This window comes from Aythya marila (genome assembly GCF_965140915.1).
Source record: "Aythya marila genome assembly, chromosome: 16".
In the NCBI taxonomy this organism is placed as follows: Eukaryota; Metazoa; Chordata; class Aves; order Anseriformes; family Anatidae; genus Aythya; species Aythya marila.
In genome coordinates this window covers 11,290,313-11,362,401 of record NC_139057.1, presented here as the reverse complement: position 1 = coordinate 11,362,401, position 72,089 = coordinate 11,290,313, and positions in this window count along the sequence as shown.

Below are 72,089 nucleotides of genomic sequence, written 5' to 3'. Positions count from 1 at the left end.
AGCTCACCTATTAGCTAGAATTGGGACTGGAGCAGTGGTCTTTCTGTAGACAGCTCAATGTGAGCAAACCGTAGTGTGCAGTTTGCTTATGATAGCTGATTGCTTTTAGCAGTGAAGTGTGCATTGCAGTGCTAAGCATAGTCTTCAGAGATCATCCTTCACCTCTAGTGCTCAAAAACCATTTTGAGTCAAGGTGGTGTTTGCCAGAGTGCCACCTCAAGTTCATCCTGCGATGGTGCTGCTGCTGTGCCACAGAAGAGACTGGGGTTCTTCCTTCTCCATCTGTACAGCCTGACAGTAACACGCATGTATGAACCTCTGGAAGATGCTTTGTGTTGTGTTGAAAGCAACTTCTCCATCTGGGAGTGTGGTGATTACAGGGATGTAGCAGGAGCCCATCATTGATGTCTTGGCCCTTTCTTCACCAAAGCACCCTTACGATAACGTGGCTAAGGCGGTGTTTGTCATCTGCTGCAGCCCAAATAATGGCTTTAGGGAGAATCTCAGTGCAGCATGAGCAACTCAACAGCTGCAGCAGTGGCAGCAGCTCACCAGCCTACAGAAACGTGTGTGCAGTTGGCAGCAGCTCCAGGCCCATGTTGGTGTGACAGACCCCACCACAGAGAGCTTGGGATTGAGGCTGGCTGTGGGGCTGGCATCCGGCTGCTTCACGTGGGGAACATCACCCAGTTGTAGGAAACTCCCACGAAGCAAAGGCAGAACTCCTGCAGCAACTGTATGGTTACAGCCAGTTACACAAACTACCTCCAGCTGCTGTTTCTACAGATTTAAAACAGCACCTGCTCCCACTGAGGGGTGTCAGGGCCATAGCTGCTCTCTCTGTCTCCTCTTAGACTTGGGGAAAGCAAGCTGTGCAAGGTTATGGCGATCTGCTGGCCTTGTGACAGTTCTTCTGCTTCTCTTAGACTGGTGAGTTACATCCTGACTTCATAGACTTTTCTGGAAATACTTGGTGGGCTTGCAACAGCAACTGAAATCAGGTGAAGCTAATGTAAAATGGATTGTGTGGTTCCTTCAGGTCCCTGTCTATTAAATTCGGAGCATCTCGTAAGCAAAAAAGCAATTGTTTCTCCACAACCTTTGACATTTGTTGATAGGTAGTTGTGTAGGAATTTTTTCATCTGTTGGCTTTCCTTAAAGGGTTTCATAGTAATAGGAAAGGGGTCTCTTGGCCTCACAATGGGCAGGTTATGTTGGCTGTAGGGGCTGCAGACTGCATATGCCCACTGGAGAGATCACTGAGGGTCCCTCTCCGGGCCTTGCTCTCAGTTGTCTGTTCCAACGTTATGGGGGATTTGGAGTATTCTCAAGGCCTTAAACAGATCACTAATAATTATACTTCTCTGACCTAACTTTATGCATATTTCATATGTGAAATAGTTCTATTTGCACTGTTTTAATATGAGTATAATTATGCATCCTGGCTGTTGGAAAGGTTGCCCTTTTTCTCTCATTTGTGCAGGGATTACTCACATTTACATAGAATCTCTTAGTGAAGAAAAAGTTAATTCATCAGGCTGGTGTTACTTGCTAGACAAATGCAATTTGTCTTTTTGAGGAGACTGTTCTCATTGCTTGGGGTCACTAGAGATCTTCTACAGCTAGCACAGAAATCCATTTAGAACAAAACCCAAATGTAGATTTTTTTTTTCTTCCAGATTATCTGTGTGTATCTACTCTTATTTATAGAATAATAATCCCTCAATTTGAGATTTATATGATATGCACACTGCTTGGATCTTGCTAGCTTATGCATTATTGCAACCCATCCATACTATTGTGTTGTCTCTTCGAGAACAATCTGTTTCTCTGAAGGACTGTGTGCTCACATTTTCTTGGGTATGAATGCTATTACACAGTAGTCCTAACTACTTGGATAGTGATACCATATTTCTTCTTCATGCATATTTTTCTTAGGACCATGTTCTTAAGTTTCTTTGCAAAAGAAATAAATTATTCTGGATGGGTAATGGCTGTGTAACCTGTGCCAAGCTGCACTCTGGGTGTTTCTCAGCATCTTTGCCTGTGAAAGATGAGAGTAATATATCACAAATAAATAGTATAGAAAATCAAAACTGCAGTAAAGGTAGCAAAACTTTTATCTCAGTGAGACTCTAATGCTAATCAAATTTTCAACCTATTGTAGTAAGCTTATCCAAAAAATAAGAAAGTAGCAACACCTAGGAAGGGTGGCTGTCTGTGATGTGCCTTAAGTCAGGTGTGTAGAGCCTACAACTCCTTTGAAAGTTGTGAAAGCAGTTTAAAACATTGTTTAAAAGTGTTAGCCTTTGCTGTCAAAATTAAGTAACTGTGGGTCGATTCTGTGTTAACAGACTTCTAAAAGTCTAGTTTTGGTGATCCTTTTAATTTGGCCATTTCTGCTGCATAAATATACTCACCTTCTTCACCAGTGGCAGACTTCATGCAGCAAGAGGACTGAAAAGAGAGACCAGAAAACTGCTTTTCAGCAGGCTGAGTGCAGACCCAGTACAAAGTGCTAAAGGTGTTTATAAGCCAACCTGTTTGCTTTGTGTGGGTGCAGTGTTGGAAGGGGCGCAGTCCCTCAGCTGTGGCACTGCAGGAAGGTGCAAGGTGCCTGGTGCTGACCAGGTGGGTGCGGGTGTCTGTGCCCAGCTGCTCCTGGCTTCTTAGGGCTGAGTGGGGAATACCCAGCTGCACCCATTGAGCAGCAAATGTAGCTTCCCATCCCCACTACCCAGATCCTAAAGCCTGCACATGTGTACAAATGGCTACAGTAAGGGTCTGTTCTAAAGAATTCTTTTGTGAGTTATTTGAATCTCTTGGCCGAGTTAAAAAGGAAACTTCTTAAATGATTAAAATTATGCATTTTCAAGAGAAATACTTTGTTTTTCAATCATTAATTCCTGCAAAAAAATCAGGTTTTTACTACCACCTTAAGAGGTAAAATGGAATATTTAGGAATGGTGTTAATCGTGTTAACATATTAGTATGTTCCCCCTTAAAGATGATTGTGCGATTAAGTACCTCTATTTTACTCCTGGAAAGTGCTAAGAGTGCATGAAGTGAGCTATTCTTGGGTTGGCTATGGATTAAAATTCAGAAGGGTGGTTATTAGCTTTTGATATTTTCTTGGAAGTTGATGCTGTTCTTCCCTTGTTCCTCTCCACTGAAGGTTGCAGAGAATGCTGTGCTCGGCAGAATAATAAAAACAAAACAAACACCTGCCCTCAGATTGCTTCTGTTATTGGTACCACTGAAAACCAGGGAAGAAAAATCCTATCAAGATGCTCTTTAATGTGTCAAATGTACACATTTAAAATAAAAAGCAGAAATGTGGTCTGCATGCTTTTATATAAGGTTTCTCTTATGAAACTCAAGTCCCTTTTGAGAAAGACTGGAAGACCGTGGGTTCTCAAAGGATTTGGCAGTTCTTCACATGGATGCAATCTTGCAAGGGTTCAGTGAGGATGTCATACATATGAAAAGACAGATTCACAACCCTGTGGACCTGTATAGGTTTTCTTCAGTTCTGTGAAGTGGGAACAATGAAGTTTTCTCTTTCTGCAGGATGGCGGTTGATTTTGAGACCGTTAGGGGGACACAAGTCCCAATAAATGGAAGCAAAACAGGCAAAATAATTTTAAACAAAATAAGTTGAAACATTAATGAACATAGAAACCAAATGTATTATATTTTAGAAGTGTTGTTCAACTAAAAGTACAAATATTTTACTGTTAACTGGCTGGAGCCTGCAATTACTGTGTATGAGAGTACAAGCTACACCTTTCATTCATTCTAGACCACCTAGTGTGCTACTGTTAAATGAGGAGTGAATTGCAGAAGTCTCATTTATAAGGGCTGTATGATATCTTGCCTTGTCCATGTGTGGTCACCTACGCTTGCATAGAGTAATGATTCGCATTCCCTTTGCAGGGCAGCAGTAACGTAGGATGCAAGCGGTAAAGAATCGGTCCCTGTATGTCCAGCTCCAGGCAGGTCACAATGTCTTTCTGCCCATGTTCACTAAATGAGGGCAACATTTTCCTTCATTTGCTTTTCCTTATGTCAGTCTCTCATATTTTTTTCTTTTCATTTCAGTGGATTAGTGTGAACAGCTGCAACCACAAGGAAAATGTTGTAGTTCAAAAGCCAGTTCTTACTGGTCAGCCAAAATCTCAGATCTTACCACATTGCTTTGCCAACTGTGTAAGGAAATCAAGCTCAAGCTTAAACAGATATTTAGGGTCAGCATTCCCGTGCATTCAGCTAGGGTATTTCTCAGGGCATGGCAATTTGGCAATTGGCACGTGGAAAGAGCATGTGCTGCATTGAATATAGTAGAGATTGAGAGGAAAAAAAAAAAGGCAATTAGACTGCCTTACTGGCACAGGAAATAATTGCAGTTTGAATAATGGTTTCTCTTATTGACTTTGAAAAGACACTATTATAGATGCATCTAACTAGGGATAGATCTGAAGGCAAATTATCTCAAATCCGTGTATTTTTCTTTGGAATTGGCTCCACTTCTGTTTAGATACAAGATTTCTTGAAATTAGTTTAATCCTTCAGTTGCATATCGCACACCTACTGAGTTATATAGAAAAAGAATTATTAAAAATCTCCTCTCCAAATTTATCTCTTCTATCAAGGAGGCTCCTATCTCTACAGATTATTGAGCAATCCTTCTTAATGCAGCCTCCACTTGAACAGTGAAGGAGTCTGCTGGGTCTGTTCTTTCTCTGTCAAACAACTTTGTTACTCAGTCACTGTTCACACATCATCTCAACTGTTCTGTATTCATATGTCCTCTTCAAACATGACCTAGATTTGGCCATGCCAAAGGGTGAGTTTAGGTTGCTGTACTCCTGCACCTGCAAATTTCCAGTCAAACTCTTGAAGCAGAATTGTCCTGATGATATATTTCAACTGGGTGTGCAAATAAAGTCACATGTTCTTGAGTAAAAAACATGGAGCTACAGGCTTTTTTTTCCTTAGCAAGGGGTCGCTGCAACATTTATGGTGCAGAGTTGTGCGAATACACAGAAACAGTTGACTAATCCTCTTTGAGGGCTGTTTTCCTGTTCACTGTTCTGATCCTCTGATCTCAGTGCAAGCATGTCAACTAGAAGAGTCCTTAACGCTGAAAAATCACTGCTTTGATTGGACCTGAATCATATAGATCAGCCGTCAGTATTCAATGAGGATGAGGTGTTGCAGTTCAATAAGCAGTGGAGGTACGAATGACCCTGGTATGGGATGTCTATCCATCATAGTGTGATTGATACTACACCCAGAGCAACCTTGTAGAGTAAAAGACCCCCAGATAAGGAGGCTTGAATTCTAAATTCTAGTTCTTGAATTTTAATTCTAGTTCAAAATGTACGAGGTTTCTTTGCTATGTGCAAACAGTATTTCAAAGTATGATATTGACGTAATATAGAGCACCAGGCTGGGGAGAAGCAATTTCAATGCAAGCCTTCTCAGGCAGCAGCTTTAAACCATGTATTTCATGAGCTCTACTTTGAAATTACAAACCACATTTGTAGATATTGTTCGAAGCTACAATCTCTGGCTCCTCTTATCTTCGATTAGAGAACCTGATAATCCTTGGGAAAACGCACAAAATATGTGAAAGTACAAAAGTTGTGCAATATTTTGTTGCTATGAAGAAAGCAGAGACTGATGGAATTGGTTGTCATGAGAAAGTTACTGAAGTCCAGTAAGAACATGAGCGGTGGATATCCCCGTAGAGATTGCATGTCTCAGTATATAAATTTTTATCTTGGCTAGAGAAGGAAGGCTTTTCTCTGTGCAGTATATGAAAGAATGCACTTCTCTATCCTTTCATTACTTGTGGACTTGATCCATGTTTCATGCAAGCAATCAAATTCTCTTTGGGGCAAAATTTGTGCATCTCTGCTGACTTTTTAATGTGAACCGAGTCAAAATGCATTCTTTTGCTTTGCAAATAATGATCTTTTTGGCACGGTTATATCTGCTAACATCTCTAAATACAACAGATTAAGTTCATTCTTGATGGAGATATGCCTCTTCTTGGTCTTGGAATTTTGTTCTTGGAATTTAACAGGCCAACTTAATGCTCTCATCAAATCTTCCATTTTCCGTGTTACCAAAACTGTGGGCGGCCCAAGTGGTTACTGTGAACATCAAACAGAGACGTGAGTTAGCAGGAGAGATGTTGTGGGAGGTTAACCTGTATGGTAGTCTGGGCACATTTCAGCAGTTGGGGTCAGAAAGCTGATTCCAAGGTCTTGTCTTGTTTTCTTGGCCATAATATCATAACTTTGGGCACTCTCCTTGGAGATAACTACCAATTATAAACATTGTGGGCATGAGATTCCTTTGCTTTTTCTTTTTCCTTTATAATTTACTTACCAAGAAAAGCTCAGCTCAAATCGTATTTACCATCTGGAAATCTGTGTGGTCCAGATCTTCATTGCGTTATTGCATCCAAGAATGCAGAAGTCAAAAGTGAATTCCTTGAAAATGGTGTCTGCATGGCTCCTGCAGAATTACAGTCCTCCTGTACCCAAAAAAAAGACTGTTGAAACAAATTTTTATCTCTGGGGCACCAGCCACGTGGGCCTTCCTCAAGGAAATTCTTCCTCTTGCAAATTCAAAGAAATAAACTGTAAAACTGAAAAGTTGTATAAGGGAGCCTTGGGGTTTCTAGGACTCTAGCCTGAACATCAAGTCTTCATGTGACCTGTCCTTTTCTGTCTTGTAGGGGTAACAAAACCTGCTGGAAACCATACGTAGTGTGCAGTCTGAGCTCGAGCTGAGCGTCCTGCTCATGTCCCAGTATCTCTTCTGATGAAGCCCTTTATCTCTTGGTGCAGATGGATGAGGGAAGGGAGTTGAAACAAACTTGTATTTCTCTGTACATGTGTACGCATTGAATGGCCCGATCAGCACGGCTTTGTGGTTTGTCTAGGTGCATCTTTGGGTTCTTCCAGTTTCTTGGTGAAATCAAGGCTAATTTCCTGATGCCTTTCTTTTCTATCCATTGTGGCTATGCACATCTGTGGAAGATAAAAGGGTTAAAAAGCATACCTTGCTTTTATGAGCAAGGGAGAGGTCACTGAAGTTGCTACAAGTACAGTAATGAGCACTCTCCCCTTCTGTTGAGTATGAGGGGGGAGTTCAGCTGTCAGTGAAGTATGAAGCATGCTTTAGACACCGCTATGCTTGCAGAAATGTGAAGGAATAAACTCAGCTTTTATTCGTGCTGCTAGGCTGAAGACTGAACTGTGACAAGCTGATATTTCCTCTCCCCACTCCTCCCCTCGGTTTCTCACCCTTCCCAAGCTGAGCTTATTGCTTAAAACAAAACAAAGCCCCACACCTACACCAACTCTTTGGCGAGTGTGCTGTGCATGGGGAGCGGTGCTGGGTGACAGAGCTGCTTCTGCGTGGCTATCGGATAAAGATCCATCACCCACTGACTGATATGTGACCCACAGGTACCACATATGTTACCTAATGACCAGTCACTTAATTATAGACTAGGTGACATGTTTATAAGGGTGAACTTTAGAGTGCTATTAGAGAATGGACAGATGAACTATACCGGTGCCCTCCGGGTAGATTTCACCCAGACTCTTCTGCCTCTGTGGACCCATTACACAGTAATTAGGGTGATTTTTAAGTAGGATGCAAGGAGTTAAATGACTAACCTTATTATTGCTTCATTTGTCACTGTGGTAAGTGCTGCTTTGGGGGAGGTGGCTTGGAAGAAAGTGAAAGAGAAAAAGAAAGAAAAGAGAATTTGAGGTGTAAAGTGCCTTCTTTTCTAAGTCCAGGCAAGGAGAGCACACAGATGAAGAGAAGGAAAGACTGGAGAAAGTTTTGAACAACCTGATTTTTGCTGTAACGATTGAAATGTCCTTGCAGTGATGCCAGTTGCACGACGGTGTCCCATCACAGTGGTGTTTCCACACTAGTGGTTGCCTCTGCAGGGCTACGAACAAAGCATGCATCTTGTGGCTGTACCCATTTACCAGCTTGATTCAATGACTTTTCAGAAAACACTTTGGATGTTTATTTTTTGTCATAGCAAGAGGTGGATGCTAGACTGAGACTCAGTTTATCCCGATTTGATCCTGAGCTCTGCCACAACCAACCAGTGATGCTTTCAGCAGCTTCTTAATTTCTACTATCTCGTAGCTCTATCTCGGTGCTAGGATTTGCGATCAGAAATTCATTAGGCATTTTTTTCAAGATGTTCTTGTGATACCCTAAAGGAGCGATGCAGGTTCGTAACACTGCTAGGAGCAGAGCGTGTGCCACAGAGGGCCGGATACCTAACTCTTTGCTCTGCCTCACTGCCAGTGCCTGCTGCTCCAGAGACACAGATGTGATCTGTGACTCTCCCCTTTTATCTAGGCTAGAACCTAATTGTGTGTTAAGAGAGAGTTCCTTGCCCCTCCATCCCCGCTCTGGGAGCAGCAGTGGCTGTCTGGTGTCTGTCTGTCCTTCTGCACCAACGCCAGGATGGCTGCTGCCCATGCCCTGGCTGAGTGCTGCAGAGCCCCAGTCCCGCAGGTGCTGATGTACTGGGCTGTACTGGTGTTCCTCCTGCATGCTCAGCTCAAGGAGTCAACTGGTGCTGGACTTCTGGCCACCCCTGAAGGTGTTTGCCTGTTCTACAGGCGTTGTGGGCGTTGAAGTTTTTGGAAAAGTTTTTGTCTTTCTAACTAGCTGTATAGGGATTTTGTTGCGGGGGAAAGGAGCAGCCACCATCATTAATCTGAGTTTAACATCTAGTTTCTGTTGAAATCTTAAATGCAGCCTCGAAACATGGAGCCCTGTGAATCAGTTGTTACGTTGTAGTGTCAGCTCGGTGCTGTTTGCAGCCTGTCTATGCAGGGGTGACTGCTGGAGTACAGGTGCCCTCGGTTTTGTTATTTTCCCTCAGCTGAATCTTTCTCTTTTCAAATAGTAAAAGGGGGAGGAAAAAACTGCAGGGCAGGTTTACCTTTTTCTTTAAGAGATAATAATTGCTGTAGGGTATCTCTAATTGAACAAATGGAGAGAGATTTGAACTTCCCAAGCTGTGCTTTGCACTGGCTGGCAGCCAGTGCTGATCCAGAAGCAGTGAGGGTATTTTAACCAGTGGTGTGCATGAGCTGCTATGTCCTGCAAAGATATCTGATCAGACTTGTAAATGAGCTGGATGTAAAGCAGCTTTTAGTCATTGATTGCCCATATCCATCGGCTGTGTATGGTTAGCACTCAGCACATGGCTGAGTGCTTGGTTCTGCATCAGGCTGTGGGTGCTGTGTGGTCCAGCTGCACGCAGCAAGAGGCTTGGACTTAAGAACCTACTGGCAATGTGCTATAATGTGCCAAATTTTCTTGAAAAAACTGAGGCGTTTGAGGTGTTAAATGTTTCGTTAAATGGGCTGCATATCCTTCACTTAATGTGGTGGGACTTCAGCCTTTTCAGGATCTGTTCGGGACCGTCTGGGGTCAGCCCTGTGTCAGGGAAAGAAGCAATCATTGATACCAAAACCCCTGGAAGTTGGCAGTATTTTTTCTCCATTGCGGTAGGCTTTACTGTAAGCACTTAAAGGCTTTAGAAACTTTTGAAGATCCTTTGCTCTTCCCTGCTTCTAACCTATGTTTATGAAAATGGTAATGGAAAGAAACTAAATGTTAAAAGTAATGTTTTAGGAATTCTCCCCTCCCTGAAAAAAAAAAAACACAAAACACCTCTGCGGAAATACCTGGAAGAAATAAAATACATGGAGATCTAAATCATGTTTTTGTTCACCTGAAGATGAAGGTGGATGCATGGATTTTTCCCCCTTTTAATGTGCAGTTATTAGGTACAGTGTATTTTTCTTAAAAATTGTGGCTTTTCAATCCTTCTGAAAGGGCAGGACTGTATTTAGGACCTTCAGCTGTTCAAAGCACTTGGAGATGGCTACCAAAATGTTGGTTTATTTCGATTTACTTTCCTCCTTTTTTTGGCAGGATATTTTAGGGTAGGATTTAGACACCTAACCATACACGCCTGCTGCTGATCTGCCAATTCATGTAAGTCTGCCTGGCCTCTAACTTTTGCCCCAAAGCAGTGTGAGCTTGCTCTAAGTTCTCTCATCTGTCAGCACTGTGTGTGTCTGTTGTCCCCTGTCCCATCCTTTGGCTATGAAGCCTTTGTCAGATGTCAGTGGTGGATCCTTCAAAAGGCAGGCAGTGTTCACCAAGAACAGGTCATCATGAAGGACCCAGCCTGTACGTGCCTGAGCTTCTACAGCAACTGAGTATGCAGCTGGGGAGGCGAAATTTCACTTAGAGTAAGTGTGATGGGAACAAGTTAAGAGAGAATGAAGTGCACTTCTCCTTCCAGTACTTCTTTCAGCATCGTTGTTTTCAGCGTGCTGGTGGCAAAGCAGAGCTGCCATGTGTCTTGCAAAGTTACTGCTCTCAGCAGTCCAAGGGACTCAGTCTTGAAATCATGAACCACAGGAGTTGAGCTCAACACACACTGCTTGTGAAGCTGCCTTTGGTTTCAGTGCCATTTTTAAAAACTGGTCTGCCCTGAGCATGGATTTTTTTTTTTAGGTTCATAAAAATCCACACCCAAGGTTTTGAATTTGATTTCTTAAAATGTCAAATTAATCTTCATTTAAAATACTGCCATGAAAGTAAATCAGTCTTGTAGAAGACTTGCAGAGAGCACGGACTGAATTCTGAGCTGGAATACCTGTCTGTTGCATCAGCTGCAAACGTCTCAGCATCCTAACTAGACCCTTCAACAGCTTTTGCCAGTGTGATGTCTTTGAGTTCGAACTCTGCCTCTTATACAGGGAAGCATTCACAGACAGAAATCCTTACAGAGCCGAGATGAAAGGGAGCACAGCCTGCATGTCGCTGCTTCAGACTTTTTTATTTCAAAAAATGGTATATAACTCAACTAAATAATGTGTCTTTGGGGAAACACCAACAATAGATGTTTTCTTTAACCCTCTCTCTTTTGAAACTTATAGTTGAGCTTGCTCTCCTCTTTGCTACTGCTCTTGTCCATAATGACCGTGTTGCCACTCCTTTCCCCCAGGAGAATGAGACTGGGAGTTTCCAGGTAGCTGCTGTTCACCTCAGACTGCCAGCATTTCTAGAAACAGCACAATTTGGGGCAGCAAGGTGTATGTGGGGATGGGCACCAGAAGGTAGATGAAGCTGTTCATTCCATTCATTTCCATTGGCAGGTGTGGATCAAACAGCTAGCGTGAGATTTCTGATAAATATCTTATTGGCAGCATGATTGATTGCAGCTGTCGTCTATGATCAGATGTCTCCTGGGAGTTTTTTATGTAAGAAATACTAAAGTCTTAGATGTATAAAAGCCCCTTGTTCAGGAGCGACAGAGTATTTTTTTTATTTTTATTTACTTTATTTTTAAAGAACTTAAGTAACGTCAGGAGCAGATTAGTCATTTTCTTACAGGAAATAGTGATGATGCAGTAATTAGGTTCATAGGAAAACTTCTCTGTCTGATTACAAACATGAAAACTGTTTTCAGTTGCAGAAAATTAAAATTTAAATATTGGCCTGATATTGCAAAATCATTGTATTCTCTGTCCTCACTTCCAAAATAACGTTTAGCTCTCCAGCTAATTATAGGCAGAAATATTTCCAAAGGTCTTACAAGCTTTTGAGGGAGACCATCTTATTAAACATTCAAAATACCAATTATGGCTTGTTGGAAAAACATCTATCTTGAAATGAAAAACATGTTAAACTTAATGTCACAATTGATTTAACATGAACAAGTAACTTATAGAAAAATAATTTTACCAGAAAAAAAAAATTGACCATTGAAACAAGCCATAACCTTTCTTACACTTGAAACTTATTTTGATGTATTTAACAAAACAACAGGGAATTTCAGATTTCTCCAAGTAGATTGGACTCTTTACAGATATGCAATCTAAAATTCAAGATCGTCCATGGCAGCAGGTTTTGATTGGATTTGGAATGTTTGAAACTTCTAAAATTTTGCCCGTTGCCATAATTTTAGAGATGCTGTGGGTGTCCAGACTCCACTTGAAATCACCTGGGATAATCAATACTTCTAGAAATTATGTTGATGTGCACACATGGCAGCTAACATCTGTTAATATGACTGGTGTCACAGGTTATAGCAGCTTTCTGTGCTGAGTTTTATGCTGCTATATGTGCTGTGCACACTGCAGCTGTTTGAAACTCTTCTGTGTGCCAAGATGTGGGTTCAATTTTAAGAATCATACAGCCTACTTTATTATAATACCGAAGAATTAATTAAGGGGGATATTTTCTTCCCCGTTGAAAGGGTCAGTTAGAAAGTACCAGAAGCAGGAGGGAGCGCGCATCGCAGCTGGCGGGGCTGCGCTCCGGAGGTGCGGAGAAACCTGAACCACGCAGCAGCATCAGGAAATTCCAGGGCTGGATGGGAAGCTGGTACCCAGGAACTTTGGGGTTTGGAAATTAATTTCAGATGGCTCTGAAATTTGCCTCCTAGATAAATAGTCTGCATATTCCAAAATGAGCATGTAATTTAAAACAGTGTGGGGCATTCAGAGAATTAGAAGCCAAAAAAAAAAAGTTGGGGAGGGGAGGGGAGTGTGAAGAAAAAAAAAAAAAAAAGTTGTTTGAAACTGTTATTTAATGAAGAAAACCAAAGACCAAAGTGTTGACAGGGAAATTCAAGCAGTTATCAAGTCCAAGGGTGTCAATGAAATAATTAAAAGCACACAGTAAGAAATGGCTGTGACAGACATGGGGTTGCCCTACATACTCTGTGGTACTTTTATATAATAACATCAATATTAGGGTTTGGACTGAGCCAGCACTCACAGGAACTCTATACTGGCCCTTTATTATTTTAGCTAGAGCACTTCATTAGTGAGGCCGGTTGTTGGTGATGACCTGGGAAGGAAAGCAGTGTTTAACTTTCTGCTGATGCTTAAGCAGAGGAGAGATGCCTTGAAGAAGGGAGCTGAGGGCATGGAAGAAGTTGTAGGGAATTGGAAAGGGACAGCCATGTCCCAGTTTGTTTGCTTGTGGGTAGGGCTGTTCCTGTCCTTGCTCTGCGCTCCTTCGATAGAGCTTTCTCCATTTTGCTTTTCTCGAGGCCTTTAATTCCACCGGGCTGCACGGGGCTGGCAGCGCTGCCCAAAGCTGAAGGTTTCATCGTGGTTAGCGAATGTGTCCCAGGATCTGTCCCATCCTCTTGTCACAGCGTCAGCTCCAGAACCTCTCGAAATGGGACCTGAGACGAGACACTTGGTAGTGTGTCCGTGCAGGGAGGCCAGGACCGCCGTGAGTCCTGGTGCAGGCCTCATCCCAGTAAGGCCCAGCTTTGGGATCTCTGTGCCTGCAGTACCAGGAAGGTTATTTTGGGCTAAGACATCGCTTCCTTTGATAACCTGTGACACCAGTCATATTCCTTGATAGATGGTAACTTTCAGTGAAATAAATTTATAACCTACCCGTGAATTCTAAGAAACTAAAATCGTATTCGGATGTAAAGGCATTAAAAAAATAGCGGAATAGATGGAAGCATCTGGAAAACCCTTGCTTTTTTTTGAGCAAAGCAGAGCGCACAGCTTTAACCTGTGCTGTAAATCATCTAACCCCTCTGGGATTTGAACTTTTATCAATTTCTAAAAATGAGCTTCCAGTCTGTTCTGTATTGATCACCCACCCTGTGTCAATAATAGCTGCGGTGAAGGTGAGCCCTGCTTGAAATTCACGTTAATGGTGCTCGGGCAGGAAGGAGTGGGGGAGCATGTGTGTGCAGTTGGAGATTTGTTTCAATTTTCCAAGTTAAAATCTTTAAAGAATCATAGGTCGAACTTTATTTGCAGTGTTACTGCTTCACAGGCCTTTGATCTTCTCTGTATTTTACTTTAAGGCATTTTTTGTTTTTATTATTATTAAATTATTCATTGGAATTATTTGTCACATTGGTAAGCCTGGTGTGCTTTCTACAAGGAAAATTATAAAGTCACTGTAAAACCAGTTTAAATTACTTAAGTAAACATTTAAATCTATGTAATTTCTTTCCTTAAATTTCCACACGACTTTTATTCAAGGGAGAATAATCTTCAGCTAACTTCTGTTGCAGTCACTGTTGAGAACACCATATTTGTTCTTACCTGCTTCCTTTGACACCTTAAATGTCAAACAGCGAGTCCTGAAGCTGGCCTGCTGCTCTGCTTGATCCCTTGCTCAGTATCAGTTTCACAGAAGGGTTTCCACAGCTGGGAGAAAAGCCTCTGGGTGGTGGAATTCAGCTTAGGGGAATCGAAGCCCCTTGGGTCAAGGGGGCAGCAATATCGGAATGAGGCTTTCGTGGGCATGGGGCAAGTGAGATAAAACCTACGGCGTGGGAGGTGTGGTGCTTCACATACATCTGTCATACAGGGTAAATACAGCCCGGCAATTTGGTTTATGTGTATTTAAAATTGAAAAGACAATTATGCAGTTTTTCAGAAGGGCAAGAAGTATTATTTGTATTTTTAACTTTATATTTATTTTACATTTTCATTCCCCTTGAAGAGGAACAGCTTTTTTTTTTTTTTTAGTTAGAATAAGAGTGTCAGTTTCCTTTCTGTGCCTGAGAAAACCCATTAAATGTTGGTTAGGGCAGCAGAGAGCAGTTCTTGTGGACTCCTGTGAGGTAGGTTTGTATCTGCCCGAGGTAAGGAGGAGCTGGGTGATGGAGTCAGGGCTCCTCCCGAAGCTCTGGGAGTTTGGGGAGTTCTCCCATTCGAGCTGATGGCAGGAACCTTGGTGTGGTGCTTACAGCAGTGGAATCGCATGGCTACAAATAGAAATAAATATTTAAAAATGTATATTTTATAATATCTGTAATGTAAGCATAGATTACACGATGCATTGTATGATATGTAACGCATTATACATTTGCACGCATATAAATGCATATAAAAATGGGGAATACATCTTCATATGTATGTGCGTGTCTGCATATATGTATGTTCATTGATCTGCATACTGCTAACAAAATGAACATTATCATGAAGTGGGGTTGAGCAGAGGTTAGATTTCAGATAATCTGTGAAAGGAGTTAATTAATTGTGAATCGTTTCTCCTGGAAGTCCAAGGTGGAGAGCCCTGTGGTAACAAACGTCACCCAAGCAAATCAATGTTTCATTAGCATGTCTATGGGAGATGTCTGTTCTGCTTTGCACATAAAATGAAACAAGAGCTTTCATCTCCCTCTCCCTCTGCCTTTGAGAGGGAATAAGTGGCTTTGTTCATTAAACTCCAAACTTACACTGGTGTACGTCCCCCTGTGCTTTTTTCTATTGCTCTAAAGCTCTCAATCGGTTTAAAAGGAGACAGCTTCCATTAAGAAGATTTTGCCAGGTGGATGTTTATTTTCATAATGCATTTATTAACGTTTGCCATATTTTTGGTGTAAAATAAAGGGAAATATTGCTGTGAGGACTGGAATGTTCTTTCCATATTTGTATGCATAATATATGCCTGTGGACTTCTGCAAGTTTTTGCAGAAAAGTCAGAATACTTGTAGCTGTGTTTTGCAGAGATGATTTAAGGCACAATTACATGCATCTTGTAGTTATTATATGTGAAACCTGAATTTTGGTGGTGTGATTTCCTACACTTTCCAAGATTAGTTGATAATTTCAAGGAGGAGGGCAGGGGGCAGCAATGTTTGTACAGGTTTGATGAAAATGTTCTTGAAATATGTCAGGTATGTTCCTAACGTGAGCAGGATATCGCAAGAAGGTGTGTGTGGGGGTGTTATGTCTCTGCTCAGCACACGCTTGTTTTGAAGCTTTTCCAAATGCAATTGATAACACATTTGTTATAAATACTTGTTACACAACTTGCCCAGCTGATAGATTTTTAACAGCCTAACTCATCTCCTAGTTATTGGAGATGATGAAGCCGTAAATATCAATAGCATTATTCATAGTTATCTTACCAAACAGGTCCAGAGCAGCTAATTGTACAAAATTAAGACACATCATGTTTGCCTTACTTGCAGTAATGGTCTGTTTGGGCCCCTTTCTGCTTGCTTATCCAGTAGCAAATCAAGATATACCAGCAGGCATATGCTTCCTTAAAAAATACTGCTTTTGATATAGTGGGATTTGGCCTAATTTTAATCACTTAAGTAAACAGGATGTGACTCTGAGTAGCTTGCTATAATTCCTAGCAGCCATGTTATAAAAGAAACATTTTTTTTTTCTCCTCCATTATTGTTGCATGCTTCAGCTCATTAACCAGTAATCATTCTGGGTCCATTACCCAGATATTGATATTGTACGCACTGTTGCCACTTGTCATGACTTTAAATTTTGCGTTACCTGTGTATTTTTTTAAACCCCAGTTTCTGTATTCATGTTATTAATGAGATTCTCAGCTGTTTCTTAAATAAATTCCTAGCCCGCAGGCTCTCAAATGTAGGAATGTAACTCTAAAGCACCCTGGAAGATTAAAAAAAGAGAAGGCAAAGAGAGGAAGTCCCAAATCTCATGTTTCTCAGGGTAAAACGCTATTATTTTTGAATCTATTGGTATGGCAATATTCTTCTTCTAACTTGAACAAACATTTAATATCTGGTTTTGTCTTGCATGCCCGTTTGGTGCAACACATGCTTACTGTGCTTATAAGGGAGACGAGTGCTGGAGATTGCTAAGAAAGGATTTTTCCTTCTTTTTCTTTATTCTGCTTCTGGGAAGCAAACAAATCCCAGCCCTAGCCAGTAATTTGGACAACACACAGATTTTTCATAGTGAGTTTTCAGATCAGGCCTTGCGTATTTCCAAAAGCAATAGCAAGAGAGCTTTCTTCTTCCAACTGCTGGGCTCCTTGAGCCTTTCTGTGCTAGGTTGCTTTTTAGATTTTCTCACCTGGGCACAGGTAATGCCTTAGAAGCACCCTGGAAAGGTGTTTCTCATGGGTGTGGAGGCACATTTGAAAGCAGTTGGCTGGAATGTCTTGGCATTGGCTCGTTAAAGAGTGAGGAGCCTCTGACCTGCTTCTGTTTCAATGTCTGGTTTGGCTTGAAATTTTTGCAGCAACAAACAGGGAAATTGCCCTGTTTTGATGCTCTGTTCTGTAGTGTCATCTTCTCCTCTTAGATCACATGCGGTAGGAAATTGTGGGCAAGATCTTCAGCAAATTTGCCTAAATAGTTTTAAATTGGGTAATAGGGATCTCCACTCGATGATATTTGTGTTCTATTTACACGCAGTAATTTCACAGGCTGGTTTCCTGATTGCCTGTTTTCACTGGTTTTACATCAGTGTAACCACAGTTTTGAGTAGTTCCTCCTGATTTTGTATGAATGAGTTGGACTGCTTGGACTTCTTGACAAGAGGCTGCAGTTGAGCCTGTTTATGGTTCAGGAGCAATTCTTCCAGGGGAGTTTCCAGGCTGGGGAATAATAATGTTTGTTCCTGTCCCCAACAGGCACCAGAGACCTGATAATTAGATGGAGAGTTGAAGATCTTTGACAGTGCTGCTAATCAACATCTCAGTGCTGGCTTTCTACTCTGCCTGACCAAGAAAAAGGACATGTGCTTATCGACTGCAGGGGTGTCCGTGTGATTGTAACCATGTAAGTTCACAAACAAGGACTGTAATTAACCATGACTGTATTATTGGATATGTGCATGTGTAATTAACAAAGCAGATATTTTTGTGTATGTGGCTCTACTCACTTGTTCATGAAAACTCCGCACTATTTTCATCAGAATATTAAGGTTAATTAAAATTAATTCTGTTTGTATTGACTGCTTTTTCACTTCTGCAAAGTTTGTGCAAATCAAATGTGTGGCTAGGGCCGCCTTCCCTATAAAATCCATAATGTTTGCTTTCAGAGCTGGGGGAAAGAGGAATCAAAATTGCAGGCTGTTTGAAATTTAAATCAGAGCAATGCTGGTCAATAGCATCAAGGTTATAATGCCCTGTGAGATTCTGATTGGGCATTGCCAGGTGCATGCCGGGTGACAAGGACATTAAAGGCCACTTGAATGGAATTTTAGGATTTATGTTCTTTTAGTTTGGATTGAATGCTGGGGTTCCTGGCTGAAAAATCATGGAAAGCCATGATCTCTTTTCGTAAAGTAGAATTATATAGGTTCGTTTTTTGGATGATATTCCGCCTGTGTAGAGGGAGAACACGAGACCGCTGTTTGTACTCTGCTAATGCCAGAATTCCCCAGCTGAGACGAGAACTTTCTCATATTAACCACTGAACGAGTATGTAGCAAGATACAGAGGTTGTCCTGAAGAGTTTGCAATCTTAGTAAATGGCACTGATGCACTACGTGAGAAGGGAATTGTATGCATGACTCGTGGTCATGTTGCGAGCTACAAACACTACAGTGGGCTCTCCCGAGAGCTGGCAGCAAACCCAGTATTCCTGACACCCTGCCTGCACTCCTTCCAGTGCTTTCCCGGCTCCTGTGTTTCTAGAAGATGATTAAGTGGGTTACAGGCTGAATAGACTGAGCTCTCTTTCGATCAATCAGTGAGAGCTCTCATTAATTTTAATCTAAAGTAAACGGCAGTATAGCAGTTTCTATGTTTTTGATAATATATTACATTACTTTTTGATGTTTCTATTTCTTTTTAAATCTAGGAAAGCCTAGGTTCCATTTTAGAACCTTTGACAGATACAGAGATTGAAGGGGATTATTGGACAAGGAATAATGGCTTTAAAAGAGGGTAGATTTAGATTAAAGACTTTCTTCCTTATATCTACTTGGAGGGTGGTAAGGCACTGGAACAGAATTCCCAGAGAAGCTGTGGATGCTCAATCCCTGGAGGTGTTCAAGGCCAGGTTGGATAGGGCTTTGTGTAACTTGGTCTGGTTGAAGATGTCCCTGCCCATGGCAAAGGGCTGGAACTAGATGATCTTTAAGGTCCCTTCCAACCCACACCATCCTATGATAGGAAATGGAAGGGTAGCTTGGAGAGTTTATCTGGGTGTTGCTCCTTAAATACTCAACTATTTCAGCTGTTAGGCATGTTGCTTGAACAGGTCCACAAGCTTGCCAGAGCCTTCAGGTGGATTTGGCGCTGCCTCTTCCTTAAAGTGACCTCTTTATAAAGAGATTTTGAGCTACAGAAACTGTGTTTGGTTAGGCTGCAAACTAAGACAATCACAGAATGGGTTGGGTTGGAAGGGACCTTGATCACCTAATTCCAGCCCTTTGCCATGGACAGAGATAGATAAGAGTCTTTGTAACAGGGGAAAAAGTCAGATTAACAAATACGAATTGAGGTTAGAACGTAACATAACAAGGCTGACATTAAACACCTCCCTGTTTCCCCTCTCACATGAATAGATCTTCTGTTTCAGGTTTGGTTAAATTTCAGCAGTTTGCTGACATTCTGGATGACGACAAAGTCATTGCACTCCTGCCTAAGTACCTAGGAAAATGATTTCCCTCTGAGGACCCCTGTGCCTTTCTCCTAGTTCCTCCTTGCTTTGTCACTGTCCTACCTTGCCTGCAGGCTCCTGGCTGCTGGTAGGTCTCATTCTCTCCATCCCTCCCTCCCTGTGCTCCTTGAGTGGGATCCATGCGGCATCGTCCCACGGAGCTCAGAGGGACCCACCTGGTCTGCGGGGACGAGCTGCCTGCCAGCTGCCCGGCCGGCAGGAAGGAGCCCTTTCAGAGGAACATTGCGTACAGTCAGGTGCAAATACCCCAAACTAATGCTGTCCAGCACATTCGCCACTTAACTTCTCAATCTTTGAACCTCGTGATTAACGCGTTGAGAGGATATAGGTGGTTCGCAGTTCTCGCAGCTATTGTTGCAGACTGTCTGCAGGCTCAGGAGTACACTTCTATGTGGCCTTACTCTTGATTTATGTTCCTTTGGTTTATTCCCTAGGGAGGGAAATCTCTACAGGGTGTAAATCAGACTTTTTTTTTTTTTTTTTTTTTGCAAGGCTCTGGCTCGTAATTCTTTCAAGTGTAAATCTGAACATAATTCTGAAAAAAGGTTGGGGTCTATAGCTAATCACGTAGCTACGGGCTTTATATCTCTGTAAAGCTTTAGGCCATTTCTGTAGAAATATACAGATCATCTTCCAAAGAACAAAATAGTAATGTCCTACATCATCCAGTTCATTTTTCCATAAGCCCTTGTAAAGGTGAACATATTTTGGTTTGTTTATATAACAGTTGTATCATTTAAAAAGTAGGAAAGTGAAATGTGGGGAGTTTTTTTTTTTTTTTTTTTTTTTTTCCCATTAGAGCTGAATTTTAATCTGCTTCCTTGACAAATGTACTTGATGCTGATGGTATTTTTCCATTCCTGTCTGCTCCCAGTAAGACTGAACTATATGCTTCTGTCTGTCTTGGCTCTGATAATGTTTTTGTACTAACATAACATAATGCCATACAATTAGAAATTATATGTTAGCTGTTAGTCATAGCCCAGTGAGTTTACATTAGACAAAAGAAATTAAATGGGAACCAGAGGAGACCTAGTAAGCGCAGTTTATGTTTTTTTTATATATTCAGAAATATCACATTTCTATTGATGAGCATCATTTATGTCTGTATGGGGGAAACTAACTGTGCTACAGGCAAAAGAATTCGTGGTCATTTCTTCACATTCAGATCATGCACAGTTTGTAAATGCAAAGTTAAGATGGCTTTTCCTCTGTCTGGGAATTGATGAGTTGCTTTGAGAATTTTATTCACTCCCTGAAAGGAAATAGAATTATTTTCAGTTGTGATTCTCTGTAACGCTAAATGATACCTTGTACATTGTTTTGTTCTGGGGAGGGAGAATTCAGACTCTACTGTGGCTCTCCACTCCCTGTGTGGGGTCCTGCTGGGGGCCTCAGGACTGGCTTTGCACAGTCAGACCAGCAATGCCCCTGGTCCACATCCTGCATCAGCTGGCAATGGTGCCTCTCACTGCAGAGGATTTGAGGGAACCTGGTGTACGGAGAGCTTCCCTGTTTCAGTGGAGACTGGCTTAGGTCCTTGAAACAACAACTAAGTACGTTTGCCATATTTCAGGTACTTCCTCAGTCCTACTGTTTCTTGAGCCTTTTGGGACTTTTGGGATATTTGCTTCTAAATTCTTGCTTCATCCATCTGCTCTGGAGTGAAAATATTTCTAGCGCACAGAGCTTGCGTGCTCTTACACTTCACTCAACTGCTCACCAACAGTTCTTGGTTACAGTTCTTGATGCTTTGCAGCATCCCTTCTGTTCCAGGCCTGACAATTCCTATCACTTAGTTAATGTGGCTTCTTTGAAACATGAAACACCTGCAGGATTTCAAATAAAGGTCAACATAGAGCTCTCTTATGAGGCTTAAGCCACAGCATGCAACACCAGCAGTACTTGCTATTCCACTGTAGGAGGAGACAAACAGTGCAGGTTCTGATGAGGTGGGTAAATAAACACCTGTGCAACTGAAAACTAATTAATTCACTTCAAACCATGCCACTTGACAGGGAACAAATCCAAGTCTCTAGACTTCAAAGCCGAGCACTAACACTTTAGCTGTCCCCTTTCCTTTTGCTGCTTCATTCTTCAGGGTTGTTCAAAGCAGTCCTGTTTTGATCTGCTTCTTCTGTATGTCTGTGCAGAACTGAGAAATGCGAGGTTTTTGGTAAAAGGGATGGCTTGTTGTGGGACCATATCATACTTTGTGGAATTAAAACCAAGTGCCAGTTTACTGCAAATGACACTATTTTAACATGTAGGTTGTGCTAAGTCAGGCCTCCTGTTTTACATTTGTGGAAAGTTTCGTTACAGTTTCTCCAGATGACTACCACAACTGTGAAATGTTTCTAGTAAGGGCTTTTTCTGCCTAGTGCTAAGTGCCCATCGTGGAGCACATCCTCATTTTTGGAGGTGGCATGAGGATCCACCTGTTAAGAGGATTTTTTTTTGCTCAGCTTCCCTTAGTATTCTCTCTTTCTGGCCTGCAGATGGATGAATTTCTCTATTTTATAGAATTTGTGTCTCCTTTATACCTTCATGTCTTCACAATATCCTTGCCTGTGTAAGAAGTCTTGGAAGATTAGATTTCCTTGATCATTAAGCATATTCATGATGTCTTAAACTAAAATAAATTGTCCTGCCTTTTCGGCTGAGGTTTCCAACGTTACCATGAAGCCTTAGATTAGATACAGCTGTTACAACAGAGCACCAAAACTGTTTGAATGATTTGGAGAATCTCTGCCCTTACATTTATCTTGTATTTCTTTTTTCTGTGATATTTGCGCAATATTAATTTGGATTGGTAGTAATTGCTGACAGAGCTTTCTTAGACTAGGAAGGTAAGAGTGAAAGAGAAATCTATATATATATATATTTTTTTTTTTCCCCTTCTTTACTTAATTTATTCCTGCCAGAGTAATTTTGCTGCTAAAACTTGTGTGGGTTTAGTCGTCTTGCTTCCAGACCTCATTGTGTGCTTTAGAAACACAAAGGTGACAGCCTTGCAGTGTCATTTAACCAGATTTTCCATGTCAAAAGGGGGAAAAGAAAATGAAGGGATGCTATAAGCACAGATGCTTTTCATTTCAGCTTTTACTATTCTCATGTCCTAAAAGGTGTCCATGTGTTTGTATACAGTCACCTTTACCTTGGCGTGTGCTGGCAGGCTTGTGTGTCACTAAAAGAAGTTATCGTTGCATTATCTTTTTGCAATATGACGTATAGCTTCTTACTGCAGTATTACTGCGCCTGGATATGTATTTGTTATGTTCTGCTTTACATGTGTGTAGCTGTAGACATTACCTACCAGCCTGGTTTGAAAGTGTTCAGACGTGTCCTTAGTGGACAGGTAAACAAGGAGGCACATTCTTTGAAAGAGCAGCCCAGGACTGTGTGTGTGTAAGGTACAATTATACAGATGCATATGTATCCATATGCCTATACCCACGCAAATTATCTTTTCAACCCATCTTCTGATGAGGTTCTCCCTTCCGAAGGAGTGGAAGAGGAAGCACAGAAAATAAATGGACAAAAGGGTGTTAGGCGTTTTTCTTAAGAGATGCCCTGAGAACTTGTCATGAAGCTCAGTGGGACTTTACATCAGTAAATCAGTGGGATTTAGAGCTAATGAATTGCAGCACTGCTGCGTAGGCTTCAGGTGGCTATAGTCAGCAATTAAAGGATGGTCTTTAGGACCTCTAATGAAAAGGTTTGAGCTAGGGGAGGACTTTGGAAGCTGATATTTGAATCTTGCAATGCTTCTGACTTCACTGTTGTCACGGAAAATATATAGACTGGGGAGAACTGATCCTCTTGGCCATACTTGTTCTTGTTAGGCTCTGAAGCTTATAGTCTTACATATAAACACTTGCTCTCTGTGTCTCGGTCTTCTGAATTTATAACCACAAGTAAGCAAACAGCATCAATAGGACAGCTAAGACCAATTAGCCACAAAGCAGAATCACAGAGCAGCCATTCAGAAACATCAGACACTACAGTGGCATTTCTGAGATGTAGTTTGGAAAACCACTGTCAGAGTATCAAATGTTACTTGTTCTTGTAATAATTTTAATGGGGTGTTAGGTTGCTATTTTTAGGTATGTAGAACTCCTCCTTTTAAATGACAGCTTAATTTTTTCATAATATGAAAAATAAGAGAAGACAGAGAGAAAATCAAGCCTAAACTTAGGGTCATTAATAACATTTACTTGGTTGTTGTAGAACTACTTTTGGAAACCCTTTTAAAGGATGCCTTGAAAACTTCAATTTATTTCCTAAGAATTTAATTAAGATGGGTATAATTCTGTCCTAGAGTTAAGACTTCACAAAATAGGCTTCACCAGATCTATCTATACATAATTTATCTGTCTCTGATGTATTACAAAGGGTGTTGTAACTGATTTGTTGGAAAATGTATGCTTTGATCTTGCCTTGCTGTGTGCTCTAAGGAGGCTTGTTTTTTGTGTGCCATCCTTATTGAAGGGTGTCCGTCAGCTGCTAGCTCAGTAACAGCAGCAGTCCTTGTGCAGTGTTGGATCGCAACATGAGACAGAAAGAAATACTAAGATGTGTGCCATTGACTTGCCATTAAATATCTGTTGAAGATTCACCCTGTATTTTCCTGTGTAGTTTGGTTATGTATTCAGAGTAATATTCCTTGGTGCTCAGTATCTCAAAACATCTCTAATTCTTTGGAAGTACCTACAAACCCTTACACTTACTAAAATAGAACTAACAGATTCATGTGTATATCCAGAATGGATATACATATAGGGCTTTCTTTTTAGATTGGTGGTGTTGGAGGAGACCCAGGGAAAAACAAACTTGGTAAAGGGTTGATAAGACCTATGAATTAGGGCAAGACTGTAAGAATTGTAGAAATCACAGAGTAGGTTCCCTGCTGCCCATCTGACAGCACAAGAGATTTCTCAAAATCCTTTTCTGTAACTCTAGTACTTCTAGTTCCCATATTCTGTGCAGGGAGATGGGCAATTTGAAATCCCTGTTCGTTACTGAATTGTTTGTTTGTAGTAGGTGAATTTTGAATGGCTCGTTGGGGTGTTGGAGAAATATTTATGTTATTCTTATACTTCTGTTGCAGGTAGCCACCAGGACGTCCCGGTCCTTTTCTTCCCTCTATTCTCAAGTAGGTGTGTAAGATCAGCAGTCAGTTTGTTCTTTTAGTAAGGGGGGAACAGGGAATGACACAGAAGCCTTCACTTACTGCTTTAGCTTTTGAAAATTGTTAGTTTTGTGAACACTGAAGTCATTAGGTGGTGGTATAGATCTTACTGAGTTGAACTGAATGCAAAATATTTTCATCTTAGAAAAAAGGTGTACTTCAAAGGCTGTGGGGGGAAGAAAAATGTATTCTCCAATAGCTAGTGGTGTTACCAGTGCAGACTGATTAAGTCTATTGCTCATTAAGGCTGCCACCTGTAACCACAGGCCTTGTCCACTCTGTAAAGCATTTCCTGATTGCAGCTTCACAGTTGGTATCAGTGTAACAAGTATGCCCTCTTCCTCTGTCAGTTTTAGGACTGCACAGACTGATTTTGTATGGATCTTTTCCAAAAAAGTATGGATTTCTCTCAGCTTTAGAGTTTTTATTTGAGAGATGTTTAGTTATTCATTTCACCAGCCCTTAAGTGGAGGGATACCTGCAGGTGAAGATGACAGAAAAGCGTAATGCAGCCCGGAGCTGCAGTGGGGCAGAGAACAAATGGCTCTTCCTAATGGTAGGTACGGGGCTGCTCAGTTTGTCTTTCCATCTTCCCATACTGAAGAGTGAACGGATTTGAGCCCACCTTTTAACTTCATCAGAAATTGAGTCCAGATTTGGTTTCAGCTGTGGGTGAAGGTTCAGGTTTGTTGTTTTCATCCAAAAATACGGTAAGGGTCTGTTTCAGACTAAAAATTTCCTGTAAAATCTGAACTCCCATCTTGACTCTTGACCTGAAGGAAATCCTTTGGGATCCACCACATCTTCCTTGCTTTTGTTCTTGACTTCTCAAAATCTTCCTCACTTTTTGCATAATTTCAGTTTGGTAGGGCAGGAACAGGGTGTGCTTTTTCTGACCATGATGCGCTTAAAATGCCAAAATGGTACATGATTGCCTTGCTTTTTACCTCAATAATCAGTGCTTTTAACTGTTGAAGTTCTTCCTTTGTGACATGTAAGTTATTCACCTACCTCAACCGTAAGGAGCCTTGCAAATAAGATCACTCACGTTCTGATTTATATTACGTGTGAATGCGTGGATTCCGCAGTTTGATGGGTTGGTGAGATACTAGAAATGTCACAGTTGTAGATTTTGTACCAGAACTGCTCATGTGCCAGCTAGGATTTTAGCACCCAGATTGTCTAATGACAAGTCTTTAGTGGGTAGTGACTGCAAATAGACTTGCTTGCCTTCATACCAGTGCATGTATTCTGTGACCCAAAATGCTCTCTGGGTCCTGGAGAAGCACAGGCGTGGTTGCTGCTGCTTTACAAGTTTTGTGTCTTTCACCAGAACACTGAACTGAATTCCTAGCCTGCTAGCAGGCAAATAAAAGCACAAACAAAACAACCCCTTCCCACACTTCTACGATGAATGAAAGTCTGCTGTGGATATGCTTTTAAGAGGAGGTATGAAAACAGGCTCCTGATCTGAGTGTTAAAAGGGCTTTATGCCTTAAGTGGCAAATGCCACTCCGACAAAGGATTAGTCAAACTTTGAAGGTCGAAGTGGGGTTCCGAAGCTCTGTCTGAAGCTCCTTTTTCCATCTGAAAAAGGGACCTTCAAAGGCAAATTTCAATACTTGACATGCAGCTTTTTCCCCTCTGTTTCAGCCTTGCAAACAACGAAACAACCAATGACAACAGAGTGAAGGAAGACAACAAAAGCATGTAAAACAGCTTGCAATCCCTTTCATTCACTGCTGAGCTGCTCCTCAGGGGTGGGGGCTTTCTTCTGTTTTATTATAATTTTATTTCTTTTGCATATTTTTTGCTTTCTGCCAGTTAAGTACTCTTGTTTTCTACAGAGAGCAGCTTGAAAATAGGATATTTGATACGGGAGCCTCTGCAGACCTGTATATATTAACAGCTGAGACTTTCAGCAGTGCTCTGTGTTCAGCAGGCTGAATTTTCTCCCCTACCCATGCAGCTGCTACACAGAAATAACCGAACCAGTTGGGTGTAGTTTCTCTTTGCGTAATGGGAACACGAGAAAGAACCAGTAACGGGTGAAGTGGAATTGCCAAATTATTTAGAAATCTTTTCTGGCTCTGATTTCTTTGCAGGTTGAATATTTCTAGACACGCAGCCAACGCTGCTATGCTGCTGGCCAAGAACATGTCAGATTTCACTAGCTAAGCAGTGCGGGGTATGGTCAGTACTTGGTTGGGAGACCTCCAAGGAAAACTCAGGTGCTGTAGGATGTGGTAATTACTAATTCAGTAAATAGACTTCTCAGAGTCAGTGCAGCATCTGTGTCCTATCTAGAAGGATGTTGGAGGAAAAAGCACTAGGTAGATGTTGGCAGGACACATTATGATCCCATTTAACATTTTCAAATTATATATTCTGTATCAAAATGACATCGAGACATTTTTGCATTTGTTTCCCACCACCACCCCCAAAAAAAGATTCCTCTGTGATCAGAGGTCGCACAGGCTGAGCTGTTCTCCCTGGGTCGCCTTCGAGGGACCCAAGTTCAAATTGCCTTGCTGGCATTCTTCCTTGTCCGAGGTGTGGGCTATAAGGGCACAGGTCACTGTTTCTTTCTCACTTTTACCAGTAATTTTTATCTTGAGAAAGGAATTAGAATATAGGACTGGAAAAAATTAAATATTTTCAGCTGGGGTCTCGATGTAGGAGCTTTTCCAATGAAGAGAAAATGAGGTCGGTATTCAGAACCACACTAAGATGTGACTTGATTCTGGGACCTGGGCTTCTATTTTTTGGAGTGTTTTTCAGTATTTAAACCCTTAACTTCTATAAGCTAATACTACTTGTCCTACCTTTTACTGTGCAGGGTTTCACTGTCAAACAGCTGACTTCTGCCTCCCTCAGGCCTCCCTAACCCCTCTGGAGAGCTAGGATTAGAATTCTCGAGGGTGAAAGTTCTATCTAGTGAATACTAAATAATAATAAATACTATCTAGTGAATACTAAATAATAATACATACTAGTTTTCTGTGCATTTATAGAGGTGGTAAAAATTATTTATCTCCCTCCCTGGGGGTTATTGCTATTGATGCCTATCCAGCTCTGTAGCACAGAGCACTTTATTAAAAGATGTTTCAGATGTTTTTTAAAGTTTGAAATAGTTAACTTTACAGAGGCATTATGATGTAAAATCTAACGGTTTCAAGGTGAGAGGGTTTTACTTGAATTATACTGTGCAGAGCCTGAGAATTGGAGTTTACCTTGTGTAGCTAAATCAGGATAAATACTAGTCTTCATGCTTCCCCCCCTCCCCTCCCTGGGCCAGTTCATATATTTGAGAAATGTGCCTCCTTTTGCAATGTAGTCATAGACAACGTGATTTTGGATGTTTTAAAAAGGTAATGATGTCTCCTGAAAAATACCGAGAGATTAACATTTCTGCTTCAATGTAATCCATTTTGGGCATTTTCTTATGCTATAACTAGTGCAGCTTGGCAGAAAAAAACAAACACAAAAACAACAATGAAAGTTCCCTGATAGCTGGTCTTTGTTTGATGCGCTCTTTGAAATCGTTCGGTAAACTGCAATGCTAGGCAGAAGTTGTCTCCACTGCTGACCGGCCTTTAACAGTTTTCAGCTGTTACATATCTGAAATCAGGAGAGATTTCCTCATCTTGACCGGGACAAATAAGTAACTTGGTAATAGAAGTCAAAGTCCTGACAAAAATATGAGTGCATAAAGGGAGAGGGAGAAATGGTTAAGAAAAAAAAGGAGAGAGAAAGAGAGATGGTTAAGAAAAATGTAAATTTTCCTGCTGATTTTCAAAATCACATAGTATGTAGTACAAGCTGTTGATACTAAGTAAATATTTATTGCCTCGCTTGTTGATATATTTTTCTTTCATTTTTTTTCTCCAATCAAAGATGCTCAGGAAGTTTTGTGAATCAGAAATGGACTACTAGGATATGCTGAAGTGAATTTTTGGCCATGACCATTTACCTGTTTCAGCCTTGAATTATGTGCATCCAAGGTTGTTTGTTTTTATTTTAAACTAAAAATAGGTAGAGTCCAATTTCTGTGGGTACAAAGGTTCACGTTCCAAATAAAGAAAAGCAAGCTCTTCCTTGCTGACATGGATTTGGTGCCAAGTAGGCTTGAGAGAACATCTGGGCTTCCTCTGTATATGATGGTCTTCAGTAGAGTCTTCCTTCCACGGTGGTAGCTGTCTCTGGTAATGGTGTTATGGGATGGGGAAGTGAGTGCTGTTCGCATCAGAATGAGACTGTATCTAGCTCTAATAAACTCAAACCATAGAATTTCTTCAACATCCCTGTAGATGGTTACCCTTTGGATCTGCATAACGTTTTTAACTTCCATAACTTCTTGACTTTGGCTTTTTTTCGCTGTTTTCACACTCACAAGCCACTGCTGATTTTGATGAAAAATCAGGTTTTAGATTTCCTGCTTTTCCAGCAAGTGCTTTTTAAAATATTCCCTTCTGCAGTTTGGCTTCTCATGATGTGTGGTATAGAAATGACCGCATAAGATGAGCATTACTCTTCCTGCTCCACAGTAAGATGTTTGAAATGTATATTTTCCTTCCTGTCTTGAACAACTGTTTCTCTTTTATATAAATATGTGTAAATTTGGCTTCTGGGGGCATTCTGTAGGTGTCAAAGGCTTTGTGCTTTGTGTGGCTGACACAAGAAAGATAAAGTATTACGAATGCCAGTGGAATATTCAGGTAAGTAGCTGAAGTGAAGTTATGTTTGTTGATAAAAGCCACTTCTGTTTTCTTCAAGGCCTGTTCAGAGATCCCTAGCAGTAAGGATTTCAGCAGTGGAACTGATTTGCACAACAATACACCCAGGGAAGTTTAGAGCTCATCTGTTTTATATCTCCTGCTTGTGGAATGGGCAAAGAACCTCAGTCTCTGAAGCCCTCCACGCTATTCCAGCACGTTGCCTCTGAGATGTTTCTGCAGTCTTCCCCCTTAGCCCTGTGTATCCTCTGTGCATGAATAAAATAAATCCTTAATGGTATAGGTTGCCTTCTTGGATCAGTTCTCTAGGTAGTTGGACTGGGCTTTCGATACCCGTAGTCGCTTTATTGAATCACAACAGGATCTTTCTGGGATGGCTGGATCTTTCTGGGATAGCCTCCAAGCTGATGCTTTGAAAGATGAAATGTAGGCACTCATCAGCCATTGCACTGCTTTCTCCCCTGTCTCTGCCTTCAACCTTGGTCAGGAAGCTGCTTGGTTGCATATTTCTACTCCTAACATCTCTCCAACTTTTTATCCTTCATCAGAAATAAATGAATAATGTAGTGGAAGGGACATGGCCTATGAAAATCCTTACTTCTCTTTTTTCTTTTGTTAGGGTATGCTCATGTAACTTTGGAGTCTAAAAATGGTAGTATGTATATATATATATATAAAAAAAAATAAATATATATATATATATATAAAAAAATAAGGGGTGGTGGAATTTTTTTCTGCCTAACACCTGGACCTACCCAGAGGGATTTCCTGTCATTTGCAGCCGTTGAGGTTGGCCGTGGTTGGTTGCTTGGTTTTGTTTTGCTTTGAATCAGAGCCACACCAGTTGGACATGTGTGTCATGAGTCCTAGGAGCTCTGCCTCCCTGCCTCCCCGGTGCCTTGGTATCTGTTAAAACATCGACTGAATTCTGTGCCGCCCTGTTGGGGTGATGTGTTTGAGGTGGGGAACCATAAGTTACCTCGTGTGGAGGGATGGGAATGCCAGGAATTCCTGGCTGGGCTTCCACTGGAGCTCCAGGTCTCCACGCGGACGTCTCCATCTCTGCTCCAGCCTCGTCCTCGCATCGCTCCCATCGCTGAGTGCATGCTGCTGCCTCTGCTGGGTGTGCAACAACAAAGCTCTTAAGAATACCCGGGCAGCCAAAAATAATAACAATAAAAATAAAGACGTTATTAAAGCCAGATACGACTGATCTGAAGTCACAGCGAGTGTAACATGACTCAGTCAAATCCCCAGGACAGTTGGAGACAGAAAGGAAAGGAGAGAGGAAAATCTCTATCTGTTTAAAGTTCTGGGCCCCAAACTCCTTACAAGTCGGCTTTGATAATTCATCAGACAACCACAAAAAAGAATGCCTCCCCCGCTCCAGATGCAACTGTGTCTTGTCCCAGCCTCTTTTTCCACAGCCTGTGAATCTCGCCACATCAAGGGGGAGAGAAAATACATTTAAAAGTTCTCCTTATTTAGGTTGGGTAGGTTTGAAATATCCTCTGAAGGCAAACGTGCGTGTTACTGAAAGTGTGCGTATGTACACATGTAGAGCTGTACTTGGGAAAAGGGGAAAATTACTGGAAAAAGCAGCATTTTCAGTTCACACCCAATGCAATTAGAGGAAGAGGCAGCTGTAAGCCTTGTTATTGTGGCACTGCTGAGCTAATGAGAGGAAAAACCCACAAGCCTACACGGGAGAGTCAGGAGCGGACCAGAGCCTGTCTGTAGGCTGGGATGGGTGCTGGCCCCCTCACCCTCCGGTGATCCTATATGCACCGGGGGAGTGCCTTGGAGCCCAGGCAGTGGTTCACAAAACAAATTCACTGGTTTAGGTGCATCCAGGTGTCAGTGGGACTCCTGCTGGAAGAGCAGATGGTTTGCAAGAAGAGAGGAAGGATGAAGCGCTCCTTACAGTTCTCTGCTGTCGGGATGTTTTGTCATGTATCAGGTTTTCAGGCCTGTTGGTACAGCAGAGGATTCAAAGGGGTCCCATAAAAGACGTACTTCAGGAGTCGTTTGGGGAGAGCACAATTATGACATTGACTAATGGACTCGAAGCAAATGGTAGAGAAGGGGCCAATCAAGAAAACTTGGATCTGTTTTCGGTATCACACAGTGTGTGTGTTTTGTTCTTGGATTTTAGCTGGGGCCAACTCTGATATAAACAGATGGACTTCAAAGTAGTTGCTCTGAATAAAAGCTTACATGATATTTTAATGGTTCAAGTCTTTGGGGACTGTAAACCTAGACTGAAAAATCGCAGAAGGTATTTATTTTGTTTTTTGGGCCAGGCAGGGAGACAAGAAATAGATCTAATTCAATTATTTTTGTAGATATTTTGTTTTTCAGCATCCTACAACTCTCAGATGCTTTTGTACTTCTTACAAGGGAAAATTACCTGTTTTTTTTTTTTTTTTTTTTTTTTAAGAGTGAAATGGTTACCTCATTTTTTTTTTGATACTTTTGAAACTTTTTTTTTTTCAGGTAGTCTGATACTCCTTTTTTTTTTTTTTTTTTTTTTTCCCCCTCCCCCCCCCCCCCCATTGTCATCAAATACAAAGGAATCCTATCTTGCTGATGGTTTTTATTCCTGACAGGTTTTTGTTGCTATCTTTTTTGACTTAATTTTATTGGTTTTGAAAAATAAGAATGTTTAGAAAGGTCACGTGCCAAAAATGAAACTTGATGAACAGAATATAAATTCAGAGGAGAATTTCAGTGTCTGCAGTGTCTAAGAGGGAGAGGGTTTCTGTTGCCCTGCCAGCTCCTTGCCTTATGAAATGTCTCCTGATTTTTTTTTTTTTTATTTTTTTTTAGGAAAGGTTAATGAGAATTTCATAGGCTGGTTATGACTGCAAGAAGTTAGCTCTTGGGCGTCCTGCAGCTCTGCTTTTAGCTGGAGTCAGGCAGTGCCAAACATGAATGGGACATAGAGATGTGATTGTACTTTTGCAAGCCTAAGAAGACTTCTGAATGATCTTTTGAGGGATAAGAGGATCTTGTACTGGGTATTTAGACCTCAGCTGTGGGTATCTCATGCCTTTTGAGTTTTTCAGCTTTGCAGAAAACCTGCTCGTAACATGCAAATCCCAAGATATTTCAGTGCCAGCACAGATGGACCAGTTTAAATGTTATCCTGGGTTTCAAGAGTAAACCCTAAAGATGGTATGTGAAATCCTTGTTCTGATAAACAACAAATTGTGTGATTTGCCCAGCCTCTGTCCTCTAAGACATAAGTTGGGGCATAGTCTGAAGGGTTTCCTCTGTTTGTGAATCTAACCCAGTGAGGCTTGGCTGCCAGATTCAGTAAGATTTGGGCACTTCATTTATCAGTGCCTGTTACATGAGTTCCAGACAGGCAGCATGTTACTTGACTAACACCACAGACAGTACGACCACAGGCTTTCAAAATATATTTGATGTCCCTAACAGAGCTCTGCGAGCTCTGTACTGTATGCCCAGACTATATACATAAGTTTTAATTTAGGAAGGCCACTACTTGCAGTTGTGTCAATATTACTTTAAAAAGTGTTTGGGTGGAGGTGGGGGGAGTTGAGAGAGCAATTTTGGACCAAATTCCTGGGAACCAGTATGTCAATATAAAAGTCAAATCTTATATCAAGGGTTACATACAAAATGGAAGAACAGTGGTCTGAAGATTTTTTTTTGTGTGTGTGTGTGTGAAACATTAGCTAGCAGAGACAAATATCTGTCCTCACCTAGCTTTTTCTTGCCTTCAGTGCTGTCAAATCTGAACACCTTCTGATAACTGACATGACTTACATCTGTCACATGCATTTAACTTTCTACTTCTCTAGTGGATCAATATGCTTTATTTTTAAACGTATATGCTGCTGGCGCCCATGTTAGAAAAAGTTAGGCTTTTTTGTCTGCCCCTGGTGTGGAAGGCAGTGCGGCTGCGATGTCCGTGGCTGTTGCATTTGTTCCCTGGACGCTGAGAAAGCTGAGTCCAGCACAAAACAGGATGTGTCCTGTGACCTAAGAGGAGCAGTCACCAGCACCTCTCCTTGTTTTCTAGGTAATTTGAATTCAGATGGTTGTGTTTATGACATAAGGTGGTGTTTTTTCTTTTGTTTTAGTGCTTTCAGGCTCTACTAAGGCTCTTTTACATTAGATCAAGGATTTTCATAGGCAGTGAAAGGAGTTGTAAGCTCTGCTTAAAGGGACTCTTTATCAGGGAGTGTAGTGTTAGGACAAGGGGTAAGGGCTTTAAACTAAAAGAGGGGTGATTTAGATTAGGTATAAAGAAGAAATTATTTACTCTGAGAGCACTGAGGCACTGGCACAGGCTGCCCAGAGAACCTGTGGATGCGCCATCACTGGCGGTGTTTAAGGATGGGGCTTTGAGCAGCCTGGTCTGGTGGGAGGTGTTCCTGCCCATGGCAGGGGGCTTCAAATTAGATGATCTCCAAGGCCCCTTCCAACCCAAACCATTTTAGGATTTTATGATTTGTGTTATGCTGGTGTATATTGATATGCAGCTGTCTTAGGCTGCTTTGACCATTGCTGCCTACCTGTTAATTATTGCTAAAAAAATGTGTTGATTAAAACAATTTATGCATGTCCAAAATGTCATACCTTGCCCCAGTGCAGCGATGCCCAGTGGGCTATAGAAATATCGGACTCAAATTCACTGATGGTCAGTTACTTTCACGTGTGTGCCTTCTCCTCACCTGCGTTGTCTTGTGTGATAAATTCATGTGAGTTCTCAGGTGGGTTTGGGAGTTGGGTTTCATAAGTGTGTGGTGTCTCAGTTTTATAAACCATTTATAACTATAGATTTAACATTGAACTGAACTTCTCAATTTCTAAAATATGTTAATGAATCTGATAATGAATTTCTAGTTCATGTGCTCTGAAATTTAAACACCTGTTTGGAGCGATATCCAAACACAGAGCCATACTTCTGACCTTGGAGCTTCTTTTTGCGCTGAGATTCTTCCTTTCCCAAATGTCATCAGCTGTGATCTGTTAGGTACAACCAGCAGCTGTGCCTAGATGTGAGTGTTACAGGAATGGGTAACTCTCAGGATGTGTTTCAGTGTTTTTTTTAGTCACCTGAATTGCTCTGAGAGATGTCTGTCCTGTATTTCTCATGAGTAAAACTCTGGCTGTGTCCTCCCTCTTCCTTGAATGGCAACGGAGACTAGAGGTGAAGCTTCATTTTGTGTGTTTGGTCCTGGTGCATCTAGGGCATTTTCAGAGCGCTGAATTGGCATGTAAGCCCATAACCAAAATCTATCATTGAGGAAACAAGAGAGAGATATGAGGGCACCAAGGTGGTGTTCGCCTGAACCTACCAAAGTTTAAGATTTAATTGGAAGGATATTGTTGGATTGTTGCAACATATTGCTTTTCCATATTTCCATATGTGATCCTAGCTTGGGGTCATTTGAGAGCAGTCCAAGTGATGACTTCAGCAAGTATCTTAAATAAATTAGGATCAGGCAGTGATGGAAGAATTCTGGTTGTGGTTGGTCTGTCTTTTGGAAACTAGAGCATATTAGTGGAAACCAACAACAAATTTAGTATCATGAATCTATTGGGAAAGGAGAAAAACTTCCACATTGCAGCATCTCCTGCCTCAAAGTCAAGGATGTGAAATATCTCAGTTGGCCACTACATCATGAAGGACGATTTATTGCATCTGTTTAAAAACAATTCTGTATTCTCCGGGGGCTCTGTCCTTCACTAGCAAAGCTTCGGACTCAATGATCTAATAGATCTTTTTCCATCTCTAACTTTTGTGGCTTGCCATATGTAGAGATAAACATCCTTCTTTCCGATCAGCGTTGACGGACAGACTTTCAGGCATGGAAACATTATTGTGTTGGGGGTAGGGGGAAGGGAGGTAAGGCCATTTGCTGAGTGTTTTTGTCTGCAGGGCATAGGATTATTGGAAAATGATAAATAGCTGGGCAGGCAAAGGAAATATGAAAACCCTTTCGCAGAACGGAGCTGCCCAAGATTTCTGTTCATATTGCAGTGACCAGAAGAAATTTACATTGGAAAAACCCTCTTGCCTTCAGGGCTGAATGTTATGAACCTTCAAAGCGATTCTTTAGAAGAAAAGGGGTTGGGAATGAAAGGAGTGGGAGTGTTTGCCATGCTGTTTCTCCGGAGCAGGGGTCACTGCAGAATAACATTCATCATCTTGTTGGTGCCGTTCTGAGAATGGGAACAAGGTGGGAGAGATAAAAGCAAGGTTGAACTGCAGTCTGGCATTTGCTGCTTGTTCTCCAGTCCCATGGGAGCTGCGGATGGACCAAGTCCAGGCTTTTTTCTTCTGGATTTCATTCAAGGGTTGCTCAGCTGGCCTGTGGACTGGGTGTCTTTACTGTAATAACTTGTTTTTCCCTTGACTTGCTTGGACTTCGGCCTTCTATTGAAATGTATTAGTCACAGGAGTACATATAATGAACAAAATCTTTTGCTGTTGTAAGTCAGCACGGATCTATAATACTTGAAGGTTGTGTCTAAGAACAGAAATACTGGCTATAATTTGTGCTTCAAGAAAGTAGGGGCAGAAATCAACCCATCACTGGCAAGTTATTATTTACATTTGGGGTTGGAGCCCCTTCTAAAAATGTTACCAAATTTATTCTTGTTATTTTAATTCACCTTCCCCACAAGTCCTGTCCTGTTCCAGGTTGCACACAGCCCTACGAATGGGCAGGACGAAATGTTAATAGTACCTGGGGTAAACTGAAACAGACTCAGTTTCGTGGTTTTTATTTTTTATTTTTTGACATCAAGGAAGTGGACAAACTGGCCATGGTAGATGCCGTGCATCGAACATCACTCACATTATTTCAGATATCATGAAAGAAAGGGAATAAAATCATGGGTACTTTGTATGGAAAACAAATACTAGGTGAACTTGAAAATTAATGGTGTTTTTTAATAGCATTATATTTAAAATAACTTTTTAGATCATCAGGCTTACAGGAAAACGTGAAGCTGCTTCTTTGCCTTACTTATTGGACAAAGTAACTGAATTCCAACAGGGTCTAGTCTTCAGGGTAACTGAGCACCCTTTTGTTGCCCAGTGGGGGTTGCTGTTTCTGAATGAGGGATAAAAGGCATTGCGTTTCATCTCCTCTACCTCCACGCAGCACTGCCATGAACTGTGCTATCTTTTGTATAGAGAGTGGTGGAAACAGTTCCTCAGGAGGAACAGCACAGATTCGGCTGTTGCATTTAAACAGGCTCCGTTTCCTTGTTCATGTATATTTAGACAAGGCAGCCAGCTGAGGCATCGAGGCAACATTCCTGTGGCTCTCTGGCAGGGCTGGCGGGCCATCGCTGCTTCGCAGCACTCACCAGCTTCTTCCTGGCAAAACCCTCATTTGAATGAACTCATCTGACAGATCTGTCAAGGAGGGACAGACGGACACCCTCTGGTTCTGTCTTCTGATCTCTGCTTAACTACTTGATGTTGCTTTCTACCTGGGTATCGCAGGCTGAACGGCAGGGGTAATGGGGTTGAGATGTTCCTAGAAGTGCTCCATACTCACAGGCAGGCTGGTTTGCGGGCTCCCAGCTGAGTGTTGGAGAGATGGTGACAACTTCGGAGCTGAGGCTCTGGCTGTGCTGGGTTGCACTGCATGATGTGGGGAGCTGGTATGAATCTGTGTGCTCCTAAAATGTTGCATCACCATTTGGTTTTTAGAGATTCAGCTTGGTGTCAGACTGTCTTTAAATCATCCAGGACTGGGGCTGCTGTGAAGATCTGACTGCATTCTCCACCCAGTGCTGGATGTGTGCTAGTACCCTCTCTAAAGCTGATGAGCAATGAACTCTGCCGCATCAGGTAGATACCTCTGCAGCTGTCTCCATGGGGGGTAGGCGTGCACATGAGTGTGCTGAAACCACAGGCTACGTTGTCCTCTTGGGGGCCTACGGAGGTTGTCCCAGAACAGGGTAATTACCAAGTGAAAGTGTGCAGCAGGTAGTGAACCGGATTCGGAGCCTCGAGGCAGGTGTGACACAGCAGTGCTGGCACATCCACTGCACCAGCAGTGGAAATGCTCAGAATGCTGCCTGTGCTTGCATGGGGAGGTGGCTGCCTCTGAGCAGTATTTTCTCTGGGAGTTTGCTGTAGGAATCAGTGCTAGGAATCAGCCTCGGTTCATTCAGCCCACTGGCCAGAACCAGATGCTACTTGAAGAGGAAGTTTGTGTTTGGGAAGGACAGTTATCTGATAACTTGGTGTTAAGGGGGACTTCTTTCTGATGCAAACCAGCTTATGCCTTGCAGCACTCTACAGCCTAACGCAGGGACTTAAATATAATACAAAGCAGTTTTTCTTGGATCTGTAGGGAATCTGGTTTAGACCTGCTCAGAGCCTTAAAAGAGACCGGGGACTAGTGGATTTTGTGCTGGGGCACAGGGGACTCCTCTCTTGGGACTGTTTCCTTTTTCAATACTTCTCAACCAACATTTTCCATTTGACAACTGATCTTTGCGCTGGCTGCATATTTAAACCAAATAAACAAATAAAACCCACAGCTTCTTCTTTCCCTATAATTTCTGACCTGAGATGACACAAACTTGGATTGGCTCAGGTTACACTGCATATGGCTGCACACAATGCCGTAGCCTTCCCCAAAAACTCCGTTTGACTGCACGCAATCCAGGCTCACACCAGCACGCTCTGGGCTGCCCAACCCGGAGGGCAGCAGCAGAGGTACCTCTGTTCTGCACTGAGCACAGCATCGCCTCCTGAGACGGGAAGCGGAATGGGACATGCCCTTGTTACTCTTTGCTTTGTGCACTCTGCTTATTCTTTCATGACAATCCTCCCATAGCTGCAGACAGCGTGCCTGAACTTGAACCGTGTGCTTCTGGCCCTGCCGCTAGTGAAAATGGCAAAGGTCTGATGGAAGGAGCAGTGCACGCAGAAACTGCAGTGGTCGGACCAGGCAGGTCACGCTCTGTTGCCAGCTCATCTGCTTCTGATGCTGCATAAACATGTGCTTCACTTCACGTACGACTGGAATAATTTATAGTGTTTTGCTTACCTTTATTTTCCCCCCACATATATAATCCCTTAAGTCGCTTACCCCCAGTTGAACTGGCTCTCGGACCCCGAGGCCTGGTTGTCCCAGGACATGGAGGCATGCAAGCGTTTTCATATCAGATTTAAAAACTCAGACCACAAAAATTTTGAAACTTTACGTTGTGGTTCTCTCTTCTCTTCTAGACTAGGCAGAAACTTTATCAGCGTTTCAGTTATTAATAGATTGTTTTGCTTTCCTCAATATTTAAGGCCTTGCGTGACCCTACTAATAATTTACAAGAATTTTTGTATGTCTGCATTTTAATTCCGCTGGCTTCTGTGTCAGCTGATGAGCTTAGATTGGTTAGGTTTACCTAATATATAACCAAACAGAGACAGTAACTGAGTGTGGTTTATTCAGATATGTAGTTTCTTTCTAGGCATATGATTCATCGTCTGTGAAGAGAGACTGCAGCTGGAGAGCAGAAACTTTGCCGGAGCGGGGATGAAGCTTGCTCTCTCTTCTTGTTGTCTCCTCGATACCTCCCCTATCTTCCAGCCTTTTCAAAGGTCTTCAGAAAATTAAAAATAGCGAGCTTGTCAGGATCACAAAGGAAAGTCGTAGAGCCTCTGGGACCTTTAGAAAATAACAAAAATTATCATTGACCATACCTTGGCTGAAGTGTCTGTTCTGAAGCCATTCCATAGTCCATGGATAAGCTTGCATAAAAGCATACATTTAATGGATGTGTAAGCAGTGACCAGCCTTTTAATAGTTATCACATCAAATACGTAGTCGTAATTGATAAAGTTCACATATGCCCTTAATTCTGTGCCTAACAAAGTAGGAGAAAATGTTTTGCAATCTTGCAGTTTTTATTTTTTTAAGGGAAAGTCAGGTGCTGGCTGTCAGTGTGCTTTTGTTCAGATGCCCCTAGCCTTGAGGAGTGCTGAGATCTTTCGGCCTATGTCTGGTACTGTTCCAGCAGCACTTCTGAACTTAAATCCAACTTCAGGCCTACCTTGGAGATCCAGGGATGGCACAACCCTGCATGTGAGGAAGACCCTTTTTTCAGGAGTCAGTGGGATTATTTTAAGCATGTGTCTGTGTGCACACAAAGGCACACGCTTATAGACACACATTGTCGAGAAAATATTAGGAGGCCTTGAGCAAATTTTTTAAACTGGAAATGAGACGTGACTTAAATAGTAAGGATAATTAACTATAGGAGCAGTATACCAAGGGAAGTGATAAATCCATCATCACTTGGAGTCTAACTTGAGATTGGGCCTGTTTAGAAACAGGCTCTAGGTCAGCTGCGAGGTACTGAGCAAAATCGTGTTTACTTACGTGGAAAAGAGGGAGGCCTAAACTTCCTCCACTGGAGGTGGGGTTTTCTTTTATGTGGGTGGTTGCAGTCAATGTTCACAGTGCTCCTTTGGCCTTGCAACTTATTTCTTTCCCCTTCTCCAATATTAAAGAGCTTTCTTTGTTTGCAAAATGGAGGAGGAAAAAAAATGCGTTCTGACTGTGAAAACTGATGTGGGCATGCATCCCGAGCAGTAAGCAGTAGGTACCTCTGTGTTTTTGCCTCTGGTCTCACTGCCCCGATTGGTTTTGCCTGCTGTTGTTAGCACTGACCAACACTTGATGCTTCTGAGGAAGGTGGAAGCCTGCTGCAGAGGAAATTGCTGCAGGGTGGTTACACAGAACTCACCGTGAATGTGGAAGGAAGGGGCCTTCCTGTATCGTGAAATCCAGTCAGCTTTAGGTTACCTGGATGTACATCTTATCGCTGGTTGCAAATTAGCTGTTTTTTTCTGGCAGTCCAACTACAATACTCAGCTCTCTTTGTGGGACCAGGAGTGCTGGAGCTGTTGTACGTGGTGTGAAGAGACTTTCTCCTTGTGCGTTATTTCCTTACAGTGACCTTTAGGTCTGGGCCTTTGCACTCTGCTCCTGACAGTCCTGCAAGCTTCAGTCAGTGTTCCGCACAGTCCTCTCTGTCCCAATTGAAGTATCACAGAATCATTAAGGTTGGAAAAGCCCTTCAAGCTCATCTGGTCCAACCATCATAAAATTTGTGCTGCGTTGGCCGGGAATCGAACCCGGGTCAACTGCTTGGAAGGCAGCTATGCTCACCACTATACCACCAACGCGCTCAGTGCAGCCTTTGAGGTTTCTTGCCAAATTTCAGTCATTCCTGTAAAAATCCACTGCGAAGTCTGTTCAGTAGCATTGTTCTGATGGTGAGGGACCGTCTCAGAGGTGTTTGAGGATTCCTTGGGCAAGGCTGGGAGCTGAAACCAATTCTGTGTTTGAGGTTTTGGCAGAAGTACTTACACATGGTGGCGTCTGAGCACCTCTCTCCGTAAGCCTGAATTCAGGTATCTTTGGTAAAATGGACCTTGGGTCTGTTTGTGCTGAGGACAACCTGAGATGCCTTGGCCCAGCATGGGGTGCAAGATGGCTGCTTCCCCTCCCAACCTCCCTTTTCTTTGTTCCTACCCTACCACAGCTGTGCGTTGGGCCCTTCTGGCCTGCCTGTGCTTCCAGGCTGCGCAGGGTCTTGCTTGTTTCAAAGGATGGTCAGGAATTTGACGTAGTCATGTGTAAGATCAGATTATATTGTTTACTTTCTGGGTATCTCCAAGTGCTCTTGCACCCTTGCAAAAAAAAAAAAAAAAAAAAAAAAGATGGCCTTTGTCATCATCTTGCTGAAGATTTTCCCCCTCCCCACCTCATTGTTTTGGTAAGAATAGACCTTAGCTTTGTTTCTTAGACCCCTTTTAAGGTAAAATAATGTTAATGAGTAATTGTGCCAAGTAAAGCTTGCTGGAATGTTTTTGCTGACAAGTGCTATTGTATCACAACTGAATCATTTTTGAAAAATCTGTTTCTGTATGTTTGTAATTTAGTAAAACAATGATTTTACAACAAAGCATTCATTTTGTGTCTAGAAACACAAGTCTCAAGACTTACTACCGTAAAACCTAGTGTGAATGATGAACGACTTCTACTTTCTTCAGTGAGTAATACGTGCCTAAGGAAGGAGAGAGGTGGACTCACCTTGGAAGTGGTAGTCATCATTTACTGTGTTTCTGCTCTTTATAACAACTAATTATAGTCCAATATGTTTGGTCAGTGGAGAAGCGTTTGTGTCTTTCAAAGCAAAGCTGTCTGTTTGCAAAGACAGGAATGACAGAAATGGATTTTTCAGCCCTTGAAGATGCAAACCCCCTACATTTTGGATGTGTTATCACCTGTACGTTCACTTTCATATTCACTGGTTGTTTGTGAGTAATTAAAGTTTTGCGTGAAAATTTTAGTATTCACAAGAGATGAGTTCTGAGAAGAGTATAATGATGCTTTAGAATAATTACAATTAACGCCTTTTAGAATTTTAACAAGGATAATAGTGTGCGTGTTGTGGCTTCTTCTTCCCAGTAGTCTGGATGGCGTTAGGGAAAGTACAAGAGGTAACAGTAAATAGCGAGCATCTTCCTATAGATAGAAAAGTAACAGAATGCTTTGGAAAAGGCAGATTTGTTCTGTTTAAAAATATGATTTCTTTCAAACATGGAGAACTCCATTCTGTGAGCCTGGCTTGGCCCCTTGAGCACTTCCAGGAGTTCTGAGAGCTTCTATTTGAGCTCAGTTCTTGGGATTTCTGTTTTCCCTGTTGTTGCTGTTGAGAGTCCACAGAGTCATCATATTTCATTAAAACACTCAAGTTTTAATGAAAATGTTTCAGAATTGTACAAACTCCACCCCCCAAAACACCCCTCCCACATTTTCTCAGGGAACTTCCTTTCCACCTCTGCCAGAGTATGTGTATCACGTTGCTGATGTGCCTTGCTATATGCTAACTTTTTTCTGGCCAATTCCTTGTTTCAGGGGGAGATTAGTTCTCAGTGCTTGTATATATATATGTATATATATATGTATATATATATATATATATATATATATATTTTATTTTTTATTTTTCCTATCTGGTCCTCTTTAGCAGAAAATAGAGGAAAATTGCCAATCATATCAGTGTACATGTTGTTCTTCCCTCTGATGTACCATAGGAGTAAGGAGTTTTGTAGCACATGTTAGCGTGGAAGGGGAGAAATGGTTTATCCTTCTGGCCTGAGCCCTTCAGAAAAGCTGCATGCTTGAGCACCTTGCTCTTGGGTTGTTTGAATTAATGCTTTCAGGTAATGTGATTGCCAAAGAGCAGGAGTCTGGGGTTTCTGAGACTACTGCTCTTTCAGGACATCTCAAGTCAGGGTCCCTGAATGACTTAGTCTAGAAAAACCCAGCCCTGCTGATTGTGTTGGCATTTCTCTGTGCACTGTTTTACTTTAGGGAAAGCATTTGCTTTGTGAGGAGGGTAGGTGATGTTTTCATCTCAGGTAGGAGTAAGGATGTGGAATAATTCTGCTGGCACCACTGTTTCATTTCTATATTGAGGAACTTGGTCATTTTTAAACTGTTTTCTTTTAAGTTTTCAGTTTTACATGTATATGATGAGGAAAGGCTAACTTGTTTGTTTCCAAGTAGGATGGAATAATAAAAGCTTGATATGTGAGAATGTGTTGCCCCTCTTAAACAGCAACAGGACACATGTGGATGCCTTTGAGTCAACCTCTTCACTGGGTGCAGTGTCCCCTTCAGTACCTTGATACTTCTGCTTAATACAGCTCAGTTCCTGTGCTTGGATTTGTTCCTCCTTTTGGGCTGAGAGCATGTTTTAAGCCTGATCATTTACTGCAAGGCTATAATTAAGGTCTTGTATATGTTCAAATAGATCACAGGCAACAGGGGCAAGAGATGTCATCAGTCATAATTTCCATAACTTAAAGATATTTATTTTTTTGGTTACACCATATATCTTTTTCTTATTATTATTTTGGGCTTTGGCAGGAATACCCCTTTTAAAAGTAGGCCACCATGTCCTTTCCTACGTTCATTATAAGTGGGCTGCAAGGAAAGCCCCAGACTGACAAGGCCTCTACTTTTGGTTTCCTTTTGCAGCATGAGGACAAAGTTTCCTTCAGATACAGCTCTAGCTGTCTCTAGACAGGGAACTTGGCTGATGGACTGCAGCATATAATTTTAGTTAAAAAGAGAGAAAAAAGATTAACTGTAATCTATCGTGCCTCTTCACTACATGCAGCTCTCAAGATCTGCATAATGGAGCAGGCGCCAGGAGCAACCGCTCTGCGTTTAAGGCTGCAAAACGTCCCCCGTTGTGACACTGCTCTTGGAGCTCAGGACCTTTGGAAAAAATTATCTGTTAGGTTTAAATTTTTCTCTCTTGGTGACAGTCAAAAATGATGGTGGCTCCAAAACACTGATCAAAATCTGTCTGTATGTTTTTTTGGATTATGTGAATAAAAAGTCTGCTGAAAAACAAGCCCTGATACTGAGGGGGAAAAAAAAAAAAAACAACACAAAGCAAACAAAGAAAAAACAGCCACCAACAAACTACCACATCCTGTGCTTTATCAAGAGGCAAGAAAAAGACAGTTCTAAATATAAAAATAATTTAAATCCTGGACTCTGGAGTTCTGCACATCTTGAGTTTGCATTGAGTGCTGCGACTTCTGTGTGTGAAAAAACCTGTGGGGTACTTTTTCTTTCTTTCCAGAAATCAATAGACTGATGATATTTGAGATGGGATCTGTATTGAAGTTATGCCCCATTTATGCTATTAATGATATGTCGTGTACTTTGTGCTACTTAGGGATTATTTTTTTCCAAGCAGATGCTGGAAGATGCTTCTAAAGCAAGTCACTACTCAGAGCCCTTCATTTCCCATGTTGGCTTTTGCTACTTTTTGCATTATGTTCTAAGTATGAAGCTTTACTTTTGAAAAGGAAAAAATATTTCTGTTGTGAAGACAGTCATCAAAACAGAAGCTAAGTGTGCTTTTGCGCTGTCAGTCCAGCTTTGCATGATGCTGTCTCTAAGCTCATAATTGCATCAGTAGCGTGTGGATTTTATGGCCTGAGAGTGCAAAGCTATGTGGGTGACTGGAGGAGGCTTTCCAAGCCCCTTCTGCTCCACCAGCATTCAAGCATTGCAAGTTCTTCTGACTTGTGGGAAGCTGACTCCACAGCCTGTAAAGCTGTAAAGTAGGTACGTTGTTCCGTGCTGAGCACACACACCGGACACAAGGGGGATAACTCCACCCAACTTGTGCACCGATGGTTATTGGCAGTGTGCTTATATTAGTGGGAAAAATACATATTAATTTCATTTCTGTAAGTCTCTTTTATACTCATCAAGTCTCCAAAGAATCATTAATGTAGGTTCCGTCTCTATTTGTATGTGTACTGGCGTCCTTGGGTGGTTGGTCATCTGGCATACCCTGGTGGTCTTTTGTTGAAGGCCAGAAGTCTTCCTCGCTGCTTATCTTCTGGCCTTTCTTGTCTTAGACAGGCTTCAGCAGTCAAGCCAGTTCTTGCTGGTTCCATTATCTACTCATACAGTCTTTTGTTCCCTTATCTTTGGGTTGTTAACATACGATTTTGCTAAGACCTAGAAATCACTGTCCTTTATCTTGTTCCCTGTCTCACTTCAGTGAACCTAAAGGAGCTTCTAGTAATGAAGACAAACAGGCCCCTTATAATGAGTGACTAAAACCTTGCATCTGCTAAGTGAAAATGCAGGGATATCTCAAGATCTCTCAAGGTCCCTTCCAACTCCTACAATTCTGTGATTCTGTGAGATCCTGGTTTGCTATTGAAGAGTTTCATGAACTTTACAGCAGTGCATCTGTACATGTAACTGAGGAGAACCATTGCAGAATCAGAGGAGTTGAGCTTGTCTCGCTGTATGCTTCTGGAGCAAGTGCCATTGGTGCATGGTATGGCAGGTGGAACTACATTTGCCTTCCATTTTTTAATATTGTCTTAAAAAAAGGTTTATTTCTGCAGTCATAGAAGAAAGCTGCCTAAATATAATCTACGTTTGCATATGCAATATATAAATATATATTTTGGTAGAGTTTTGGAAGACCTGGCACAGTGCAGCATTCACATGGGGAAGGCAAGCACAGCACAGTTGTAGGACATCAGCACCTTTTAGAGAGGCAGTGGGGAGCAAGGGCTCTGTGGCATACAAAATCCTCTCTGGATTACCTGAACATCAGGGATCCCAAGCTTTTTTGCGTGCATGCACCACACAAAATAAAAGCACCTCTTGTTCTGGTGAAGTAGTTAAGTCTGAAGGGGAGATTTTTGGAACCATGTTTGTGAAGGAAAAAAAAAACAACAAACAGAATAGTCCACGTAGAGCAGCATGAAACTACCTGGTGTTAGCTCTGATCTGCTGGTGCCCCTGGGGTGTCCTCTGAGGTGCTGCAGTGGAGGGGCCCTTCAGGGTGATACCCAGGACAAGCAGCAGTACACCAACGTGCCCCCCTTGCCCTCTAGTTAAGCTCAATGCTCCAGTGGGTGCCCATCAGTCTGCAAAACAGTGTGATGAATCCTTTTTTTCTCTCCCTTTCTTCTTTTCCTAACTATTTTTGTGGAACCTGGGGCAAAGCAGGACTGCTCACACACTGGCTGGTTGTGCAAATGTGTGTACAGCCCCGGCCAGCTGTGCTTGGAGCTGAGACCCCCGCTGCCTTCACACCCGGGTTCCTCCTGCTGGGCTTGCTCTGCTTGCTGGAAGGTGACTGCATGGCTGGCTCTGCCTGCTTTCCAGGCAGCAGGCTTATGCTGAGGCTTTCTTGTGGCTTTGTTACAACTCGTTTTTTTATATCAAAAGATATTATTATATCACATCTTCAGTAATGTCCAAAATTGAGGTAATAGCTGGGTTTCCATAAAGAGACCACACGTGATGCAGGAATACAGAAGCCAGACCTGGCTCTTAATTGCATTGATTTCCTCACCGGGTCAGTTCAGTAACCAGAGCCCCAAGTGCAGCAGCTTCAGCTGCATCTGTTAGCGCGAGTGGTTCCCCTGATCACAAGAAATGAGCCTCTTCATTGTTCCAAATATTTTCCCAATTTGTTTCTTGTTACTGTCCTGATTGGTACATGATGAGGCAGAAAAGCTCATTACGTTATTGATTTCTTCATTTTTAGTGCATTTCTTCAGTGAGCCGTTCTGCAGCTGTAGGTGGTTTGCTGGCATCTCGTGCTGCCTGTTGCAGCACTGGTTTTGTGTGCACAAAGTCGTGTGTTTGGGTGACAGTGGGACACTTAAAGCTGTATGGTAGATTTGCATTTGCTGATTCTGCTGTAAAATTGGAACGTTCCCTGTGATCGCCTGTGTGCCAAATTCACCAAGAAAACTACTAAAGAGTGTGAATTTGTAACCTGTTCCTTAGTTACTTAAAAAGTTGTCCCAAACCAAAAAACGAGAAGACTTGCCTCTGAGAAGGTGAGATGTCCAGCCAAAACTGCGTGTCTCCATTTTCGGCCTGTGGCCGTAACACCGGTGATGTATTAGCAGCCATCAGCATCGCATTGCCTGCTCCTGTGGCCTTACTCAGGCATCTCTCACTGCCTAGTGTTTAATGACTTCTGCACTTGCACTGAGCTGTTCCTGTTCTTTTTGTAGCAATTTGCACTTGCTAGTGTGTATTTCCATGAATTGTACGGAAGGCAGAGCAACACTAAGGGAAAACAAGGAGTCAGTCCGGGCAGCAAACGAGAGAGCTGAAATAATTTGGGGTAAACCTCAGCTGAATGCTTTTGGAGAGGAGCAATCTGAACCTCCCAGGTGCTCATCAGGACTAACCTGGAAGGAATTAACGCAATGATAACGCTGGAATTAGCAGTGATAAAGACAAAAAATGAGATGTCTTGTGTTCTGTAAAGAAAAGTGGCTTTGTAATGTGTGTCTTCAAAGGCCTCAGCGGCTGTGATGGTTTAACTGGTGCTCACAGTGGGGATGGCAGTGGCTGGTCACAGGTTAGACTCCTCATGTCTTCGTGTAGGGTGGGGAGGACTCACAGCTTCCAGCTTGGAGTAATCGATCTCGCCTCCCGCCATGGTACGCTGCGTGTACAGCACAGTCCTGTACTTCACACAGGGTGCATGTGCCCGTTCATAGAAGCTAGTCTGTAAGATGCATAAATTAGCCTACATTTACTTGCTAAAATAGTTGATTTTCTGCTTGCATTGGAGAGAGAAGAAGCTCTTAAGAGTGGAGATTGTTCCCGACAGCAGTCCCCCAGGCATCCGTTGCGTGCCGTCACGTAAACCAGACCTGGTGACCTTGGTGTGATGCCTAATGAAGACGATCTTTTCCTACCATAATGAACAAACAGTGTTGAGGGTTAATTAGAATCGCTCTGCATTTGTTCTGAGCAAAGTTGTGCCTTTGAAAAAGGCTGATGGCTGCAGGGAGGGTGATCCCAGCTTTTTTCTGGGTGCCTCACTGCACTGGAGGGTGCCCGGGGAGCTGCCCTGGGGCCGGGCTCCCTTCATGTCGGGGATGCTCTGGGGTGAGCATGGATACCTTTGGGGTTACCCATGGGGTGGTGCCACCGTCCTGTGCTGGGGAAGGGGCTGTTGGGGGGGGGGGGAGGTGTTCTGGTGGCTGACAGGAGATTATTCACAAACGCCCGACCCGCAATCTGCACACAGCAATCTGCCCCTTAAATGTTCGGCAAGCAGCAGGGCAGGGATTTGCACGGGTGCTGGCACTGCTGGTGGCTGTAGAAATGAAGGCAGGTAATGAGCAGAGCCAGCTTGTTTGTAGGGAAGCAGGAGCCAACCCACAGAAGAGCTGCTTTTGAATTTTGGACGCAGAACAAAGTTTTAAGCTCCGGTAGGGCCTGTATTTTTCCTTTTCCCAGCCCTCCTGTAAGCACCCCCCTTTACTGATTAATTTATTTATTTTCCTTTCCTTTGCTCCTGCCTACCTTTGGGCTCTCAGATCTCTCACGGCTCAGACGCGCCCGGGCTCAGGGCCAGGCTCCAGGCTCACGCCGCCAGCCTGCGCCCGCCTTGGTCTGCCTGCAGCACGCCGGGGCCGCCTCTCCAAGCAGCCCGGAGCAAGGGGAATCGAGTTTTTTTTCCAAATCGAGGGTGATGTGTCCCAGGACAAGAGCTGTGCATAGGCGGGCAGTTTAGATTTTAAAAAATTACCAAAAAAAAAAGCCTTTTCCACTACAAGGGAGTCTGAAATATTTTGTATGAGTATACTAGTAAAATAGATTTTATTAACGAATAATCAATGGAGAATGGCGGTGTGATTGACATTGATTTCTAAGCCTATTTGCTGAAAAAAACACAAATCTTTGCATTTCACCAGCAACTTGAGTGAAGGTGCGCTGTCTGCGACACGCGGTGTGACAGTCCTGGAGAGCTTATGGCACAAACTGTAAGGAGGAAAATTAAAACATGATTTTGGAGAGAGATGCAGGGATGGGGAAAGAACAACCCTGGCTGTTATGTTGCTTGAAAACTGATGGGCAAATTAAGTAACTGGCCTGGTGGTATCATATGGGCTGTCTGTGGCAAATGAAAATAGTAAACAAACATTCTGATTCCCAGTGAAATTACTCAGCCATTACACCGTCCTCCTCTGCCCTATTCCTTACATATCCCTCATCAGTGTAGTCTTCAGCAGCTAACAATAGTGCCTTGAGAGAGATGGTTAATGCGCCGGGGGTTTATTAATTTGATCCGTTGTTTGGAAGAGCCTCGTCTCTGGCTGCATGCTCTGCTGTTTGGGCAGCCTGGCTGGAGGCTTTGCCTTGCTTTGCTGGGTTTAAATGTTTGTGCTACTCTGTGTGTATGTTTGACAGGAAAGGTGGAAGCGTGCCCTAAATGCAGTACTGAAAGCAGCAGGGATCGTGGTGGTCCTTAATTCCTGGTGGTAATTGTTATACGTGGCAGCCTTCAGTTCACATCGTTGTATTTTTCAGAGTGCAGGCATTGAGCAGCTTTAAGGTAAGGATGGAGACAGAGACTGACTGCATCTTCTGCTGGAAGCCACTGGAGATACAGGGGACGTGTTCTACGTGCTTGTGACAGTCTGCGTTACTGAGGAGGTGCCCTGCAGGATTCTGCCATGGGTTTGAGGAAAGAGACGCTGTCACTGGGAAATTCCTGCCCCTATCAGAGCTGAAGACCAGGTTCAGAAACTCTCACTTTCCAATCTACTGCGGTGCTGATTTAACAAATCGCTAGTACTCGGGATTCAGAGAAATGATGTTGTGCACATCTGCGTTTTTCCCCTGCTAGTGCCAATCTCGCTACTCTTTGCATGCCGGTTTTGTACTCACGTAAGGTTTACTTCCATTGCTGCCTTTGCAGCCTATTTTCAGCAATAACAGTAACAACTTGTGACTGCTGGGTGGGTTTTTAGGGTGCAAGGAGCTGCACGTCTCAGGAGGTTTCTGCTTACAGATGTAAAATAGTGTCCACGATAATGTTGGCTGAAAGTAAGCTTTGATGGTTTACTATATGCAACACGTTAAAGCTGGTGTGGATTTGCCTGGTAAGAAAAAGAATAGTACGGTCCTCTCTTTGTCAGTTCACCCTTCCTGGTGATGGTGAAAGTTGATCCTTTGCCTCAGTTCCCTTAACTGATGCTTAGGGTTCTTTTCTGTTTGTTTTCTCCAGGTTTACACAACAGCACAAGCACCTCAGCACCTCTGTGAATCAGACCCAAACCCTCTCCCCTTCAGACATCACTTTAGGTCATGCTAAGCATTAAGCCGGAGCGTGGTTCTTCCTGATGCCAGGATACCTGTCATGGCAGCCAGGAGGTCACTCGGGGGGATCTGTACAGTTAAATGTAGAGCTGCGATATCCAAAGCTGTAGTTACTGCAGCTACAAAGCAGCGTAGGGTGACCAAGGCAAACTGCAGCCTGTGAGTATCCAGGATGACATTTTTGCAGAGGGCAGCAGAGCATGGTTGCTGGAGCCTGCAGCCTGGTACAGCCTGGGTGTCAGCAGTGTCCTTGCACTCCACATTGTCCTATGTGGGCTCTGTGGTAGCCACCCTAAGTAGCAGTCACCCTAAGTTTGATGTAGGACGTTGGGCTGAGTGCTTTTGTCCTGACCGCAACATCTTCCAGCATCATCAGCCCAATTCCTTAGTGCCTCGCGAGTCTGCCTGTGCTTCTGGTACAAGCCCTGTCTTCCCTCCTTGCCAGTAGTTGAGCAGGGAGAAGCAATGGGTTCAGAGAAAAGGCGTTGTGTGTGTTAACTATTGACATGCAGCGGGGAGCCTGGCGTGATTTAATGTTGGGACAGGAGCCAGCTGGCGCGTTTAAAATACTGGTTTTGATGCACCAGGGAGATGATACTCTATTCAGCAGCCTCGCGCTGCACAGTGAAACTTTATGAAGCTTGTGATGGCAGCGGGGATTCATGGAGTAAGTGCTGGAGGGGGAGCTGGGAGCTCCTCCGTTATAATCCTGCTCCTGTCAAAATGTACCAGGTGGCTTTGAGTAAAAGATTTATCTTCCGCGTCACTCTGCTCATCAACAAATGGGAGACGTTGAATTTTCTTTAGGTCGAGACAGTCATTAATTAAGTGTTATACAATGTTTGTTTTGTGAACTGAAGATGTGTTCTATAAACTGTAAATCTACTTTAAAAAAAAAGTCTCAGTTATAATGCAAGGGCAGAGAGATACATTAATAAATAATAAATAATTATAATTATACTTATCTGGCAATAAGGATAGTGTATTGGAAAGCTTCTTAGAAAACAGAAAGCAGTGCATTCAGTTCAGAAGTTCCTAAGTCCCTTTTCATAAATGTCATCTTCGGTAGATACAGAGCGGAGCAAGCTGATTTGAAACAGACCTGTGGTGGAGCTGCAGTCCATCCGTGGAGACTTTTAAGTCCATATGGTGAGACTGCCTAAGGAGTCAAATACTTTGTGGAAGGATCATGCAATTAATCAAAAAAAAAAAAAAAAAAAAAAAGTAGTAATGTTTTCAGTTAATTTAAATCTATTTGGTATTTTTTTAGGCGAAAAAAAGTGTCTCCACTTCAAAGAACAGGAAAAAATCTTCATGATTTCCTGTGTACTCTTTTTGGTAGCTGTCACAATCCATATATTTTTAACTATTTGTTTAATAAAATCTGTTACTTCTTAGTGACAGAGAAAATCATGTGGCTTAAAAATAACACCATGCTGTATCTGTAAGAAGGTTTTCCTTTATCAGATACATAGCACACAATAAAGACATGCTGATCAATTTGGCTTTCATTATCCTTACTAAATGGAGAGAAGTTAATTCATTTTCCCTGCAAGACTTTTTAAAATTATTATTCAGTGTGGCTGGACTTAATTCTGTAGATATCCTGGTATTAGTGTGCTTTGAATTTATTAAACATCGGATATTACCCAGTCTGTGCTGAAGGCTTATTGTAAATGTGGAAGTTGTGTTTCTGTAACCGGTTAAGAATATGGAAGAAGCAGTAGCTGTCTGTCAAACCGATGCATTTACAGTAGCAGAAGTGCCCCTACAGATGCTCTGAAATGGTCAAGGTGCTTTTTGGCAGAATCTGGGGGAAGGAAGAAAAGAAATGGCAAACCAAGCATGAAGTGTCCTGTGGCGATGCCTGGGTGCAGGCTGGGGCGCTGCCTGCCCTGCAGTGCTCCGTGCTGCCACGGGGACAGCAGCGCAGGGGAGAGGGGCTCAAAATGGGCTTTGAAAAGTGTGCTCTAATTCCGAAAAGGCAAACAAAAAGCAGCTGCAGAATCTTGCCCCAGGAGGAGGTGGGGTACTGGGCGATGAGAGGAGCAGTTAGGGAAGCGTTCCTCTGCTGTGCTGCTGAGGATGCCTGTGGTGTGACCCAGAGGGCCGGCAGAGGATGCTTGTTGACTTGCCACCCGTGTAATGTTTTAATGTGTTCCAATAAATAACCATAAAAATATTTTGGCTAGCTCTTTCACTGGTTTTCCAGTAGAAATGGTTTGCTTAGCTTTCAAGCTTTTTCTCTTTTTGATGTTTCTATACATGGAAGAAAGGTATTTTATGTTCGTGAAACACTGGGCATACTGTGCTTCTCCCAAACTCCCTCCTCTTTAAATGAAAAATGGATTTGATATTGATGATGATTGCTTTTTTTTTTTTTTTTTGCTTTTTTTTTTTTTTCTCCCGTTTCTTTGGTATTTAGAAATCCCAGCACAGGAAAAATACCTGATATTAAGAAGGTAAGACTCAGGGATTTGAGGCCACTTCTTAGCTCGTCTCTCATGACCTTGCTTAATGAAACTGGCTCAGTCTGTGCAGGGCTGAGTTCCCTGCCGTCAGGTGAGGACTGCTTCCTTTTCCTTGGCTTTGACTAGCAGGGACAGAGCGTCTAGTTCTGTTCATAGAGATCTCCTGCAGCCTTTAGCTGCTATTGTGCTATGAACACGAAGAGCTGACGCTAAGCACTGTAGGGTAGCTGAGATTAGATTTTGGATCCCTGCCTGAGATCCTGTTAAAGCTAAGTAGGCATTAGTGCTGTCCACGCAGGCAGGGTTAAGGCACCAGAAAGGACAAACTCCACCGATGCAGCTTTGTGTGCTCTCTGTAACATGGCACCCTCCGCTGGAGCCAATTCACCTTCTGTACGACATCTTACACAATCAGGACTAAGGCAGGGCAATTAAATGGGATTTCTTAAGTGGCAGCGAAAGAATGTTAATTGATGTGTGAAATATAATTATCCTCCTGGGCTCCTTGGCTTTCTTTTGTTCGTGACTGGTTTTGATTAAACAGCTCTCCTTGCTGGGCCTATTGTATCCATTCACCCACTCTTTTCTTCCTCGAAGCAGGCAATGTCTAAAAAAGGCTGGCTGCTCGTGCATCCCAAATATTTCCCAAGGCAGGAAGAAAAGGGGAGGGGAAGTGCAGGCAAAAATCAGTCATCCTGCTTGGTATGTGGGTCCTTTGCTGAATGCTGTTTTTGGGTTGGAGCCCTGCATCTGGACTCCTGCTCATGCCAGCTGAAAAGGAAACTTCTATTTTGTTTGCTTAAAAGGCAACAAGTCAATGTTTAAAGAGGCAACCTGAGGGGATTTTTCAGGGACTTGAACTGATTGATCTGGAAAATAAGTTAAATGAGGTGTGGCCAAGAACTTCTTAAAGCAATCAAGCAAATACTTTCTTACCAAGATGGTCAGGAAGCAAGAGGGTGGGATGCTATATGTTCTGCTAAGCATTGCCTCTAAATTATTTCCCTTATTTTTGTCCTGGTGGGCTGTCATAATGCCCTCCATATGGGTGATTATGGCCATCAGGGTATGCCATAAGGTAAGTGTCTGGATATTTGTGGAGAATGTTTCTTCTATATGAACAAATGGCATTGTGAGAATGGGAAGAGGAAACCAGAACTAATGCTCTGCGATGGCTTTCTCCATCCCAGGTCTGTGGATTACTGCTTCTTAAAATTTTACTGGCTACTAGGGTATGGGTAGCAACAAAATGAATTTCCTTTTTCTTTCCCGGTGCTGAACTGATCTGGTATCAGAGTCAGGATAGGCATTTAAAATACAAACACTAATTTTTCATTCCTGAAAATTGCACATTCTGATACATACAAACTTATTTTAAGGTCTACAATGACGTTGATGTTGGTTAGCAGTTTGTTATTCTAGATCCATGTGATACGTGTCCAACAAACAGCTCCAGAAAGTCTTTCTGAGCAAGGGAAGGTCCTGGCATATTCAGAAAAAGGGGGGAGCGCAGGACGTTACAGGCTTTAAAACCCTTAGCGATCAGCTGAAGTGCAGGTGTCCTGCAGCTGATGTTCTTTGCACCTTTGCGAGTGCCTGCCTGCTTTGCAGGAGGCAGACAGGTATTTTGGGGTACACTTCATCACTTTGGTTATGCAGTTATGCCAAGTTTTTCTGCAAAAGCATGTGACATCCAAGATAGATGCTTCCTTCCTGTGGCAAGATGAGGATTTTGCATGTCCTGCTGTACCCCGAGGCTCCCAGCAAATACTTGTTCTCTGTGTGGGCCAACCTGTCCTCGTCAAACGCTAATTCCTTTTTTTAATTGCTCACATGTTTTGGACTTCAGAACATTGCTTAATAATAAGTTCCAGTTTCAATATGTTGATGAAAAGATCCTTTCCTTTGTAGCTTGAAGCCTTCTGTTTGCCTTTCACTGGGTAATCCCTAGCTCTTGCTGGGTTAGATCCAGTCGATAACTGTGGCCTAAGAACATCCCTCACATGGCTGATGGTTTGGTAGTTGTTCCTGACCTCTGCTTTTTAAGAGTTCTGTTGTAAGCCCTCCTTAGTCCTGCCTCGTTTCCTAAAGGCTCGTTTGTCTCGTTGTCCCTCCTGCATATCTTTGGTCAACCTCGGGGCTTTTCCTTCTGTGCATACAATTGTGCTGTCGTGTTTTTCTGTTGAGGCACCTAGAACTGCATGCAGTGGTGGGGAGCCTGGAGTTCAGCGGTGGTGAAAATGAAGCTCATTTTTCGGCTTTCTCAGTTGCTGACTTTCCATCAGCTCTTCATCCCTAGCTAAGCATTGATCGGATGTTGCCAGTAACACAAGGGCTTTTTCTCTGAGATGTGGTGGTTAGTATCACGTGGATCGTCCTGCAGTTCTAGCTCAGATTCAGTTCTCCTGTGTGCAGTTTTGCACTGCAGATATCTGCTCACAAATGCAGATGACTGATTGTGAAAGTGGTGGTTTCATGATAGTGGTCAGAAGTCAGCAGATATTAAACAGACTAGAGTCCTGCAGTGAAGTGCTCTGAAAACTAAAGGCTGAAGCTGCAGATTGAGTTCACACAGGGAACTTGAATCCACATACAGTATATTCAAAATGTACAGACGGTTGGGTTATTCCAACATCCCCATCTCAGTTCTTTTTTCCATTAGAACACTTTGATTTTTTTGCCCCAGTGTGACATGAAAACATGTTTTGGAATGTTTTAAATGTCTGGCAAATGATTTGGTTTTGGATTTTTGCCCACCTATGTGTTCCTTACCTAGGCACTTGTGCAAAACTTGCTCTTGGTCTTTTACAGCATTAAGATAATACAGTTGCGGCTTGAGCCGTGCATGTTAAAGACGATTAAAAAAAAAAAAAAAAAAAAAAAAGTGAATTGATTTAAAATCCTGAAAGGGCAGAGGCAACTGGAGGATACCGAGGGAGAGACAGGATGAAAGCTGGCTCCAGGAGGGCTGAGAATGCCAGAGGGCAGCAGCAGCTCTGGGTTAGACTCAGCCCATGGGTTTAAAGCATGCTTGCCCGTATATTTCCTTTTCCAGAGAGCTACTCTGAGTCTTGTCCATTCAAAAGGCCAGTGATTTGGTAAGAAACTGCAGGCGCGCTGCTTCTCTGCAGAGCAGGGACTCACAAATTAAGAAGTGACAGAAGTGCATCCTTAGCGGCAGCAGTGATAAATGACAGCTTCCCCAGAGCCTGGCTGGCAGCATATGGAGCTGTGAACTTGGGGCGTGCAGGAATCACTCGCAGGAGCTGGGCTGGGTGCTGGTTTGATTCCTTCCCTGGTGCAGGCCTGAGAGGCAAATGGAGAAATCCTTACTTAGTGGAGCTGTTTGGTGGAGACAGTCACTCAATCCCCTGATACTGCTGCTCTTGTTCTAGCTCATTTAGCACCACAACCCTCCATAAACCAAAGGGAGTACAACATGCCTAATGTAGCGTGAGGAGCCAGGCGGGGTGTGCCCAGCACTGGAGATTTACTGCTACCTGATGGGCCTCAGTGAGCAGCATCCTCCCCCCGAGCACTGTCACTGCCCTTGCTCCCTCTTGCACACATGTACCTAAATGCACGTAAGCTCTTGAGGATGCACTTTGAGTCTTTGTTTTTCCTCATTAAAAGTGCCAAGATGCATGTCAAATGCCCGGAGCAGCCTCCTTCTTTCGTTTTATTCTAGTACTCTTATGGCTTTTCTTTGTGTGCATGTGTCTTACTCCTTGCACTGCAAGTGTTTATGTCAAGCAAAGATAATCTTTGGGTGTGCTGGTGTCTGCATACCTTTATTCTTGGAGGGGCTCTTAAAGGGGCATGTCTATTTGCCTTTCTCTCTTTTTCAGGTGTGCAAAAGAATTATTCTGAGGGGGGAACCATCCCCCATGCTGAATGCCACGGTGCTATCCCAGCAATTACAGTTCTGTAGGATCACAGCGGCATCTCTGTTTGCTGTCAGATTTACACAGCTGAGTACTGTTAGTATAAATCAGGTTAATATATAGAGATGTGTACATGTATAATGTCAGAGAGGTTGGCACTGTACTATAAAAAGGAATCCTTACTGTCACGCATTTGAGGTGGTAGAAATAATCAATCTTTTAAACATCCAATATTTGTTTCTTTTATAATTGGGCTAGAATTAAAAACCTATGTATTTCTGTATACGCAGATTAGATTGCAACTGGTAGAGCACGGAGTTATCTTCAGGTGCTTTATGAGACTGCTACACAGCTTCAGCAGGGACCCACCAGACGTGAACTCGGCCAGACGTTCTGAAAGCCACAGGTGAGCACAAGTGGGGGGTAAAAAAACAAAACAAAACAACAACAACAACAAAACCTTAGCAATAGCTAGTCTGACTCTGCTGCTCTGAGCCTGCCTCATCCTTCCCTGCGTGCGAATGAGCCCCTTTGAAACTTCAGCCTTCCTCAGAGAGCTCCTCTGTGTGTCTGTCCCATGACAAGAGGTGCTGGCTTCCCTCTGGCAGCTCAGTCACATCCGATCACTGGCAGTGTGACCATCTCCTTGTCAGCTTTGCCAGCTGCATCCCCTTTGCTTTCTGCTTTGTAAATCTGCTGATCGATGTCTGCACGTGCAAATATTCCTTGTGTCTCATAACATGTCTCTCACCACGCTAACATTTTGTATTTTGCTCTGAAAGGTGTCTTGGAATACTGTTTGGTGGAAAATTGTTCTGTATAAAAAGCTGCAATGCATTGTACTGTATTTCCTCCTAAACAGCAGAGCCAAATCAGCCTAGTAGCTTGCATTTCCTTTCAAGCAGCTCTGGCTGCTTGGTACCAATTGTCAGTGCCAGACTGAAAGCTTTGACACGGAAATCTAGGCTGAACATTGCTGTGGGGCAAGGACCTTGGTTTTGTGACTCATCTCTTTGGAGAAAAACCTACCTAAAAAGACTAATTCTGAGATGGCCCTGCTTAAGTGACACATAAGAGAGACTGTCAGCCAAAATACAGATCCTGTTTCCACTTGTTGTAGGAACAGGGGAAGTGGATCTGCCTCCAAACAGACCGTGAAACTGGGGCAGGACATTGCAGTATCCTTTTTCCTCTACGTTTGCCTTTGCTCCTACTCATGCCCTTCCTTTAGGACCCTTGTAACCTTTCAAATGGGAAAGGCAAGTGGCTTCCTGTCCTGCATGTTTATGGAGTGAACTGGAGCAGGCTGAGTCTGAGGGAGGCGATGGATTTCCTGGCACTCGCTCAGCCTTTGGTGTCCTGGATCAAACAGTTCTCCTGGCCCCACCTCCATGAGCTCTGCTGCTGTCCTGCAGGGGCTTTGGAAGTCTTTTATAACTCACCAAATATTGTCCATTTAGAGTGTGATGGGTTCATACGTCTTCTTCAAAATGTGGAGAACTAAATTTCTCTTTATTTATTTTATTATTATTATTATTATTTTTAACTGATAATGTTTACGTGCTGAAACATAAAGAAGGCCGTGCCTGACTAGAGGGTGTTTGCTGTCACAAAGATTAAATCAGGACCCTCTTACCATCTCCAGTGCTGGTGATAAGTTTTTGGCCTAATTTTACTTGCTCCAGATGAGTCTAAATACTTTGTGATGGAAACACGGGGACTGAGACATGCCTTTCTAGCACTTAAGTATTAAGCTGACAATCTGTTGGTTCGTTATGGGGCTGGAATCCCTTGGGAGCAGCTCTCCGTCTCACAGCAGAACTGACACAAAATCCGATGCAGCTGATTTCCCATGGACAGTCTTCAAATGTTGAAATCTCGGACTTTCTAAGTACGGGGCTGCTATGCATGGACACACTTCCTGCTAATCTCGAGGCATAAACACTCAGCGGCTCCAGACGCTTGAAGAAATAAACACACTGACTCGGTATTAATATTTCATCACAACATGCTGAAGTTAAACCTCACTGATCCAGAGTGACCTGTAACCACTCAAGAAAATGTTTCTTTTTTCTCTCTCTCTCTTTTTTTAATAATTTAACTTTTTATGGGGAGAAAATAAGAGGAAATGGTCTCCTGCATGGCAGGTTTAGCATGGATAAGCAGAGCTGCTTCAGCTGGAGGAAAGCTGCCCATGTGCAGAGATGTGCTTTGGAAAGGTTTGTGAGTTCAAGGAAGACAGCTTTACAGCTTTGCTCCTTGCCTCTGCCACGTAAAGTGAACCAGACACACAAGGCTATGGGGTATAACAGTACACAAGCACTGCACAGCTAAACCAGCCTCTCCTGTGCATATTGCCTGATAGCTGCTGTGGGAGCGTGATGGAGCCTTGAGAAAGCACATTTCACATTGCTTCCATCAGAAAAGCCTCCAATCTAGTCAGGGGCAGATGACATTATTGCTAAAGCCTCCTGTGATCTAATGCTACTACAACCAGAAGCATGTTTTCTGTAGCCTGTGCCCAGGGAATTTCCAAGCACCAGTCTTTGAACTGCATCTTAATGATCTGATCTTAAATACTCTGAATTTGTTGGGTGCTTTTCTGTTGAATGCAGATGACGGTTATAAGGTCAGAACTTACCGAGAGGCCAGTGGCAGATCTCCTGCGGTCATTGTGTAGATGAGAGGGGCTCACAGCCCACATGCTGACAGAGCTGCAAGAAGTTGGCTCTGTCGTCAGCCAGGCTTAGTTAGACTGGCTAACCAAGTTTTTTTTTTCCCTCTGTTTTGTTCTGAGTTGCATGTGTTAAAATCAAATCTAAAAAAAAAAAAAAAATTAAAAAAAAAATTAAAAAATTATATGTTCTATTTAATTTGATTTTAATGAATGTTAAGCACTCTGAGATATGCACGTGAAGGGCATTACGAGGTTTCTTCCAATCTAGAAATTCTGTGATTCTGTGATGTGTCTGTCTCAGAGCCACTGAAACAGGAAAAGTACAAGAGAAACAATTCCTATTGGGCTGAGTTAGTGGCAGTCAACACCCGTGACCGCACGAGGCAGTCAAGAGCATCAGAAAACACTGTGAAGGGAAACATAAGCAAGACTTAGTAGCTATAGCCGCTCCAGCGTTTTATCAGATTTACAAGGGCCCCCGTATAATATACCAGGGAAAAATGTAAAAACTCAAGTGCAGTTTGAACAGTAGCATTCTGATAAACTCAGGATCAGCTGGCTTTGATCGCAGCGCAGTTTGGTGCAGGAGCACCACTTGTGCATTATGAGTGGGGATCGGAGGAAGCTTAAAGCAGCTGTGCTTCTATATTTGCGCACTCTCTGTATTCAAACCTTGGCTTGAGAGCTCAAAGGAAATGAGATGTGTTTTGCATAACCCAGTTGCAATCAGTGGAAGCACCTACTAATCTGCTGGTGCTGTTTCTGACCTTTTCAGGATCTCTTTCCTTATCAGAAAATTGAAAACATTTTTAAAAAGCAGTGGGCTTTATTTGGGGATTTTGTGAGAATTCCAGATATATTAGTGAAAAAACAGATTTACACAAGAATTATCATGAGAATTTTATTCTCCTGGCCAGAAGAACCTGAGGTAATCAATAGAGGTGTATTTTTATTAATGGATCTCCAAGATTATTATGTAGACTTCACATTTTGGGGAATACCTATAACAGTGTGTATATCCTGAAAGCATTAAAATAAAAGGCAGTCTGTTATGTTGCATTGGTAATGACAGATTTGTTTAAGTATGGTTCTTCCTGTAAGAGTTGAAATGTAAAATGAGGCCAAGGGTCCTGAAAAACAGAGGATGGGGAAGACCTTGAAAAGTGAAGCTTTAGCATTGAGAATTTTGAATAAATCAGGGTCGTTCATGGAAATCACTACTAAATCCCAAATTACTCTGCCTCTTCTGATCCAAATGTTTGTTTAGTAAGGCTGCAGTACAAGAAATAAATCCTGAATTATAATGACTTAGTCTGTGTGCGCCCTCCCTCCCCCTCAAATTTAGCATCCATCTGGGAATCAGATCTTCATTTTCTCTCTCATTTTCTGCCTTCTTATTCCAGGGCTTAAATAATCAGGCAGATCTGTAGAAAACAAAGAATTCAGTGTATGCAGATTAATAATTGGATGTGAAAAATGGATATCAAATGTTGAGCAAAAAATCTGCAGGGGATTTGGAAGCCTGTTCTGTGTTAGCGAAGCAGGTGCTGAACGCTGCTCGAGTTATTCTGGAAGCCTGCTCCCTTCCACGTGCTCTGAAAGCATGGAGGCATTTTGCCACCTTTCAGCTACCAGAACTGCTTCTTGCTCTTTTGTTGAATGCACATATAAAAAACAATGAATTTAATCCAGTTAATTACTTAATGAGACTACTGTGCAGGTCTGGGTTCTAGCTGTAGTTTCCAGAGGAGGAAAAAAAAAAAAAAAGAAAAAGAAAGAAAAAAAAAAAAGTTTTAGCTAAGTATTTGCAAGAGTCACAAGAATGCAGATCCTGTCTGTAAAGGGTTGTGAAGGTGACCCTGTGTGGTGGCCTGCCTTAACGCAGAAGGGACTGTCTTAAAATCCAGGTGGCAGAGAGGAGGGCCCTTCTCTCCTCTGGGCCACCTTCACCCTCTCTCAGCCAGAGCTAAATAGCAGGTTTCCTCACATATGTTCCCCTCTCCTTTGTAAACACAAAATCCCTTAAACAAATAGTGGACATTTTTTTTTTTCCTTTCCTTTCCTTTTTTTTTTTTTTTTTTTTTTTTTTTTTTTTTATTCCTCTTCTGTTTATTAGAAGGACTTAGCTAATCCCTGTGTTTATGAGTAGTAGGGTGTGTCAACCTACAAGCCAAGGGAGTTAATGAAATTCATCTGTTCTCTATTTTCCAACAGAATCAGAGGGAGGGGGAATGCCCAACCAACCTTCAGCATAACACAAAAATGTGACTAACGGTGGTGTTTGCAGGCAGAGCCTCAAAAGGGAGCAGTGGCTGGGAGGAGGTGAAGCAGCTGAATGGCAGAACCGAAGGGAAATACTCCCCCTTCAATTAGAGTAATTAAAAAGTAGTAAAAATAAACCACCCAAATCAGAGTCTGGCCAAAACAAAGTCTTAATGTACACTTAGGGTTTAAAAAGTCTGCCGGAGGCCACCAGCGTGTGTTGCCACAGCCCTCTTCTGCCTGCCCCTGCCATGAAGCAAACCCCAGCGCGGGGGCAAGGCCGGGCCGAGGCCCCACGTCCCTCAGCGCTGCGCCGTTCCTGGGCGCAGGCCGCAGCGCCCACCCCGGTTCTGCATGCCAGGGGTGAGGAGGAGCTGACCCACGAAGGGAATTTAAACCCCTCCGAGAAAGCAGCAAAGCCCTTTGTGTTCTTCTGTGAAGTCTGCTCCCTCTGTTTTACTGCCGAACGGCTTGTTTTCCCTGGTCTCATGGACTCTTCTTGTTTGCTTTTTTTCCTACTTGAGTGTTTTCTGGTTGCCTCCGTGGCTTTTAAATCCCAGGAAGAATTGGCAGAGTGAAATAACTGTTTCATTGGTGATCCCTCCATAGTAATTTTTGTGTCAGTGTGGATGTATTTTGTCACAGGAGCTTCGGTGAAGCATAGTGTGAGCCAGCTGCGTTGCGCTCCTTGATGTGGTACAGTTCCTAGAAGCCTTGGCCCTGGCTCCAAAAGCATCTTCATTAAATGTGGACAAGTACTCCTGTGTTGCAAGGACTTGTATGTGCATTGTGTTTTCGTGACTTGGAAAGAGAAAGTGGCTGAAGTATGCGTTAGATTCTTAAAATCTAGAACTGGTGATTTAAAATTACGTGTAAAAATACAGTAATCTGAATTTTTGGGAGATTTTTGGGAGTCCTTGTCTGCAGACCAGAGACTCTGTGACTAGCAGGATCAGTCACAGGAATGTTTGGCATTCTGCGTGCTAGGGTCAGTAGATGATAGCTTCTGATTAGAATCCCCCCAAATACTTTATGTAATAATAAGCTTGTCCTTTCTAGGGCAGCTGGACAAAAGAGGTCAAAACCTATAATTGCATTAGACTTTTGCAATCCAGAAGGACTAAGTTATATAATTCTGTAGATATTAAAAGTTTTTGACATTTTAAGCCATTATAAACTCCATTTCCTAATTCCACAAGCAGTGAGGCAAATTGACCAGATCTTTGGGGGTACAGAGCACTTGGGGCAGTGATTGATTTCCATGTGTGGAGGGGTGCAATGCTGGCTTTGCATCTAATGAGATCCACTGATATTGATATTTGGTGTTTAACTCTGAATTTTTAGTCATTCTATTAAGGAAAAGTTGGGTGTTGGGGGGAGAACTCTCTTGAGTATTATACAGTTTGCAGTAGGTCTGTTATCTCCAGTGAATGTTACGCAGATGTTTAGAATCTGGTTTCAGCATGCATGAGAGGTAGAGTTACTCTGCACAGGCAGGGATGATAACTCCAGGATAGCCTAGTTCAAGATTGATTATTAATAGAAAAAAAAAAACCAACTGAAATATTAAATAAGCTCTCCAAGGTTGTCATATTACTATTTCCTTTTTTCTTCCCTTTCCCACCTGTTGCCAGTCTGTCCTGCTTAGTCTGGATTCCGGGGTGCAGGAGCTGCTTGTATGTAACCACCTGCACACAATTCGTTGTTAATGCGGCCACATTTGCAGCCACTCAAATTCATCACAGCTGCAGTTTAGATTGCTAGAACAGAACACAACTAAGTAATGAGAAATAAATTTATTGTGCACTGGTCATGTGTGAGAAACACCACTCTAGACGTGTGTATTTTACCAGTAATTAATAAGGTAGAGCATGCACTACTCCCACTCAGGCTGTGAGTACTCTTTCCTATCAGGTGTCTGAAGTGGAGGGTCAGGAATGTGCCAGGAAACAAAATATGAACACATGCCAATGTTTTCAGAAAGTGTACCACATACAAACTCTATCTTCTCCTGGCTAGGGTTAGATAAGAAGTAAGTGTAAAATATCAAAGCCTTAATGAAACTCTGCTGTATCATACATTAGGAAGCTGAGCCAGTGGGGAACTGCAGCGTCAGGTATCATTTGGGTCCCACTATGAAGATGGGACAGTCCCAGTTTCTGTTACTGACTGTGGTGAGCCTGTTTTGTCTTCTGCTGCTGCTACCAGAGCTTGAAAGCAGCAGCTTTCCTTTCTGCAATGTGTACACATACAAATAGAAGCAATTTTTATAAGACTTTACAGAAGCGTCTGGGTAATCTGCTGCCACAGTGTCTGTTTTGTTGTTTTGCTCTGATAGTTGTTTTGGCAGCAAAGGCCATGTTACATCCAGCAGAAGTAGTTTCCTGCATATCCATTAGGAGTGGGCTGAAAAGCAGGTCCCGTTTAACCTTGTGGGATGGCCCGAGGAAGCAATACCATGGCCAAGTGCAGGATGCTGTGTACTGGGCAAGCTGCAAAAGATAAGATTAGAAGAATGAAACCCATCTTAATTCTGAAATAAATGCAGATTGAGGCTCTCTAGGAAAATCTGTGAAGTTTGTTGGTTTTAAACATGCAGCACTGATACCTTAATTGCCAGGCACTACGGCAGTAGTGCAACTTACTGCAAGATATGTTATTAGTACGGTGACTATGGGTAAACTGATGAATTCCACAGAATAAACAAACTGTTGGTTTTTGCTTTTTATGAAAAGATGACCTCTTGCAGCAGTGATGAAGTTCATATTACAACATCAGCTTTAGTTTTTGAGCTGACTTTCAAGTCTGGGAGTAGTCTGTTAGGTTCTCTGGCGTAGGACAGAGAAGAGGATCAGTTACTGGGAGGGAGGAATGGTACTGGTGCAGATGATAAGGAATCTAAATTAAACCATAAGAGAAAAGAGAAGAAGGACGTTATAATATTTAAAAATGGCAAACTAAATAATATATAATTTACAGAAAATGACAGGGTAATGCTGAGACTATTTTTAAATCAACAGCAAATTAGAATTCAAACCTCTGATAGGTTTAACAGATGGTCTGGATCCTAGAATCCAAAACCCACACACTTTATTTCCCAGTATGTTAAGAACAAAATAATGCTATGCAGCCTTTGCGGAATGTTTCTTGCTATTAAGCTATGTTGAAGATAACTTTTGACCAAGGAGAACTGTATTGGGAGTGGAAAAATAGAATAAGCTGGTTTAGTAAGAGAAAAAACAACAAACAACACACTGCTCTGTATGAGCGTGACTGTGAACATGTTACAGGTTCTAGGTAAGGCAGACAGGAGAATTTGGAAAATCGTGGGATATCTGACTGGCCCTGCGTGGTTTAGTTTACTACAGAACAGTGAAAACAAGTGGATGTATCCACCCTGACTTCTACAGATACTAGAAAATATCTTTTCATAATGTCAACAGTAAAGGCAGAAGTGTTTTGATGTGAATGCTTTCATTCTGGAAAGGGTCATGCAAACAGCCTCGAAACGCTTTGTGGAGATGGAAAGAAGAAAGGTTGGGGTTCCAAGAGGAATGTATTCAGTGAGCGAGCAGCAAGCACATGCACTTGGAAATCTGGTTATTTGCTGTCTTGTGTTAGTACAGCCGCATCGTTGCTTCCACTTGTGGAGCCAGTGCACCTTGTGTCATGGATAGTCCAAAAGATCATGTGTGGTGAGAAATGATTAAGATGTAGGCAAAAATATATATATATTTTTTTCCCTCTGTTGAAAACAAAACTGTTTTGATAAGACACGAAATACTTGCATATGTCTTGGAAGGGAGAGGTTTTTGGTGGGAGAGGCCTTCCTAACAATGGATATGTAAGATCCATGTTAGATTTCTTCCTCTGCTTCAGGGAAAGCAATGTTTTCTCATGGGAGAATGCTTCAGCCACTGCTTGGTGGAAAATGCTGTGCGTCTCACTTACTGGCACTTGGATTTTATTTATAGGGAGGGCAAAACTCATTCTCTAAAATAAGCTTAGGACACTTACCTGGTAAGTGGGATACCTGGACTGCTGTTCTTGTTACGTAGAATATTTGTTGATGCCAGGATGCAAGATGCTACAAGAAAGACTGAGAACTTAACTATGCTAAACACCCAGTAACATAGGAGACGGTACAGTCCTGGGTGGTGAGAGTTGTCAGTTCATGTTCCTTTAGGTAGACAGACCAGATGTCTCCTGTGTTTCACCTTAACCTATCAGGGACTTCTTTGATAGAGATTGGTGTCACAATCTTCTCAGTCTTTTCTGCATAATCTGTTCTCCAATTCTTCCCAGTCTCTTCTCCAATATATTTCTGAGCGTAGCCCTAAAAATTCTTCCATGCTAATTTGTCATGAATTTATAAGCTTTGGAACGTCTCCATTTTTTTATTTTACCCAATGTGCTAAATGCACAAAACATGACTTAAATATCATACATTGTTAACTATAGTGTGATGATGCTGGGAGTTGCTTTGGAAAAAAAAAAGAACTTGTGTCTTACTGACAGCAAAAACAGGAAGAGCCAGCGTGCGCTCAGCTCAGCCCTAGCTGCTCACATGAGGAGGTCTGTGCTGCAGAAAGGCCTGCCTTGCCTCGGTGCTGCTGAGAAAAACAGGGGAGTGCTGTCTACGCTGAGATTTATGTTGCTATCTGTGACTATGTGATAGCATGGCTGAGCAAAACCCGGCTTTCAGGATGACCCTCAGTGGCTGAATACACAATGCGGTTGTTTAAATGAAAAGTTACCACAAACTGTTTTCATCCAGACCATGTTTATTTATGAACCGTTCAGCAAATAATAGCTTGTAGGAAGGATCTGTGATTGCTTAAGGAAGATTCATAAACTGAGCCTGTACCTAGCAAAGGCTGCTCAAGCAGATGACCGATACGTTAAGTTGCCTTTCCACTGCACTGAGCTGTCTCCACAGCTGGAAAAGCAAAAAGGACTTGTGTGATTTTGTGACTACAGATCTCTGGATGAGTTTTGTGAGCACTTCTTGGCAGATGTGGTCATGCTTTCGCTGCCTTGGGTGGTTACACTTTGTTGTTGTTGTTGCTGACCACGACCTACAGCCTGTGCAATTGGAAAGGGCCCTAGTGAAGATGTGTTAAGCTATGGAAAAGTTGTCACACTGAATGGTTAGGGTGTTCTCTGGTGTCTGGATTTGGTTCAGGAAGAAAAGCAAACTGTGGTATTTCAGAGCTTTTGTCCTTGTTAAAGCTAGTTGGTGTCTAGGTAAAGGGAGAGTCTTGGTTTTCAAATCAAGTAGTTCATTGAATTTCAAGCTTTTTCCATGAGCTAGTGTTTTTGATGACATTTTTCTCAGAAAAGGTATCTCGAGTAAGGTGGAATTTTTAATCCAAATGAGAGAGAGATAATAGCCTAATTGATTGGATATTGAGTCAGGCAGAACAAAGAGACGGCCCTAAGTCTCTATCCTTGGAAAATGCTCTGCCCACCAGGTTATGCATTATCTTGTCTGCAACTCGAAAGGAAAAAACGCAGAATGTCCTTTGCTGCACAGCAAAACTGTTTTGATATAAATATATATATATATTGTTATCCTCTGTTTTCTCCAGGACATGAAAACTGTTTGCAGCCCATCTTTATTTTTTCCTTCTTTTGGCACTCTTGACACCCTTTTCCTGGAAATGAATTTGAGAACCAGAAATACGGGTGTTGTGCTGGGTGGAAGGAGGATGTGTGTAGGCTTTGTGCACTCCCTAGGTAAACAGCTACAAATTCTTATTTATTTTAGTGTACACAAAAGGTGCCAGGAGCCAGAAATCTTATGTTTGTCTGTGCTGGACATGGTTTGAGTAGCAGCAGCACATTCCTTCCTCAGCTTCCTCATGATATGACTACTTTGTTGTTGTTTTTTTTTTTTTTTTTTTTTTTTTTGTGATGGTTAAAAAGGAGTTCTTCATTCACAGGTGAGTGTCTAAAGCTTACTTGTTGACATCTTTGCTGAAAAGGATCCTAGTGTACACGTTTTAGTGACCGCCTGGCTGGCACCACCACACTATTTCACCTATCACCCTCTGAATCGGTAAATAAGAAATTGCGAGTTGCCTCAGCAAATCTGATCCATAAGCCTTCTCGTCCAATATCCTGCCTCCAGCAGTAGCCATCCAGGATACTTCAGAAGGAACCCTACACGATACCCCGTAACTGTGGAATTGCATTTTGCACATGAGGTATTTTTATCTCAGGCAGTTAATACTTGGCATGTACCCAACCATATTTTTATCTTTTTGTTGTAACTTATTGTTTTGATTATCAGTGCCAATGACTAATCCCTTTTGGATCTTTATAAATACTTATCTCAGTGATATTTCATATGAGGCAATCAGCTCCATAACTTGGTCATGGACTGCATAGGAAAAATAATTTCTTTTTATTGGTTTTGAATTTGTTTTCATTCATCTTTACCTGATGTTCCTTTGTTTCTGTGTTATAAGGGTAAAAAAGAACACATGCTCTGTGCTCTGCTGCTCACTCTTCCTGATCTTCTCACTAAATCAAATCTTTTTGCCAATGTCATATGGAAGTCTTTCCCTGAACGTAAAACCTTTCCTTGTCCATTCTTAGGCTGCTTATTTCCGCTACATCTGGTTTTGAAATGGAGTGAGGAGTGAACATAGCCATCCAAGGAAGGGTGTGCCATCAATTTACTGAGTGTTATTAATATCGTTATTTGCAGATTGTTCCAAAAATTGACTTAATTTCAAAATACTAGTGAAGTGGGTGTGTGGGGAGCAGAATGTGAATTTCAAATATTATGAAATTAATTAGAGAGATTTTTCAGCACTGCATTAGTAACCTCTATTTGGATTGGCACCTTAGCTCGATATCACCAGAGAAATCATTTACTTCTCCCAACGGTGAGTTGGATGCAAAGAGGTATTGTGGCAGAAATTAGTCAGAAATAATTGCAGAGACAAAAATAATTCCTTCTGGGCCTGTGAAGATGCAAAAAACCGTGGACTGGATCGTAGCTGGTATGTCGTGACTGGCGTGGTGCCATTTTACCCCAGTGAGGGCGCGGGCCCGTTACCTCTGTGATCCTCCCCGCGGAGGTGGCCACTCACACGCCGGTGGCTTTGGTTAGTGACAGAAACCTGGCTGCTCCTGCGGCCGGGGGGAATGTGGGATTCATGAAACTTTAGGAGGGTTGTGGCAATAGTTGCCCTGAGATTGCTGATTCCATTCCTACTTTTTGTTTTGTTTTAGTTGGCTTGCTCGGATTGTTTTCACTCTTTGCCAGGTGCAGAGTTGAATGGCAGGCCACACTCAAAAGCTCTTCTTTCACAAATCCACCCACGCTACAGATTTCTGTGTTCATCACGTTCTGTGACATGTAGCTCTTGGAAATATGCAACTTGGAAATAATATCTTTGAGTCTGAGTGTGCTTGGACTGGTATAAGATAGATTTTAAACTGTCCAGAGAGGGCAGGAAGAGAAAGCTGTAGGAAAATAACTAGGAACCTTAGAGTCCCTTAGAGCAGGACTGAGCTGGAACGTTAGATCCAAACCCCGTGAATTTAGAAGATTCAGACCCAAATATCAGAGACTATGCTCATATTTAAATAAAGATGAGCCATGGTGCCAAATAAAGATACCTTCTGGGATTTCAAGCAGCTTTTGAGTTCCCCACAACTATGCATCGTGGTCCTGGCATCCAGTTGTGTGTGCTTGCTCTTGTCTAGCTGCCTTACCTTCCAACCCTTAAGGTTTGTTATATATGTGCTTCCAGTGATGCCTTTCTGTCTGCACTCAGCAATCAAACCCAATTCACAATATCCAGTGTGGGGTGAAGTTCCCATCTGAATTTGTCAAAAATGTACACAGTGAGCTTAAGTTGATTTTCTACCAAGAAATACTTTGGTGATAAAGGAAACAAAAGAAGAGCTGAATACCTCCTATTTGGGTTAATGAAAATCTGACTTAAATGCCCAAGTTTGGGATAGTTCTCTGGACCCCTGTGGGACCTGATCTCTCCTGCAGTTATTTTCACCAGGTTGAGTCCATTGACTTTGCAGCAACTTGCTTAGAATTTGAATTGGTAGTATGGTAGAGAAGGAAAGCAGCAGGAATTTTCAAACTAGAATGAATAAAATAAGAAATTAAAGGCAAAATTCGGAAAATTATGGGGGTAAAAGGATGAATGATGGTTTGGGGGATTTGTTTGGAAGAGGATTTATTCAGATTGCAACGATCATAAATTGCTACCACTTAGTTACTACTACCATTACCAATCAAGATGAGGAAAATCAGCAGACATGTACTGGAAACTGGATTAAATCCAGTGCGTCCTTATCAAAAAACAAAATGAAATGTAGAAACCACAATTTATATGAGTCATGATCCTCCATAGGTTATTTTGGCACCAGTACCGATGCTGCCCTTACTTCTGTTTTATCTTCATGGTGACTGTCTCCAAATAACAGAAGAAAGGAGACAGGCAGGGGAGGCTATACTTTATTCAGCAGTGCTTATTTATAGCATTAACTGTATATCTTAAACTGTTGAGATTGTCCTGTTTCAGCCTTTCTTCTTATAATCTACTAGAAAATCGCCTAGTGGGAGTCTTTTAATATTACCCTTTTGACTGCAGCTCTCTGATTTTGATTATGCATTGCATTGCGGGTGAAATTTGGGTTAAAGATAATTGTAAATATGGTATTGATATTAAATGATGTTTTCCCAACATTGCAATAATGCTTGTTTTGTTTGCTGGAGAGTTTATTACTTTTTGATCAATAGCATGTGAGATTTGTGAGGGAAATTAGCATAGTGAATAACAATTAGGAGAAAAATCAATGGCATTCAGACAAATAAGTGACTTGAAAAAGTCCCATAGGCACACATACACTTACTCAGATTCTTTAGAGTGTAATACATCTCATTTTGAATTCTAGAAGAAGAGAGAGCTATTTGGACCAGAACTGAGACTGATGGCAGTATAATTGAACTACAGCGGGACTATTTGTTGCTATTTAGTGTTTCTAATAGCTCGCATGTATGACTGCTTTGTTCACTGGCTCTATGAACTTCCTTCGACTTCTGTGATATATTTTTAATGTGCTCTCTACTGGTCTGCTTTCTTGTGTCACCTACTCTTCTTAGGTGACAACACCATGGTTGCCCACAACATGTATTTCTTTCAGTCACCTCGTATACTTGCTTTTCCCCTACACATAGTAGGTCCCATCTGCCTTACAACAGCCAAGGGGGCTTCAGATGATGTTGGCAAGTGGAAAAGTTCCAATTAAGCAGATAAAACTTGCTCTTCAAAAAAGATTTAAGCTATGCAGCTCTTTGCCACAGCATGTTGCAGATCCTAAAAAGCTTCTAGATTATTTCATGGAAGAAAATCTACCTAGTGCTGTCAAACACCAGAAAACCTTCCTGGCTTAGAAAGCAGCTGGTACCGAACATAGTGAAGAGCTCAGAGTATTTTGGTTCTCTAGATGTTTGCATTCCTGTTGTGTACATCTGAGCACACCCCTCTCTGGCAATCCTGTTCAGGAATCAATGTTTAGAATAATAGCTCTGCTTTCCTCTGAATTGAGCTGGTTAATAACTATTGCTGGGGAAATCAATCAGCTCTATGATATCTTATTACTTACGCTAATTTAATCACAAGAAATGGGTCATTGCTTCAGTTCAGAGGGCAAAATGAGTGCGGGTGGATGTGAGGTTGTATAAAGGTAGGAGCAGAGGAAGGGAGACTTCATGATTTGGCACATGAGGGATAGAAATGGTATGGGCTTTCACAAGGCTGTACAATGACTGATATAGAGAAAACCCACAACCACGCTCTAGAGCACCTGGCAATCTATAGGTTATATACATAATCTATATGTTATTTTTAATGTTGTTTTCATGTTCCAAAGAATCTTACAGGTTGCTTTTCTTTATTTCCTCTCCATTTTGTCTATCTCTGCACAGGCTAAGGGAGGATGATCATCAAGAGAAACAAGCAAAGAGAAAAGATCTGTGACTTCCGTCAAGGAACTCTGAGCCTGCTGCAAGTTTTCACATACCCCAGAGAAAGGTAAATGCAAAGGAACAGTTCATGTGTTCAGTGTGTAATACTTTAAAAGAAGGAAACAACATCTAAACAGGGTGTCTAAAGAAATAAGTTTAATGGACTACATGTGTAAATTCAGCCATGCGGAGATTGTTGTAGCATTTTCAAGCTCTTGCCTAAATTCTGTTTACTTGCCTATATACATGACTATGTTATGTAAAACCTTTTTTTACCCTCTTGTACCCAGTGGAGAGTACCATTTTTGTCCATCACTAAAGAAAGTAGATTAATATCAATTTCTACACACTGAACTGTATCTGTACTGTGATTTTTTTTTTTCCTCAAAAGATGTCTTTCATTCAGAAGAAAACTGGATATTTTCAAGGATAACAAAATGTGGAGTTCCAGAAGCTAAAAAAAGCCAAATACATTAAGTGTAGCTGTTGCAGAAAGTCTTGCACCTGCATGATTTAGGCATTTTTGTTTAGGTACTTGTTTAGAGCACCTTGAATTCTTGCAATGTAGACAGGTGTAGATTTTACTTAATCCTGTCGTTTTTGTATGTTTTCCCCTCCAGTACAGAGGAATACATGAGCTTAGATGAAACTATTTACAAACTCTAAAGGCTAAC